Source organism: Mytilus californianus, unplaced genomic scaffold, assembly GCF_021869535.1.
Source record: "Mytilus californianus isolate M0D057914Y unplaced genomic scaffold, xbMytCali1.0.p SCAF_3, whole genome shotgun sequence".
NCBI lineage: Eukaryota > Metazoa > Mollusca > Bivalvia > Mytilida > Mytilidae > Mytilus > Mytilus californianus.
Genome location: NW_026262679.1, coordinates 74,530,651 through 74,602,739, shown reverse-complemented (window position 1 = coordinate 74,602,739; position 72,089 = coordinate 74,530,651). Strand labels below are relative to the sequence as shown.

The following is a 72,089-nucleotide window of genomic DNA, read 5'->3' as shown; positions in this document are numbered from 1 at the left end:
CAATCTGGCCTAGAAAGTTGTATTACATAGCAAAACATGTTTGCCATGTGTAAAATATTGAGACATGTATTATTTCAAAACTGGTTAATTTTTTAGTTTGGGATAGATATTGATTCGTTGATAAACATTTATCATTTTGTTTTTAGATATCTGAAAATGTATGATATTTTGTTTATTGTGTAAATAAGCACTTCGTTTCTATATTTTTTTTTTATGAAAACTCTTCATATACATGGAGAAAAGATGCATTCATTTATTCTTCAACAGCTTTCCTTTACAAATATCTTTGAAGTTTACATAGATCACCAGTATTGATGGAAAATATTAGGTTAATGCTTACGCTATCTGCATACGGAATATTTGTGTCATGTATGCATTGCAACAATTCATGCAGCAGACCAAAGTCTTTAGCACCTTATTGGCTCCAGCATTTCTTCTAAAAATACTTATTGCCTACCTTTTGTTACTCTCTAAATTTACTCATTAAAACAATCCAATCAGCGTCAAAAGCACCACGTAATTTCGAAATCGAAAAAGGTATTAGTTGTAGCATCATAGACAAGTGTAAATTCTGCACTGAAGTAATCTTACTCATTACTCAAATCTTCTCCGAACCATCTCAGGCAGATTAAACCTGCAAGTTTGAAGTGTTTAGAGATAAATCAGATTTTTGGCTTTATGTCGAAACAGTTCCAGTAGACACACAAATCGATCATGCATAACAAAAAAAATCTATTATCAAAAGTTCAACCAAATCTTTCTGAACTAGATTGGTGATCAAAGTAAAATCGATTAATAATCTAAATTTTTCAAATAGTTTTAAGGTTGAATTTTACAATTCTGCTTACCACTGTTACGTTTTGAAGTAGCACGTTAAGGATCCTAATCAGCTTGGTTGGTCTAGCAAAGATTATATTCAAATATCATTAACATGCAATTGTCATGAATAGAACATTTATTCAAATTTGATATATATTACCTTTTAACAGAAAGCCATGCGAATCCTTCGTGGTACTATCAATGGTACAAAATATGTTGGTAGTGGAATAACAGAATGTACCTTGTTGAAAAACAATTTGAAATGATTTGTTTCAAATGACAGATAGATACAATTTGATAATAAGGAGGTTCCTAAGGAAGTTATGTATTTTACAAGTTTTCTAGTTAGAAATTACTGGGTCGTAAATGAAAAAAATAATTATAAAATAAAATTTGATGGTCACTTAAATACAATTTTGTGCTTACATTTTTTCCATCATTTTAATGCAATCATGATAAACGAAGATTAACGTTTTTCATCAATTTTCGAAAAATATATTTTTGATCAATGATATTGATATTTAACTACAAATATACTGAAGGGAGTTGTTTTTACTCTTTGTTCTGTTTCAGTGAAAATATAAGATATGGCGAACAACGATACCATGATCTGCGAAATATGTAACGGACAACAGATAACGAAACCTGCAGAACACTGGTGCCCAGAATGTGAAGAAGCCCTTTGTTCTGAATGCCTTACACATCATAGCATATCCAAGTACTCCCGAGATCACGAAGTCATCAGTGTTGATTACTATAAACAGTTGCCACAAACTATTTCTAAGATTACTCAACACTGCGACGAACACAAAAAGCAATTTCAATTATACTGTCCGTGTCATGAAAGCTTTTGTTGTGTCAACTGTATAATAACAAATCATAAAGAATGCAGAGGTTTGATGGCTATTGACGAACTTTTAAAATTATCGAAAACTTCAGTTTCTATCCATGAAATAGAAGATAATGTGAACAATATAAGAAAGAATATTCAATTAGCAGTGGACGACCGAAAACAAAATTTAAAGGATGTCCAAGACGAAAAACAGCGTTTTACTGAAGATGTTAAATGTATGCGCGCCAAAATGAATGCACATTTGAACCAGTTGGAAGAAAATGTAAATACTAGACTGGAATATTGTGAAAAAGAAACCGAGTCACAAATAGAAAAACTGCTGCCGATGTTATCAGAGAGATTGAACGTTGTTAAAATCTTAGAGGGCTATGTTTTGGCAATAAAGAATTACGCGACGGACATTCAAACTTTAATAGGAATTCAAATACTGAAAAAAGAGATTAAAAAGCAGAAAGAGTTCATAAGTTCTGTTGCTAGTGATGGAAGTCTGCAACAGATTCATTTGAAATTTATCACTGATGATATAATACATTCATTTCTATCCAGTAAAAAGTTTGGGAGAGTGTCAGTGGAGAAAACAAGCTCAAGCGTCATAATGCAAACGGAAGATGAAAAGCAAACACACACTATGTGTGTTGTACAAAGGCAACCAAAGCAAATAAATGAAATAACGCTGCATTTACTTTTGAAAATTGACTTTGCGAACATGAGAGCTGTAATACTGTTAGCTTGCACAATTGCACCAAATGGAAACATGATATTCGTAAATTATCTACAAAAAGAGATAATCATCTTGAGGGGAAACGGAAAGCTAGTCAAAATCATCGGTTCTACCACTGGCCTATCAAATGTGACATGTATATCCAATGAAGGTAGATAAATGTTTTCATACGTCGTCCATTCCTCGTGGTCTAACACACTTTGACACGATGCTAACGTGGTCAGTAAAAGGAAACGGAATTCAGTGCGCTGACTTAGAGACCGATGAAATAACAACTGTAGTAAAGCACAGGGGAATGCCGACCTATACTTATCTTACGACAGATGGGAAGCATATCTATCACGCAAATAATCAGAACGATACAATTACATGCTATCAATTGAATGGTGAGAAAATTTGGGAATTTAAGAATGAATCAGAAATAGAAAGTCCATCTGGGATAACAACTGATAATGACTCGAATATTTACATTGCATCAAAACGCACCAACAGCATTGTGGTACTCTCAACAGACGGTAAACTTGATAGACAGCTTCTTTTTTTTAAAGACGGAATAAAAAAACCAACTGGAATATATTACGACAAAAGTAGAAATCATTTATTAGTTGCAAATGAAAAGAACACTGTTTTCCTTTATGATGTTTCAAAATTTTACATATTATCGTCGATGAGGTTTAATGAGAAAAATGCAAACGAAATGTTCGTTCAATGTAAAGATTTCTTTCAGTTTTCCTTATGTTCCATGAGATATAGATATCATGATCAGTTCAACACTGCCCGTCATACCACGATATGTCTTCTATAATGTAGATATCTATAAGTGTTTTATGTCGTTGGGTTGCTTAATCATTGACGTTTACCCCATGTATAATGTTATTCATATCAATATCAGTCTAGACGAAAACAATTATTGATGTTATTTTCATATCTATTTAGAAGTCATTTCCCTTGGATAAATGTTCGCAGTATAATTATAAAAATGACAAACTTCTTATCGAACAAAATTCAATTTTATAAAATTCAAATTGCAATATAAATTAACTAGAATATAACTATATAATCCATTTTTAAAAAAATTATAGTACACACCAAACTGTATCTGTAGTTATTGTTAGCATTCACCTTCAGACGGCCCAACAATTTCCATATATAGACAAACATTTATATAAGGTCATCCTCTAGACCAGAGAAAAATGACTGTAAGACAGAGGTGACCGTGGTGCTTCACTTATCGTAGGTTTGACTGTATATTTCAAAGAAAGCTAAGCCCTAAACTATCTACTAATATATGATCTAACAAGTTTTGCACTCATAAAGGATACAACAGGGGGAAATCTTTCAAACGAAAAGACAAAAAATATTTAAAATCCCTCTCAATATGCTTGTCAGAATTTGTAGCATTTCTTTACTAAGATCCTTTGTATAAAAAGGACAAAACTCAAGGTATAAATTAAGTTGCTTGCAGAAACTTCGACATTACATAGGTTCGATTACAATTTGAATTTAATGCCAATACTCAATAAAACGTTAATTTGAATTTGCGTATGGAATATATCAAACCATCCATCTTTTGGCGTATCAAATGTCCAACGACCGTTACTTAAAATAATGATTCACCAACAACTTTGTTAGCTTTAGAAGAAGCTCAACCTCATTCTATGCAGCAAATATATCATTTTGTCTGAAGCGTCAAGCGAAATCGCTGTGACCTCGAATAAAAAATGTTTTATTCAGTTGTTTTAAAAGTATAAATACCGTGTGATTTTTAGTAACACGTTGAAAGTAAAACTGATTTGAATTCCTCGCGATATAAGCCTAATAATTAAACTACAATTAAAAAGTATACAGATTCCTTTCACTCTAATAATAATAACTGAATTACAACGCCTTTACATATCGGTGTTACTTCATTCTTGTAGTATTTATATATTACTGTTAAAAAGGTAATATTTTTAGCTTTGATAGTGACTAATTCTTTTATCGTAGGAAACGTGAAAAATCTATGGTGTGACGGGCTTTTTTTTATTAATTGGCTCACTTTAAATTCTTCTACCACTCTCAAGATTTAAACAAAAAGATGCAACTGAACAAGGAATAAACTTTAAGTTTTTTTTATGATACCTTCTGATTAAATATGAATTAGATTCCAAAAAATGTACACACTTACTCCTTGCTGAATACATCCACCAAAAGAAAGTGAAATAGTAGTTAATATGGAATACGAATAACTGAAGACATACGAAACACACCATTTTCGATTTTTTTTCCCTCGAAATAATGTGTTATTACTTAACAGCAGCACAGTTCAGTTATACTTAGCAAAACACTAATCTTTTCTGTATTATCTTCATCAGGAAAGCTAAAAGCGGAATATTTGAAAGATAACGATGTATAAGACCCGAAACATTTGAAGAGCTATATGACCAAAAAAGATTTAAAATAATACCCAAATCCTTCTAAGGTCAACTTTGCCTGAGGAGTTGAAACCTTAGTTTCTTAATAATTCATATATTGATAAACTGACAATTTAAGAAAGGTTTGTTATAAATCCTTTCAGTACCGAAGTTCTGACTTCTCACTACTGGGCTGGTGATACTCTCCGACACTGGCAGTCCATCAGCAGATATATCGACCCAGTTCTGTAAAAAATTAAAGCAACATTTTATTTAAATTTCAATCGTCCAAAGCCCTTTTTTCTGGATTTACCTTCATCAGTAACGCTCATAGACTAAAAGCAAATAAACAAAAAGAAATGAATATATTAAGGAAAAATACAATCAATAATAAGTATGTACAAATATCAACCTCTTTATTAATTATATCTATGTAATACTGCGTAACCAAATACATCGCATTTATCGATCTAGTAAAATAATGTCCGTTCATAACTGATATTCAAATTAACTGTTTTGAAGTCACCCTTGCGTGACAATAATCATCGTACTGCGCAAATATCAATACATTACATAACTCATTACATCAAGCAAAAATGTACTGTACTAACACATTACTGTATAACGATTGATTTGTTAATATACTCCTTTTATGTGCTCGAGCTTTAAAATTAATTTTTTATTTTTGTCATGAACATTTCTTTGCTATAACTGTGATAACTGTCTGTAAAGCGACCAATAATGCTTGGCCAAAAAGATATACTTACATTTTGTACCACTAAAGTGCATTTGGCCCACCACATCCGCATATGATTAATAGCCAGATTAATTAGTTTGGTGCAGTTAAAATGATACCGCTAATGTTATTACTACCACCGATCGTCAGGAACCAAACTCTTTGTTTTTTCTAAACGTGAGCGGGATCGATGTCACTTCTGATATAAAGTGTGTCAAGTAACTCCAATATAGATTATTCAAACAATATATATAACCTAGAATGAAAGTGTTCAAGATCAAATTTGTTTGTCAGAATTCTGTATTTTTTTTAAATTACCCTTGCCATAATTGTTAGTAGAATCGAAAGTATATTCAATTTCATTTATTAACTTACATCTCATGTTGGTTGCTGATGAACTGGGTGTTGCAAATGGAACACCCTTTAACGGACAGATTCGTGTGTTTTGACTGAGCTGATAATTGTAGAAACACACTGTTGGTTGAAATGCTTATTTGTTTTCCACGGTTCCAATCGTTGATTCTGAATTAGTTAAAGCTACCAAAAAGTACCTGGCAGTGAATTTAGAATTTAGAATTTTCAGCCAGACAATTTTCAAGGTACTCCTGCATTGATCTGATGGATTCTGTTGTTTTTGTAAAATGTCAAAATAAATATATTTAATATCGGATTTTATTCACGATTTCGATATCACTTACTCATTAACGCAACAACAAAATATGGTCGTCATCTCTATAATTGTTATATCTCAATGATGGCTCCTATCTTTAATGTGAAAATATAAAGATATATTGTGATCATTTTGTGGTCATTTTGTATTGAAACTTCCTTGTGGTATACTTTGGTTTCAATGAAATTGTCATTAGACACACAAATTTTCTTTTACATTAAATACATTTCCAAATGGACTGTTACTCTTTCGACTTTTTGTATAAAACATTATTTCGATATACAAGATAAAACTTACACACAATGTCGCATTTTTTTTCTCGCAAAAATGATACAACTGTACTTACTAAATATGCATTTTAAAATGATTGAATAAAATTTAGTGCTATCAAAGTTGACAACTATATATACATTTCCAATTGGCCTCCCTTATATTTAAATAGGCTTCATCGTGTACATAATTATTATCTCAAAATCGCGTCTACATACATCTCATGTATTAAGTGACACCACATTCGTTACCGAATACCGTTACATTAGGAGGCATTGGTGGCCGAGTGGTCGAAGTAGTCCAACTACGGAATCACTAACCTGTCCACACTGAGGTTGTGAGTTCGAATCCCGCACGTGGCAGATGCACTCGACTCCAATATTAATTGACTGGGATTGTCAGTTTTCCTGCCGAAGGTCGGTGGTTCTCTCCTGGCACTCCGGCTTCCTCCACCAATATGAACTGACCGCCACGAAATAGCATATAGTGCTTAAAGTGGCGTAAAACACCATTTAATCAATCAATCATCGTTATCGATAGAACTATCCCGTTGACAAAATAGTTATTGGACAATTTTCTAAGGACAAATGATGTTGCTGCTACATATTCAAAACATACTTCATTTATAATAAAATAAACCAGTCTTTAAGTGGGTATATACATCAATTTCTCGAGAACCCATTATATACCAGTGTCTGTGGATCACCAACAAAAATCGTCATAAATTAAAAAAATAAAAAAAACTAACGATTCATGTCACAAATTCATGTAAGTAGGTAATGTTACTTTGTTAAATATATAAACGTTCTTAATTGACGAAAACGCAACATTCTAGTCATAAAAAATTGAATATATCTACGGTAATCAAACGGTTGAACTTTTTGTTATTATACGGTTTGCATAAATACGAAAGGTCAAACTAAAGTTATGTAGATAATTTGTTATGTAACAGCTGATATTAAACCGAGGATAAATAATATTGCTTGTAATTAATGCGCTTGTTTGATTATGCTCAATTTTCAAGAATAAATGAAATTAAATAAATGAAAAGAACTTATAATTGGGTTTAAAGTAGTAAGCTGCCTTGTCCTGCTTCCGTGTTTTCGCGTGTGAAAGGTATTTCCTTTGTATTGGATTTTTTTATATGTTTTCTATAATCGGTTTAATACATTTTAAGTTAAAAAATTTTTTTTATAAACGACAGAAGATGCGTCAATTAAGTTCTCTATAGATCAAAATCATTGTTGTAGTTTTTATAGCATTAAAAACAGAATAGATATAATTAACATAATTGCTCACATGCTTAAAAAAGCGTTTTTGCATTTGTATGTCGTTTTACCTTGTTTGTATTGGATACCGAAACTTCACAAAATTCCGCACAAACAACGGTACATTGCCGGCTCATCTGCATGTTCCACTAAAGAATTGTCCATTAGATTGACTAAAATTCTGTCCGCAGTGAAAGAGGGTCTTCAGAAATACTGTGAAACTGTTTACTCGCGTAGTGGTATTAATCATATGTGGTTTCTTAAAAACTCTAAAGAACTTCTGGATAATTTTAAATCTCGGTCTTTTTCTGAAATTAGTTCTATCAAAACTTTTGATTTTTCAAACTTGTATACCACCATTCCCCATGTGAAATTGAAAAACCGTCTATAAGAAATAATCCACAATGCTTTTCAACATAAAAATGGTAGCATACGCTATAAATTTATTACTTTGGGATACCATAAGGCATATTTTGTTAAAAGTGAACAAAAGGGTAAAACACACAGAGGAACAAAAGAGGGACGAAAGATACCAGAGGGACAGTCAAACTCATAGATCGAAAACAAACTGACAACGTCATGGCCAAAAATAAAAAGACAAACAGACAAATAATAGTACAGATGACACAACATAGAAAAACTAAAGACTAAGCAACACGAACCCCACCAAAAACTGGGGGTGATCTCAGGTGCTCCGGAAGGGTAAGCAGATCCTGCTCCACATGTGGGACCCGTCGAGTTGCTTATGTTATTACAAATCCGGTAAATAGTCTAATTCGGTAAGTCACATTCGTGAAAAGGGAAAGGTATTGTAGTTACGACATAAAGAACATATCCGATATCATCTGTGAAACGGTTATTCCATAACGGTCAACCAACTCGTGATGGCGTCCGTAAAATTTACGAAGGGATGCAAGTGATCAGTATGCTGGAGTTTCTTATTGACAACATATTTGTTGAATTTGGAGGTAGACTTTTTCAACAAATTGTCGGCAGTCCTATGGAAACGAACTGTGCGCTTCTACTTGCCGACCTCTTCTTATTTTTATATGAATCGGAATTCCTTCAGACACTTGTCAAAAACAAGAAGATCAAAGAAGCCAGGTTATTTAATTTCACTTTCAGATATATTGATGATGTTCTTTCCATTAACAATCCGAACTTTTCTGATTGGGTTCCATTAATATATCCACCAGAACTAGAAATTAAAGAAACAATAGACACAGCTTCCTCCGCCTCATTTTTAGACTTATACCTCGAATTTGACATACACAGTCATCTCAGTACCAGAATCGATGACAAACGAGACGATTTTAATTTTGAAATTATCAATTTCCCCTACCTTAGTAGCAATATACCAACTTCACCTGCATATGGGATATACATTTCCCAACTTATTCGGTATTCAAGAGCTTGCAGCTCCTACTCAGACTTTGCAAAACGTCACCATTGTCTGAGCAGAAAGTTGATGAACCAGGAGTATGTCAAAGAACGTCTCGTCCTTTTTCTAAAAAAGTTCATCGGAAGGTACCAAGACCTTGTTGATAAATATTCCGTATCAACTTCACAAACAATACACGATGGTCTTGAAGTATAGATTCTGTGTACTGACGTTGTTTATCATCTTAATAACGTGTTATAGTATTCTTTTATTTGTCTTTATTAATATTACTTTAACTGTTAAGTCTGTTTTTTATTATATACATTTGACGTGACTCTGTACTTATGTATCCCGTCATACTTTGAACCACAAAATTATTTTATTTATTAATATTACTTTTACTGTTATGTCTGCTTTTTGTGCTATCCATTTTACGTGACTCTGTACTTATGTATCCCGTCATACTTTGAACGACAAAATTATTTTATGTCTACCTATGCGAATTTCAAACGCTCGATTTTACGCCAGTACTTAAAACCTTCCATCCTTTATGGGTGGATTTTATATAGATAAATAGAATCGTATAATAAAAAAGCAAAATGAGGATGTTAAATTTGATGTATGCCTTTTTGTGCTTCTTCGTTACATTTGTTTGTTTTTATAGTGATTAAATGATAACACAATGTTGACTGCTGTACCCCTATTTTTGACATTTTTACCTATTGTGTCTGTTTGTTTTGTTCACGCATCGTTGTCAATATAATGGAATTTGATGCGACTGTCATACAAATGAGAGGTTTTGCTAGCTATAAAACCAGGTTCAATCTACATAAGAAAATGCCTATACCAAGTCAGGAATATATCAGTTGTTATCCATTCGTTTGGTGTGTTTGAGCTTTTGGTTTTGCCATTTGATTAGGGACTTTCCGTTTTACAGTTAAGTTTGCCTCATATCTTGACTTACATCTAGAAATTGACAATGAGAGTCGGTTGAAAACAAAATTTTACAACAGAAGAGATGATTTCAGCTTCCCAATTGTGACCTCTCCATTTTTAGTTCCTAATGGTGAAGTTGAAATCATCTCTTCGTAAATTTAACGGACGCCATCACGAGTTGGTTGACCGTTATGGAATATCCGTTTCACATATGATATCGGATATGTTCCTTATGTCGTAACTACAATCCCGTTCCCTTTTCACGAAAATGACCTACCGAATTAGACTATTTACCGACTTTGTAATAACATGAGCAACACGACGGGTGCCACATGTGGAGCAGGATCTGCCTACCCTTCCGGAGCACATGAGATCACCCCCAGTTTTTGGTGGGGTTCCTGTTGCTGTTGTACCCGTATTTGTGACAATTGTTCCTATTGTGTTTGTTTTGTTCACACATCGTTGTCAATATTATGGAATTTGATGCAACTGTCATACAAGTGAGAGGTTTTGCTAGCTTTAAAACCAGGTTTAATCCACCATTTTCTACATAAGAAAATGCCTGTACCAAGTCAGGAATATGACAGTTGTTATCAATTCATTTGATGTGTTTGAGCTTTTGATTTTGCCATTTGATTAGGGACTTTCCTTTTTGAATTTTCCTTGGAGTTCAGTATTTTTGTGATTTTACTTTTTAATATATGATGGTTTTTAAGCAGAAAAAAAATCATCCCCAAAAGTAGTATTTATCTTCATTATTTACGTATTTACGTTGTTTGATGGTATAAATATTGAAAAAAAACCAAAAGATTTTGTGCAGACACTGCATATTGAATAATGGGCAAATAACCTTTTCTGTGTATATCCTTTGCATATTTGTTTGTGATGCATATGGTGAATAAATTAGTTTTGCTTTACAAAAATTGAACATAGATAAACGTGAAAAAGATATATTATTCATTTCTTTTTTATTCTATTTCGATATAATCATTTATGCCAGCAAGAAATTTATATGTCTCGGTTAATTTTTTCTAATAAAATACCGCAAATTGAAATTTTGGGATAAATGCTGTTAGATATACATATACAAATTTTCTATACCACAACATTAGTATTTATAGACTTCGTTGAGGTAGAAAGCAATCAAAATGTTTCCGCTTACAAACAAAAAGTATGTAAATTATCGACTTTTTGGAAAATGATTTTGCCAGTTTTTATGGACTTCCCCTTTTCGAATTTCCCTTGGATTTCAGTATTTTTGTTATGTTATACATTTTTTCCTAATTTATGAACGGAAAATTGAAGAAATGTTTTTAATAAATCATGTCAGTGGTGAAGCACTTACTACTAGGCTTATCATATCATCGGAGACTAACAGTCCTGCAGCAATACCCATCCAGTGCTACAAAATGAAAATAACACTCTACGACAGGATTAGTCAAACTTGTTTGATAAAAAATGGCCAGCATAAATTAAAATCTTGTTTTGGGAAATTACATATTCCAAATTATACTCTGTAAAAATACGGTCTGATTCAACTCTAATCATCACAGTTTCTTGATTATTGATTGGCAAAGTATTATTACGTTTGATGGGCGTCCTTTCAATCAAGGGTTGGTATCTGAATGGGAATGTCTTATCCCCTTCTTTCTAGCTTCTCATTAATCGGCTATGGTAAACCTCAAACAGATTTTTTTTAAAGAATACAGAAGCTAGCATAATCCTTTCCTTTTACACTTTTGTATAAGGAGATGTACTTTCAATGAACAATTCTAAGTTTGGTGAATATGTTGATCGCATCTGTCTAATTGAACCTCAGAATAGAATAGATCTGCTTCCTATTTTGATTGATTGATTGGTTGGTGTTTAACGCCACTTTCAGCACTATTGTGCCATTTTTACTTGCATATAATGAATACATCCCTGAGTAAAAACGAAATTACAGGGCTTGATGAAACGATTTCCTTTTACGATTTCCTTATAGAGGGTTGCTGCTTATAAGGAAGTTATCGAACTTACAGTTTAATAATGTGTTTTTAAATGAAAATAACAAAATACAAAATATTATTTCATAATTACTTTCATCAAGTACTCTTTTTCCTAATAATTGTAAATTAATCATATAACGGCAAAACACATTTTAAAAGATTTTTTTACGCATTACCATTTTACGTTTTGCAGCGAAAAAGGCTTTCCCCCAGTACATAAACCTAGAACGAACTATCCTACTTCTAAAGGTAGGAATACTATTAGGGTTTGGATGTACGAGAACAATGAAAAGCATAAAGATGTTTACTACGCAATAGGATAAATAATATTTCAATGACATATAAATGATATGTATTTCTTAAATGAAAAGTAGAGACATGAAAAGTGTAAAAGTGTCTGTGTGCCAAGGAAATATTGATCTGTTGAAAATCAAGAATAAGAGTCCAAATACTAACAGACATACATACATGAAAACAACAGACAAACATCAGAACACCAATAACCAAAAAAAGAGGGTTCTTTGAATGAACTTCAAAATGTTAAAGTCAATGAAAAACATCTATTATCGTATTGTTTTTAAATGTTTTTGTAAGCTCTAAAAAGTGAACGTGATAATCTTGATAATAGCGTTAAGGAATTAAACTAAGTAGTCAGAACGCTAAATGATTCCTCAAGTGCACGAAAGCCATCGAAAGTATAATATAAAAATAAGGAGATGTGGTATGATTGCCAATGAGACAACTATCCATCAAAGTTCAAATGAGGTAGATGTAAGCAATTGTAGGCAACCGCACGGCCTTCAACAATGAGCACATTCAAACCAGTATTTAGAAATCATCCATTCGAATAGGAAAGAAAAACACTCATGCACACTTGAATTGGAGCGCGACTTATTGGACATAAGTTGTCAATTTAAGTCATATTTCAGTCGGAAGACTTATTGGGGTAGTTGCATTACATTTCCCAAGATATTTGTTTTATTTGAAACCTTAATAATAAAAATAAGAAATACATTTTGCTTTCTTTTTCATGATCAGGCTGTGGACCTTTTCATTGCTACCGTTCCTTTGATTGTGGATTTCCTCCGCAGGTGTGAACTTCAAACTGTTTGAAATACAAAGTATGTCAACAAGGAAACTGTATAAATAATAGCTGGTGTTGCTGCGATAATTGTCCTTAAAACAAATTCAATGTAGAAGAATTTTATTTGGTTCTTGTTTTGCAATAAAATAATGTGTCAAATTCTTGAGGAATGCAACTATCTATGTCAAACGTATCTTTTCGACAGGATTGACATATTTGATTGACAAAATAAAAGAAATACTTCAAGATCAGATAGAACCCAGATATATTTTCAAAACGTGTACAGTAAACTATGTAAAATCAAAATACTTCTTTACAAGCAAGAAGGTTTAAACAAATCTGTCATGCAAAATTCTAAAATTCTACCATAAAAATTTGGGACATTCCCATAAAAAATGAGAAACTAAAAGTGTAATCTGCATTTGCATGCACTATCCGTCATAGATACTTTGATAAAGCAAACCTATATCTCGGAGCTAAACATTAAAATATGATGATAGCGGTTGAACTGTTCGTTGTGTTTATGTATATATTTTTACTGTGAAAATTCTTTTAAGATTTTTTCTAAATGGATGACAAAACAATCACCAAGGGTAAAAGGCTGGTGAATTTGTACGCTAGACGCGCGTTTCGTCTACAAAATACTCATCTGTGACGCTCAAATCAACAGTTAAAGCCAAATAAAATACAAAGCTGTGTAGCATTGAGGACCCAAAAATTCTGAAATTCTTTACCAAATACAACTAAGGTAATTTATTCCTGGGGTTAAAAGATACTTAGTATTTCGAACAATCCGAAGTTTAGTAATTGATAAATCAAATCCATGATAATTGATAAAATGCAAGAAAACACTAGCTGCTTCTCATGTATCATTTTATACAAACTTGTGTGTGTTAAGTCGGGCTTACATATGTGTTGATCTTTATTGTCTGTCTTTGTTTGTATGTCCGTTTTTCGCAGAAGTCGGAGTAGGTGGGTGACGTGATCTGTTTTACTGTCTATTATTTATAGTAATTCGCGTTATCCTGTTTGTGTATTATTAATTTAATATTCAATTGAAAATATATTAAATATATTCGAAAATCAACTTGTACAATCGTGAACTTTCTTCTATCACAATGATTGAAAATGTTAAAATAACCACCTTATGGTAAACAAAAACATAATGATTTCTCTAATAAAAACAAAATGTATCTCGCACTGAACAATTAATCTAAATTTTTTATTACGTATGTAAATTGAGAAAACATTTTGTCAGTTTGGTGCGTCGATGGTGCTTTTCTGAATTTATTTCTATCAGGAACGCTCAAAATAAAATGATGTATAATTACTTAAAGAACTACCTGACCAATAAGGACCTAAACAAAAAAACAAAATCTGTCTAATATCAGTTTTGTGAGAGGGAGATGGAACCATAGTTTTGTTTGATTTCTAAATGTATCGACGAAAAAATGAAAAAATAAACATTATTGCAGTGCTGAAGTTCTAACTACTCGGCTTATGCGATCACTGGGACTAACAGTTCACCAACAACGGTATCAATTTACTTGTGAAACGATTTATATGAAATGTTCAGACAAAATAACGGTGATATTTCTCTACGTGTCGCATTTTACCAACAGATTCAAACTATGTGTCTTAAACATAAATCGTTCAAAACTTGGGACCAAACGTATTAATTTACCTCTTGCAAACCTAACCCATAGCTATTCCCCGAATTCAAAGCAATTGTAAAGTAATGTTTTGGCCAATAATGTACTTGTTTTTGTTTGACAGAATATTCTCATTGAACCATAATAATCTATAGGTTCAAGTTGCATTTATCGTTCTTTAATTTGTCAAGTGTCTAGATATAGATGTGAAATGTATAAATACAATCTTGCTTAACATTCAATATATATTGACGAACATTGACCTTATGCGTAGATGATTCCATTGATTTATAAAGATCCATACTTTTTTTCTTACCATAGTCATATCTCGTTCTCCACGTAACATAATATGCAAAAGGTATGATCTTACGTCTACTGAATGGAAAGATGACTTTACATCCACTGAATGGAAGGATCACCTAACATCTACTGAAATAAATGTTTATCTTACTTCATCTAAAAGGAGGATGACTTTATGTTTACTGAACGGATAGATGACCTTGCTTATAACAAACGGAAGGATACCCTTATTTCTACTGACTATTGACCTCATTATCTCTGCCGAATAGGAATATGACCTTACATTTACTGGACAGAAATATCACGTTTCTTCTACTGAACGGAGATTTTTAATATAAATATTAGAAGATGTGGCATGATTGTCAACGCATTTTACAAGTTAACACCTAAAATGGTGTTTTATAGAGTAATCTGTATTTGGCACAACTCAATAGAAATTTTGGTTTTCAATGCTATTCAACTTCGTATTTGATCTGGCCTTCAAGATCTGTTCATTCTAGTACCTCTGATGAGTCTTGTGTGGACAAAACACGCGTATTGGGTTTACCAAATTATAATCCTGGTGTCTTTGATGAGTTTTTACAAATAAATGTAACTAATAAACTATCAAATATGGTTTCACTAGAAATGAAATATTTTACAAATTGATTGAAATTTCTTAGAAAAAAATCTGGCTTTTGATCAATCTCTGTGTTAAATCTGGAGTTACAGTGGTGCAACTTGTCTTTTTTCACTTATCAAACATACTGCTTAATTTGAAATTAATAATTCATGTACTCTTTGCTCATTTACTTTAATGTGTTTTATAGTGATATAATATAATATATAAATGACTTTCTATTCAAATTACATTTATTTATCTACATTGGCTAGAGGTATAGGGGGAGGGTTGAGATCTCATAAACATGTTTAACCCCGCCGCATGTTTGCGCCTGTCCCAAGTCAGGAGCCTCTAGCCTTTGTCAGTCTTGTATTATTTTTAATTTTAGTTTCTTGTGTACAATTTGGAGTTTAGTATGGCGTTCATTATCACTGAACTAGTATATATATTTGTTTAGGGGCCAGCTGAAGGACGCCTCCGGGTGCGGGAATTTCTCGCTGCATTGAAGACCTGTTGGTGACCTTCTGCTGTTGTCTGTTCTATGGTCGGGTTGTTGTCTCTTTGGCACATTCCCCATTTCCATTCTCAATTTTATTTACTCGATTTAGTAATATTGTCATTTGGATTTCAATTATTCTTGAACACTTTGCTTCAAATAATATGTAATACGATGTTAATCTCAAACAGGCAAACTAGACTGACATTAGAAGAATAGAAAATGTTGGATAGGGTCGGAAATTTTAAATTGCAACAGGCCACGTTCGGACTCCTCAAAACGTTTGCTGCTATATTTCCTTGACGAGCATAGAGAGCATTCGTACACGAGTCACCGCATTTACGTCCCCATCCTGATCGGACGTGGTTGTGTATTCAAACATTCAAACATTCCGCACAATCAAGCGAACACTCATCTTTAGCATGTGTTTTACTGCCTCATGTGCCTGTATTTCTACACTAGTTTTAGAACTCAACGGTGTAACTTGAACACACGTTTTATTATACCTGATATCTGTTTCTAAAAATGTTATTCAGAGTGTAGCTATCTCCCATTAAATCATACGATTCAACCTTTTTGTGGTAAATGTTCTCTTTGAACAATTTTGGCATCTAAATAGCAGGTAAATAATCACTGAATAATATTGTTAGATTGTATTTGGAAAACATAGTTTTCCCTGTGTATTAATCTAATGTTTATTTCTTCTTTAGAAATGGCGATTCATTTTCTGATTGATTGAATTTATAGAGAAAGGTCGAATCCCAAATATTGTACTTGTGGTATTTTTTTTATTTACACCAATCTAATTTCGATACAAAATACTGTGAAACAACTTTAACAATGATATTTTTGAAATCCATAATGCTTCAGTCATCGACCAAATGCAAAGATAGTCCTATAGTATCTTTTCTACCCATTCTGTCACCTGTAAATACCATATATTTTGATATTCTTAAATATTCAGCGGATTCCATTAACTCTTCATGGTGTTTTAGTGGACACAGATTCTAGCGCTATTATGTGAATATGAAAATGTCTATAAAAACGGATTTACTGTTCTCTTATATACTTTTTACAAGATAAGAAGGTCAAATTCACATTAATTAGAGACTGTTTCACCTATATGCATAGCTCTAATTCCTTGTACGGGTTTTGCTTTTACTTTTTGTCTTTTCTGGTTGTATAAGCTCTTCAACGTTTTGATAAAGTTTTGGATTTTCAAACAGTTCTGGCTAAATCATCGATTATGCACCTCAAATTTTTGGAGTACATAGAAATCGATGAGAAAAAAAATCTTTCCTGAATCCGTTATGTACCCGTGTCTATGAAATTAAAAGTGTAAAACGTAAAAGCTACATAAAATGACAAACTGACTAGTCATGGTCGTATAATTGTTAGTGGGTAGCATATATATATAAATTTCGTCAAATACATGGTTGTTTTAAGTCATTGAAAAGTCAGATCTAAGGCTTGAAATTTATTTTTTTTATAAACGAGAATCATGTGGTACATTTTGTTTAGCACGGTTTGCACATTTAATCCATTTGTTTGATTATGCCTCTTTAACATAAGAAATCATTCAATCTTCCAGAACAACTTTGAATTGAATAAATTGATACAAAGTAGTTTTAGCTGCTTCAACTCTGTTAAATGTATTACCCTTAATATTAAACAAAAATTTTATAACCACGCTTCTAAAATGGTTTATTACATATTTATATGAACAATGTCTTTGATAAACGTTACAAGATTATGGTACATCACCTCCCAAAATGTGTAATTTCAAATCGACCAAACTTCAACATTAAAGTAGATTTTTTTTTAATTAAAAACATAAAGAATGTTACAGAATTTCTCACTTGACCGGTAATTCAAAAGTTTTTTTTTTCGCTGTTGCAGTTGTATATCGTTTTAATAAATAATGTTATTTGAGCAAAAAATCTTCACCGTAAGTAATACTGGATTTACTTTTTTTCGTTGATAAGGGGTATAAATATGGACAAAGTTAAGATTCTGTACAAATACTGCATAATTTATAATGGAGGGAATAAAGTTGTATGTGGTTATAGTCTGCTTACTTGCTTGTGATGCGTATGGTAAGTGAATTAGTTTGCTTTTATGTTTTTATTAAAAAAAATGAAACATGGAAATAAATAAAACAAGGCATAAGATTCTCATTAATTTTGTTTATTTCATATTTCCGAATATTGTCTGATAGCGATATGATAGATTCATTTGAAATTTTAATTTTGTCTACCCTAATTCTACAGATTAATATTTCGTGATTGATGCCTACGATATTTATCCGTTTGACTTTTCTATTAGAACAAGAAAATAGTTAGTATTTATAAACCTAGCATCAAAACAACGAAAAAAGGAAAAGTTTTCTTATGTGGAACTGACACATCATCATGAAGCGATATAAACCGAATGTTTCCGTGGTTCAACAATCCCCCCACTCCCCCCTCCCCCGGAAATAAAATTCTGGATCTACGAAATATTAAAAGATACCCAAAAGATCAAGTTGGAAATGAATAATATAGGATATTTCTTACAGATCATTTACTAGTAACTGAAATAAGTTTTTTTTTAACTTAAAAGTTCATACAGCAGAAACATTGTTCATATTTGCAGCAGCATCGCGGGCATCCGTTGGTACATATAGTTAAGAACAGAACATTAATTAAATAGTGTGATCAGTGTGATTGGCCCATTTTGTTCTCCCAATGAATTTGCTTATTGTTGTGTCATGTAGAAGCAATTTTTTTTTTTATTATTTTAAATAATAATACGCAATTTGTCAAGTTATTACATGGACGACTACACCGTCACGTCTTTAATACAAATGTGTTAATAAATTTATATAATACATATTATCATTTGTATTTGAAATTAGTTCAGTGGTATTCCTTAGTATCATATTTACCAAGAAATTAATGTCTTTATTGTAGAATAATATAACAAAAAAGACGTATATGAAAAACGTCTTTGAAGACTATTACTTAATAGAAATTCTTATTTCCGTGCAATTAGTGGATGCGATTTCAGGGCGTCTCTTATTATTCGAAGTAGTATATTTTTAATATGTATGAATAAATACAAGATCCAGTTCATTTAGAATTTTGAAAAAAAGTTACGTTGCAGTAAGATCCTCACGACCGGAAAATTGATCGGTCATCTAAATCGTATAAACGTTGAATTAACTTACAAAAATCATAACTAATACATTATTATAGTAAAATTAGAAAATCAAAAGGGCATTGTTTTCAAGAAAAATAGATATGAATGAACTAATTTCGTTACAATTTTACAGAAAATAACAAAAAAGTCATTATACTTATATTTTGATACTATATTGCTAAGAAACTGATTTGTTTAAGAAGTGCACACAAGGCCTTTTTCTAATTTCTTACCGGACACGACTATAAGCCCATTATGTTAATAAGTACAAAACGATTGTTTTCTAATTCTTATACGCACATTGATTGGCGTTTTCAAAGAACTAAAGTTGAAAACCAGGTTTAATCCACCATTTTCTACATGAGTCAATGCCTGTACCAAGTCAGGAATATGACAGTTGTTTTCCATTCGTTTGATGTGTTTGAGCATTTGATTATGCCATTTGAGAAAGGACTTTCCGTTTTGAATTTTCCTTTGAGTTTTACTTTTTGATAGAATAAATAAACATGGCACTTATGGGAAAAAATATGCACAAAATATAATATGGGCTTCTTATGGATGTTCTTGTGTTCCTAGTGCAACAGATATGAATGACTGATGATGACTTGACAGCACATGATACATGTTGCTGAAAAAACCTTCAACCTTAAACAAACGGTTTAAGAAGCTAAATACAAAAAAAAACCACCATATTATTGACTTCGTAAAATATCAGTTTTATTCACATATGAACAAGGTGGTTAGAAACTTAATTATGCTACTAGTATAAAATGTAACCCACACTAAAAGGAAGCAGCTACCAATGGTCATAAAATATTTTAATCGAAGAAGCGCAAGTACAACGCCATGAAACAAAAAATATAAAACAGTCCACGAAACACTTCACAAAAAACGAATCGAAAGATTGAGCAATAATATATCGACATGATAAACTTTTTCTGCTTCAAAAATTGATTTTTACAATAGAAAAAGAGAGGCGGAAGATACCAAAGGGATATTCAAATTCATAAATCGAAGACAAACTGACAACTCCATAGCAAAAACGAAAAACGACAAAAAGACAAGCAACGGTCTACAAAACACAACATAGAACCCCACCAAAAACCGGTGATGATCAATGGTGCCTCGGAAAAGTAAGCATATCTTGTTCCTAATGTGGCAACCGTCTTGTTGCTCATGTAAGTACAAGTTTTGTAATAAGTCTTGTTCGGTGTTGTCACATTTGAGGTAATGAATATTTAAAATGTTTAACAATATGTGTACCCAGAAGGATATAAAGTTATCCAGATTCATATGGTAAGACAACAATTTTTACAGTATAAAAAAAAAAACAAACGCAAACACAAAAACAAACAAAGTCTTCTACTAGGGATGAATTAATGCAAATTATGTCCCTTCTAAGGGATTTTTCCTATTGTTTAGGCCAACTTACTGTTCAAAACAAAGAATTTCTATAAATAAGTTTCAAATATCCCGAAGCATATTTATCAGATTGAAAGGATTTATGATTGAAACTGACTAAACGGTTAATTTTGAAACGAACAGAAAAATAAAAATAAGTTGAAGTTTTCTTTCGCATTAAAATTTGTATCGTTAATGTTGTGAATACCAATAACTTCAAAATTGCCATTAACAATTAACATTATCAAAGCAATGCAAAAAAAGAAATAAAAGCTGACTTTAATCTGTAACTAATACGCTTATTAAATCTCAGATTACTGGATCCGCGGTCGTTAGGAATAGTCATTTCCAATATTTCGATACAATCAAAACAGGAAGTTAAATGAACTTTTGAATTTCAAATGAAAGGCATTTTTAAAAAAAAAACAATTAATCTTTATTTACCGAAGCCGTAACAACTAAAGGCATAACACATTTGAATATTTATATTTTAGTTAATTACCGCATATATAAATGAAGACGTACATGTATTTAAGGCAAAAAGCTGGAATACATTGTGGTTGTGGAATAAAATTTAGTTGTAACTTAAGTTTTGAATAAACAAAAAGATAATTCCTCACTGAAATACTATATGATTTACATTCAAACTCACGTTTAGGACACTTATACAATCCTACCATTTCATCGTACTGCTGTGTCATCTAATTTTTTAAACACAATTTATTATTAATTTCACAAACTTATAAGAAAGTACTTATATTACTATATCATAAATAAAATGCCTCATAAGGAAGTAAAGCATTAAAAGTAATTCATGCATTAATTATAAACATCTCGCGATGAAACGAATTCTTGATTAATGACAAAAAAGAGCTCATGTAGGCCTTGGACACACAATATTCTAGCTTTGTAAGAAATTGATAATTAGTCGTACTTATTCGTTAGGAAAAGGGATTTTATCTTATAATCAACCAAGTCTTTAAGTTTATATCTGAACATGTCTTATGATAATATGTAAAGTGTTTGTATTGACAACAACTTTCCTGCTGCGATACATAAACCCCTTACAACTTATCTCATTCAAGGTACATCAAATGAAATGAGATTAAAGAGTATTTTGATTTTCTGTTTTAACGAGTGCTATCAATCGCAGTTTTACTACAGATTTATGTCACCACTCATCATACTCTTTTACAATAGATTTTTAAAAGATAAGGGAGAAGATAACAAGGTGCAACCAAAGACCACAAATTGACAGGCAAAAGGACCAACAGAAAAAGACAAACAGCCAAAATTGCAATCTACAAACAACACTATGAACAAGCATAAAAAGATGAAAAGACAAACAACAGTCCATAAAACACTGCACCAAAACTATAAAAAAGATAACCCCGCCACATTATGTACGTGCCTGTTCCAAGTCAGGAGCCCGTAATTCAGTGATTGTCGTTTGTTGCTGTATATCATTTTTTTTTTTTCGTTTATTATTTTGTACATTAATCAAGCCGTTATTTTTCTCGTTTGAATTGTTTTACATTAGTCATTTGAGGGCTTTTTATAGCTTATCATGCGATCTAGCCCATTGTTGAAGGCCGTACGGTGACCTGTAGTTCTTATCTTCTACGTCCTTTGGTCTCTGGTCGAGAATTATCTCGCTTTCAATCAAACCACATCTTCTTTTTTTTTATAAGCAATACGATAAGCTTTTTTTGTGATAATAAATTTACTACCATATAGTTTTTTTTGCTATTTTTATACAATGCATATTACATTTTAAACGCTTATGTAAACGTACTGTATTTGATTTAGATAAACCAGCAGTATATTCATCTGAAGAAAAGTATCCAGATTCCGATGGTAAGATGGATTATTATAATACATCCGATTGTCGCTCGGTGTTATCAAACACTTTGTTTCAATCATATGTGTTTTGAATCAAGCTTCACAATCATTACAATATAAAATTCCTTGATGCTATGTTGATTGTTGTGTGCATGAAATCGTGAAGATAGATATGTTCACACGTGTACGTCGGACCAGTAACCATAAAGCTACATCCAACTGTTGAAACTTTCAATGAAACCAAACGTTGCAAATTATTCATTTAACGAACAAATATTCTCGTACGTAGCTTTACCTAATGCTTTGAAGCATGCTGAAGGGGAGCATATGATGCATAAAATTGTTTCAAAACACTATGGTTGCTAGAATAAATGGTATCTCACATTCAACTAAGTCTGTGAGTTTAAATATGTTTGAATCAAATTTGTTCACACATGACTGTCTGCATTTTAGTTTAGACGTCCCATTAGCATTCATCAGTTATCTTTCAGCACAGTACTTCTACACATAACTGGCAGCATTTAAGTTTTTATTTCCCGAATAAGAATATTTCTATTTCTATGTCAATTATAATTAGTCTTCATGATTTCATTCAAAGTTGTATACATTAATTGAATTGTAATAAAGGCATGTAAAAGCTGTAACACATACTGCAGCTTTACTAAATGATGAGGTGATCCCTGTCAATCATAGGTCTGTTTCATGTTCCGATTAGAATTGAAACTTAATATCCCTTTACCGTTCTAGATACCCAAATTTCATAACGGTCTTCAGAAACGAAATTGTATTGCAGGGTTTACAAAACAACCAATGAAACCTCCTTTTAGACAACTCACATCTATTTCATAATCAAAGAAACCGGGCCTAAGAATAATTGTGAAACTACCAATATAACAATACCCAAAAAAAACGAATAAGAGATTGAGCAACAAGATACGCTGATCCTGTCGACGCACACAGTCTCGCTTTTTTGGTGTTCATGCGATTTCCTCACTTTTTGTTTTTTTACCGTGATTTGTATCTTCGTAATGGATTATTGAGATTTGAACATCGGTAAAAGACTGTTCCATAAATGAAATATTTGTTTTAATAGAATGCTTACCATTTTCAACAATGTACATGTATATCCAATTAAAAAAGTTTATGTTCACGTACTGTTTTTGTTACAGATAAAACTGTGTATCCAGAAGGATATAAAGCCTTAGAACAATATCCAGATTCTTCTGGTAAATGGAACTAGTATGCTACTGTGGATTCATTTATTTTTCGGGGTACCAATTTTTGTGGATTGACATAAATTTGTATTTAAGAAGATATTTGATGTCGTTGATTTGCAAAAATCTGCATACAAGTCTAAAAAAAATTGTACTTTGTTGAATATCAAAAATCGTGGTTAACCTTTACCCACGAAATCCACAAAAACTGGTATTCCAGGAACAGTAATGAATCTACCCTATACTCGACTTCGTCTCATTAAATGTGTATACAAAGCAAGTTGTTGAAATCAATCTAATTTTTATTCAGGTTTAACAATCATAAGAATATCAAACATTTATACCACAGACCTATAATAATGATTTCGTAGATTTGTGTCCTCTCAATGAACTCTCAGTAATTTTGTTCCGTACTTGACTGATTGTATTTAGCTTTTAATGTCCCAAATAAAAATATACCTCTGTCTATGTTAATGATTATGCATATACATGTTTTTTATTCAAAGTTGTAAATATACAAAGTCTTTGTTAATAATAATCAATATTAATGATTTCATTCAAAGTTGTTTACATTAGTTGAAATGCAACAATGTCTTGTAAGAGCTGTAACATATATTCCAGCGGCACTTACTAACGAGGTGATCCTGGTCAAACATAGGTCTGATTTATGTTCTGCTAAAATTAAATCTTGATCTCCTTTTCATTACTTGATACCGAAATTTCACAAATGTCCTCACAAACGAAGTCGTATTGCAGGGTATTAGACCATTCTAAATTGATTTGTGGTTTAATTTTTACTCGATATCACAAGACTGTCGTCTGGACCATACTTAACAGTCTGAACTTTAACTTGACCTTTACTAGTTTAGTTCTGAATCATTTTTAACTTAAGTCTGAACCATACTCGACCAAGTCTGAACCATACTCGACAATAAACCTGCATTCAGAGTGATGTAATTGGGTACAAATATATGTTGAATTTTATTTGTTTTTAAAGTCATCTTAATTTGGTTGACTGTTTTTGGATATCTTTATCAATAATGACTATTAAATGTTGTTACTGTTGCACCAACAATTCCATTTTCCTTTCCTCGATTATTGCATAAACAATAGGACTGATAAATAACAACAAATTAAGTGTTTTTGATAGGTTTTTGAAATAAAAACATACATTACACTGTTTTACAGTTATTTTCGTAAATACTTTTTGTTTATTTCTGATTTCTACGAATGAATTTTGTATCTGCATAAGACACTTTTATGATTTTGATGACGGTTGTCCATTTTACATTTTACTTTTTGCAGCGAAAAAAGCTTATTCACCAGTTTATAAATCTGCAACAAAGTATGCAACTTCTAAAGGTAAGAAAATATAAGGTTTTGATTGTACAAAAAAATAGAATAGTGCGAAGAGTTTTAAAACTGCTTAATATTATAAATGTCATAGTCGTGAAATAAAAATGAAAAATACAGACTAGACGAAAGCAAAACAAACCTGTCCAAAAGCTATAATATCAGAGCGTTAAAAAGTCAATTTTAGAAGACATGCTTACATGTAAACAACAAAGAACACCGAAAAGGTCAATCAATAGCCCCAATAAGAACGCTCTATATAACATGATGCCTATCATGATAAATATACATTTTTCACACGTTATTTTTAGATAGGTCAATGAACATTCATTTGATAATAATTTAATTTTGGATGTAACACGTCTTCTGATTGGCTGAAAGGTTTTTGTCTTAATGCTCATAGACATAATTTTTGTCATATGACCGTGACGTCATCAACGTTTTTTTCATGATTTACTTCTTAAAAAATGGAATTTAGAACTAAATTATAAGGACTGACTGTTATATTTTTTCTGCATATTCGGAATAACCTCAAAAATGTGGTGCACACTTTCAAATAACCCGCGTATTATTCAGGTTTGGCTAGCCATAAAACCAGGTTCAACCCACCATTTTTTCTTAAAATGTCCTGTACCAAGTCCGGAATATGGCAGTTGTTATCAAATAGTCCGTTTCTATGTATGTTGACGTTTGTTTTTGTTGCAGTTAAGTGTTTCTTTTATTCCGTTGTTTTCCTCTTATAGTTGATGTGTTTCCCTCGGTTTTAGTTTGTAACCCGGATTTGTTTTCTCTTAATCGATTTATGACTTTTGAACAGAGGTATACTACTATTGCCATTATTTATGATGTTATTTCTTCAGTCAGAAAAAATATTACAGTCATTCCTTAAAGTAAAAAGTTTGTTATTCTAAAGAATATTTTCGAAATACTTTAATAAACAAACGTCAGTAATTTTTATGATGTTGAGACGTCTAAAGAACGATAATGTCTATCATAGGCTTTAATTTTATTGTTTAAGATATTACAATTTAGAAAAAAAATTATTCTGGTTTGATAATTTACGTAAATTTTGTTAAATATTTTACTTCTTTTTATGTTCACGTGAATACGTGAAATGCGTTGAACTCAATGTCAGTCGTATTGTACGTTGATTTCTTTCTTTGCAAAATATTTAATCAAAAGTTCTTAATTATATTCTGTATGTTCATAGATGGTGGAAAATTCATAAAATTTTATTTACATATTCAATCTGAATTTAAGGGCTTAGGTAATGTATGCCTGGTACTTTTTTAGAGTTTCGACGATATTTGTTTCGGTAAACCGACGAAACACCAATACTCGGTAATACCACCCAGTTAGCCATGTATTCAACATTCCTGCAAAACGAAGCATAAAGCCATGTAAGGGTTCCAACTCTATTAGATTTACCCTATCCGAAATTTTAAGCTTTAATTAAGTAATTGATTTTGATTCACGGCTAATAACTCGGCCCACAACAAAAGCATGACAATCCGGAATTTGTTCGTCATTGGTAACAACACATTCTAAAAATAAAATTATTCACCTTTTGCCAGCAAGCGATAACTGTAAAAGCTATATTATATTAAATACTCCTATTTCAATTCCCCCTCATTCAATATAAACACATTTTTATCTATATCTTGTGCATTTCAGTTGATATTAAATATTTTGTCCATTTTTTTCTCAAAAATGTTATTTATAATCACGTCACTTAATATATACGATTTTTAAACATAAAGTAAAACAAAACATTTTTAAAAAATAGTGAAAAACAGTACAAAACAAAAAATATAACACAATTCTAGTCTGTTACTTGTATTAATATATAATGGAAGGCCATTTTGTCCACCTTATTTCTCAATAAATATAATGGAAGACAAAAGTTTGTTTTAGGCCTAGTTATCAAGCAGAGTTGGTTTAATGTGTCTGCGTTCGTCCTATATGTTTTTTCGTAGCAATAGCTTCTTTTCAAAGCCGTTATATGCTAAGCTGTTATTTAGGAGCTTAATCAATAACCAGAGCTGACATTACTTGGCATCCAACACGGTCAAACTAATACCTGCTTAAAAATACCATGTTCGTGGACTGAGAAAGTACAAATTAATGGCACTTTATTATATTCTCCAAAGATTAGTTTAGAAATGTTCGTGTGATCAGTTACAATAACACATTTTAATTGCAATGAATTATAGGGTGGGTACCTCTAGCAGAGCAGTTAATCAATCTAAAACATTGTTTCACCAATGTTTTTTGTTCGTGTTGCTCTATCTTGAGTTTGTTGTGTAGTGTTTTGAGGACTGTTGTTTTTCTTTTTGTCGTTCTTCTTTTTCGCATGGTGTTAAGCTTCCTTCGTGTTAATTCTCATGGCTACGGATTCATGCATAGCGAGAGAAGCCTCCCCTGGCAACCCACCCTATCTCCTTTTAGAGTTCATGTGACTTTCTCAGTTTTTGGGGTTTCTTTTGTAACTTTTTTATGAATTTAAAGGATTCAAACATCGAAAAACTCTTGCTGCTCCTCATTTGGTATAAAAGTGAAGCAATAAAACTAAACTGCAATGTGAATTTAAAAAAGGGGAAGTCCATAAAAGCTGATAAAATCAAAGGTTAGACTCTATCAACCAACAGAAGGAATGGAAAATACGTGTTCCTGACTTGGTGCACGCATTTAACCCTGCTTATATAGCTAGCTAAACCTCCCACTTGTATGCCGGGTGTTTAAAGTTCCGTCATAATGACAGAGTTGGGTTAGCAATTTTGTTCTCCGTCTTGTATTTATATTATTTATTCAGTACCTTTGAATTTCACACGATAGTTGCTTTATTAGTTACAGGATTTTAAATTTGACGTAATGAAAAATAATCAATTGACAACGAATTTTTCCTTCATCAAAGCCACAAAGTTTATATTTGTTATGTGGTAAATGAATAATTGCTGATGTTACACCTTTTAACAATACGTCAGATTTAAGAAAAAAATAAGAGAGAAACTAAAACTGTTTATTAGTTTAAGAAATGTAACATTTAAATTCAGTCTATACCTTTGAAAATTAAATTATCAGGTTTGAAGACAACACATATCAAGCTCCGTTTTTAGAATTGATACACAGCAACCCCAGAACTTAAAGACATCTTGCTTTCTTTTTCAGGTTGTGGACCTTTTAATTGCTACTATGCCTTTGATTGTGGATTTGCGCCGCAATTATGCACTTCAAACTGCTTGAAACATAAAGGATGTAATTTGGGAAATTGCATAGACAATAGTTGGTGTTGCTGCGATGATTGTCCCAAAATCTAGTTAAATGTCGAAGAATTCTTAAAGAATCTTTGTTTCGCTAATAAAATGTATGTCAATTTTCTTGTATGTCTATGCATTATGTATTTCCTATCAAATTGTTTTATTAAATTGAAATAATCAGAAAATGCTCAAGATCAGACATATCTTCCACATGGAGATTGCTAAAGATTCAAATATATTAAACAAGTAACAGACTAAAGTTATCAACACCCTTTTCAGCAAATATTAACATAAATAATTAAAGACCATTCAGAATGGCTTTTGTATGATAAACTCCATAAAAGCTAGACGTTCGTGTAATCAGCCATCATTCAATCTATTTGTTGATAGTTTTTATGATTATAAATTCATTTGTCAGATAACAAAAGATATAAATAAAGCGATAATGCATTGGTTTTATATGCAGTTCATGGATTACCCTTGCATAAATTGCTTCAAACACATTTCTAGGGACATCTTTGACACTGCTATAATATGTGAAAACCAACCTGCATAAACCTCATGTTGTTTTTTTTTGGGGGTGATATATTTGTTTTATCCATGTCTACCATATGTATAGTTTAACAATATATACACAGATGGCAATGTTTTATAAAATAAGTCCCCATGCTTCAGGTGCATGATTCCTATCATTTATACCTTATAGAGGGATCTCTTGTTTACGAGATAATTTCTCATTACAGGGTCCTACAACATTATATCTCAAATTAGGCAACTTTGGAAATTTATTTATGATTTCGTTTTCATAACCAATTTCAAACTTACATTTTATCATCGTGGTTTTAAAAAAGACCATGATGTCTCTTTCGTGTAATAAATTAAACATTTAAAATATAGAATATTAATCAATAAGTAGCCATTTCGAATGTGGAAACTGTGGAAACTCCTTCTACATACCAGTAGTTCTAACTTAAAGTCAATGAATATAATCAGAAAAGAAATATTTTAATTCATCTAATGTAATATAAATAATTCACTCCTACTTTACAAACATAGCCCGAAGCATATTTTGATCAATTACAACCAAGCATGGATCGCAAAATTCCAACTTGATTGTAAATCTTCTCTCCAAAATCTAAAATTGTACAAATTTATGTGTGACAGTTTACAAAAAACGTTGAGGATGTTTCCTCCCAAAAAAAAACCCCTGAATGGCATCTAATTCAATAAATAATGTATAACATATGACAGATATGAAACGAATACTTTTCTTGACAATACAGGCATATAATAAAGTTAGAAATTTGGTGGAATGAGATGTATCAAAATTTGTCTACGAAATGCCTACACAGAAATGAAAGTTTAAATGCATAAAAATATAACAAAAATAGAAAGAATACAACATATTTTACTACAAGAGTATTTAAGAATTAAAGGTATTGAGAAATAAGGGGTTGCCTGACAACCATTTTTAATGTATAACCTTGGGAAACTATAGAGGTTACAAAATTACAGTTAAGGTGAAATTTGAGCAGCGAATATTTATTCTAGTTGATTATAAATTATATTCCAATATACTACCATTTTTTTATTCTAGTGTTTCATATACTGTGGATTCATTTATTTTCGTTGGTACTAATTTTCATGGATTGAACGAAAATGGTATTTTCGTGGATATATGATTTAGAGATTATGCTAAAGTCTGCATACAAGCCTATGAAAATTTGTAATTTGTCGAACATTCAAATTCGTAGTTCACCATTACCCACGAAATCCACGAAAATTGATATCCAACGAATGAATCCAGAGTAATTTCTATCTATATATTCAAATTCACTTGAAATCTTGTAATGATAGTCTGCGGCTATAATCTTCTAGGGCTTCGACAGCTGTTTCTCTGTTCCGTCGACGTACTGCCCTTGCTGTGACTGCCTTGAAAATTGCCATGATAAATTCGAACATCTCTCCAATTGTAACGGCGGACAATCCTAGCCATAGTCCCAGCTGTCCACCGACGTCTGAGATCAAATTTTGTGACTAAAAAAATACAAACTTGTATTTGTTAAGCAAATCAAACTAGAATTGCATCTAATTAATGTGTGTATAATGAGAAATAGATTACGGAATACCCTATTAAAGCTTCAATGATCAAGTATACCAGATAATTAATCAGTTATTCTACTTATTACATCATACAACGTTTGCATCGGTTTTTTAGCTTATGAATGAGAAGAGAGTCACACATTTTGTGAATTATGTATAATTGATCTTTCAATAAATACAATAGAACTCCCAAAGCGATGACTTCAGCTTTATAATAAGAAAACACAAGTTTACTTGACTCCCTTGATAATCAGATTCTTCGAACAAAATCCTTATAGAATAATTTCTTTTAACGTAAAGTTCACAAAACTCTATACAGTAATATTGTAGTAACTAAAATTGCCAGGTTCTGTTATGATATTTGAAGAAAAAGTTCAAATAAAATTAGACCATTGAAGTCATCTTTTTTCAGCAGGTATCAAGCGGTTACTGTGTATTGATAAAGTCATGAAGCAGACGTACTTGTTACTGTGTCAAATCTTTATTTTAAAGTTGGATCAAAGGGAGGTGGAAGATACAAACTGGATATTCAAACTCGCAAATATGTAAATAACGATAACCTTAATTGTTGTCGAAGTTCAAATGAAGTGGATGTAAGCAATTATAGGCAACCGCACGGCCATCAACAATGAGAAAAACCCATACCGTATGAATGTTATTTATCAATCAGGACTTGTTAACATTTTCTAACTAGTAGGTAAACTCAAATGTGTAGTGTCAGTAACACAGCCAATTAGTTTGAAATCTGACTGCAATAATTTTTTAGGCAAGGACTATAAAGCTATTTATCCATTGTGGTTCTACTCTTTGTTGTGTATTTATAACGATGATTCAAAGCCGTAAACAATTAGTCGGATAAATGGGAAATATAGATTTTACAACTGCATCAAGTGTGATACGATTTTTTTTCTCTCGAGACCGTTTGATCATAATTTAAAACACGAGGCATACCGAGCACTTTGAATATTTAACAATTAACGGTCGAGTTCTAACGTGACGTCATAATAGGAATCCAGATAAAAATAAGAGAAAATAACGCCACAATTGAATTTTGACCAAAGAAGAAATGTGAACTAACGACCCACACGTTGATTATCAAAATATTAAATCCACCCGTCGGGGAAAGCAAAAATCTACTAATAATAATAATAAAAAAAAATGGAATTGTGTTGTCATTTTGTGTTTTTCCCTACTCAAGTCAGTCTTTTTGAACACTCTTATTGGACAAAAAATACACAGTCCACTAAACGCAATCAAATTAAAGGATGACATTAAAAATATATAATACTTCTACATACAAGTGAAATGATGTTGTAAAATTTAAATAAAAATGTATTCACTGGATGTAAAAGTACGCATAGCACTGTTAGTGTGAGGTTTATAAATCAAGAGGAATGCGACACCGATCATCATGTATATACAGATATATTTTGGAATAATTTAATTTTAGATGTAACATGATTGGCTGAATGTTTTTTGTCTATCAGCTCATAGACCGTAACGTCATCAAAATGTTTTCATGATTTACTCCCTAAAAATGGAATTTAGAATTTAATAACAAGGAATGATGTAATATGTACGCGCGTTTTTTCGTTTGCACCACATTGTTGATGTTATTTCTTCCTAAACAGAAAAAAATAGTATAGTCATTCCTTAAATAGTATAATGAAGGTTCTTCAGATGAATTTTTGTTACTGTGTTCTCTGTATGAATCTGGTGAAAATCTTAAGATTGCTCAACTATCACTGTGGCAATAAAGATTTACTGTTTCACCCAAGGAATAGATGGCTCAGTCTAAAAATAGATTTAAATTCTATGATTCGGGTATATCAGATTAGAGGAATTGTAAAATGTCATCATACAAATGATACACAAAATGTTTTGCAAACTATTGTTAATAATATCAAACGAACCTCATAAGCTTTCTGTTGTTCAATGGTCTCATACATCATTTCACGGAAATAAACTTCCACTTTTGCTAAGTTCTCATCGCTAAAAATATCAAAAGCAATGATAGAATTGATTGTTTTATAGTTTATGTCAGTGTGCGTTTCAAGGTTGAAATATGAAATAATTTAAAACACTGCAAATTTAGAAAATATGGGAAACAACTGCTATGATTATTCATTCATTTTCGACTTATAAGTATGAATGTCCCTTTGACATCTTTCGTTTCTCTTTTATAAAAATATAGAAGTGAACATTATAAAATAAAATATCGAAAATGTCGAAGATTTCAATGGTGAGCTTCTTATGTAATCTCTCCCTGGTTGAAACATGGTTTAAAGTTATAGCACAATTATTGTAATTGTAGTATTGTAAATGCAATAGAATTAGTATCCCCAGAATCTATCTAATTATCACATCCTTTTTTATTTGAAATTCACTTTTCGTAGGGTATACATGGAGTTGATATGCATTTTTGATGTGTTATGTATCAATTTTTAGAAAAAGTTACATACTTTTGTTTTATATCTAGCAAATATTTAACAATTTCGCGATAAAAAAGTAATTACCTGTCGATTCCATCATCTCCCATGAAATCCAAACTTGAATGTTTAATTTTGTAGTCTAGATAGTCCTATTTCATAAATAAAGAAAAAAGAATATTTAAATCCTGTGACATTACATGAATTAAAAGTATTATTCCAACTTTTCTTTATTATCAATTTTAACAATTGATACAATGCCTCTTTACCAAGACAATAATGTCAGAAAACTGTTCGCCAGTTCTCTTGAATTTAAATGATCAAAGACGTTTACCTTAGATAAAGAAAACAAATATTTAATTTTATTGACCGAAGATAAATATCGTCAAAATACTGGAAATTTTTATCGACACCATATTTGTTGAGTTTGCGAAAATTATATTTCAGCAGACAGTCGGTAATCCAATGGGTACTAATTGTGCACTATTACTGACCGACTTGATTTTGTACTCATATGAAGCAGAATTCATACAAAGCCTTTCTAATGACAGAAATAAATAGAATCTTTGAGTTTTCAAAAAACTAGTTAGATTGGGCGATTGAGATTTGACATATTGTACAGACGTCTGCCTATTGTTGAAGAATGTATGTTGACTATGTCTTTTAGCTTTTTGTTGCTTTTGGATGGCTGTCTTATTGACGTATAGAAAGTTTTCAACTGACGGAATACGAGTTGTAGGTTTTCTTCCTGGTTTCTATTTGAGAGGACAATGTGGTGCAAATTTTTTTGTTTCGAGATTCTTACTAGGACATAGTGTTGAATTATACAAGGCTTAAACAAATTTAAATTGTTCAGAAAACAACATTTTCTTTAGCTGTTTCGGTCAGTATTACAAGTTGAATTTTTTTAAAGAAATTGGTTAACGTTGACCACCAACATGGCGGAAGAGGAAAACACCAACTTTAAGGCAATCTTAAACTATATTTACCCCACATATCCTTTTATTTAAATTTGTTTAACTTTTTTCCCTATAATTGAAAAGTTTGAACATATATTACTGTCTTACAGTATATCATCCACTATTGTGTATTTTTAATTTTTCTTTCTTTCTTTCGTCATTTAACAATGAAGATATACATTGGTATTTCCCTGTCAGATTGATTGGTGTCTGTATTCTGTATCTGATATGCAACTAATGTGTAGTCGTAATATTTCTGTTATTATTTATCTGTTGTCCCCTTTTAGTTGATGTTTCCTTAATTTTATAGGCGATAGACGAATTATGATATCATATACCCCATTCCAAGTCAAAGACAAACTTAAAATTCACTAAAACGAAATGAAGAGTCCTGTTGTTATGAGTGGTTTCTTCGTTTTCCCGATCAAATCAATCCATATGTCTCTCCACCCTAAATATTCTAAAGGTAGATTATAAAATGTAGTTTGTTGTCTTTCCTAGTGATTATTAGTTGTGGGTTAATTGGGGAAAAATGCGAAACCCAAATGATTCCCGGATGGCCTTTCCGTCATTACCTTAGGTTTCGAATTTACTTCTAATTTTGTTAGAGTTGTCTCCCTTTGCATCTTCTAAGTATAATAAATAATATAGACGGGTGTGAAAATTCAATTTCCATGATATAATCTATCAAAGTTCTATTATAAACACTAATGATGGTTCATTAAATCATTAGAAATAGTTTATATACTGGCTTATTACTTAAACTGAAAAGAATGACTCTGATATATTCACAGATATCACTTTATGTCCTCATGGATCTCTTTTAGTATTGGAGACATGTGTCTACAGTATAAATGTACAGTTCAAGTAGAACTTTAAAATTTTACCTCGTAATGTTTACTGGGCCAGGTTCCCACGGATATCAGTGGCTCGAACTTCTTTTCGCTGAAATGTGTTAAGATAAACTTGAACAAAATTGTAAAATATTCTTTAACTGGTTAAAATAGTAATTAAACAAGGCCAATCATAGCTGACCAAAGCATTATTCAAAATATGAAGATTTTTTAAATCAATTAAAAGACGAATAGTAGTACTAGGAAATCATTAAACTTATTTAGTAAGGAAACATTCAATTCATTTTTAATTTAATCAATTGGATATTAAAATATTAAATCACTGTTTAAGAATATAATTACGTGAAAATCAGGGGAAAAAATGTCTTTCTAATTATTATTGTAGATCTTGACTTCTGTAACTACTATGGTTTTCGAGATTTTAGACAAATACTTGTACTTTACCCCTTATTTTGTATTTTCTACCGATGACAGCCATTTTGTTTGATGGGTGGTAATGAAAGATGTAATTTAAACATGAATCGATTAATCATTTAATAAAGGTTTCTGTAGTTTGGGATAAGATTTTTGAGTTGTAGCAACAGTTTATACCGTCTTTCCTAAATACATGCACAAATCATAAAGGCTAAAATATCAATTTGTAATAATAGTTTCATAATGAAAGTCACTACTTAATAAAAATCACATGCTAATGGGAACATATCATGTATCAAACCAAACACATTTTTAAACAGAATTTTTCAAACTGTCTTTTATTTTCCTTTGTACAAGATAAAAAAAAATCATTCAACTCTATCGTTTGGATTCAGATATGTATCCATACTTTAGTATTTCGCCGCATGTTCTGATGTGTTTAATTGGAATGATTTGTTAAAGGAGAGAGGGGAAATATGCCAAAGGGATATTCAAACCGAAAAGTCGAAAACAAACTGACATCGCCACAGCAAAAAACGAAAACCACCAAAAGACATAAAACAGTACACTAAACACAACAGAGAAAACTTAAGACTGAGCAAAACGAACCCCATCAAAATTGGGCGAGGTCTCAGATGCTCCGGAAAGGAAAGCAGATTCTGCTCCAATACAAGTGTACCAACAAAAAATTATAAAGCGTATTGTCAACAATGCAATGACACTTAAACAATAATGAATGAAAATATCTGGAAGAAAATCTCATGGATATCCAAAATATAAATTAAATTGTTTTAAAATATCTTCGAAACAGAAAAAAGTTTTTAATAGAATCTTATTAAAAAAACCCAGCAAAATTCATTAAAAGTTTGCTTTTCTGACAATCAGCCCTGTTAAACAGATACGTACAAGCACGAATTTGGACACATTAGTTCACATTCTTGCATCTGATCCATCTGTTCCCAAAGACATGCCTCTGTAAAAATAGTAAACAATACAGCAAATTAATATGTGTAAGCAATGACTAGATAACGAAAGAAAATGTGAACTGCATTTTTAATTATTTAGGGGGTCTTTGTCATGAAATTTCATAATCATTAAATAAAACATTTATTCTACATAAAAAATAATTTGAACTTTTTGGATTTGAAACATAAAAAGCATTTAATCATAATCAGCGGGAATTAATACTATTCTATGATGAAATTTGTGATTTTCTTTTTTATATATGTTGAACAATTTAAATGATGCTAACAGTCTACCAATATTCAAGAAGTGGTCATTTGGCGTGTTATTTCTTCTAGAATTTTAAATGTAAAAGATTCCAACAACATTTCAATGAATTATAATAACCGAGATTCTAAGTTTTATTAAAAAAATTTAAAAAAAAATTCTGAATAATTTGTAATTTATATAGTTCTGTTGTACTTATCAATAAATTCTTTATTATTTTTCTGTTGTTTATATTTTTGAAAATACAGTTAGCTCTACTACGCTAAAAACTGCTCTACTACGCTGTCTCGTAACTGTAAGTTAGAATATATGTTACAGCCATTTTTCTTAATTTAGGCATTTTGTAAAATGCCTGAAAACTTAAGCCATTTTGTAAGATTTAGGCAATTTATAAATTGACTTATTTTTTAAGGCATTTTACATAATGCCTAAAAAAAATGAAAGGCACTTTATAAAATGCCTGAATTATTTTATAGAAAGAAATGTACACAAAAAATGAGCCGTTGAAATTATTGAACAACACAACTGTTTTATCTATGATAATAACTGAATTTTAACGCTTGCATCTAAAGAGATTTAATTATCAAAAATAAATTCAACTGAATTATTTAAATTCCCACCAGTACTGAACTCGACAATTAATTTCATAAAATATTTGGATAGCATTTTTGGCAGTATATCTTTTGACGTTAAATCTGATCTTAGCACTACAGCCACATTTGGTGATATTTAAACGTTTGAAAAACATAGGGATTTTGCAAATAGCACACACGTGATTATTTCTTTTAATGTGTTTCCAAAAGATTTGAAGTATTATCAGCGTGATTTGGTTGACTGACATCTTTTTAATTATCAGAGCATTCATCAGACAATCAGATTCGTCACATAGTGGGTGATGCATGTATAGCAGGAGACGCTTATCCTTTGGACGCACATTGTTTTGTGTCTTCTTGGTTCATTGTTTTATTTTAGTATCAGTACACTACTGTGGCCTTAATTCGTCCGATTATAACGACCTAAGAATATCCTTGAGGCAGTGACGATGAAGGTACTCATATCTTTACTTTATAACCAAACACGACCTTGTGTGGTGAAACCAATGCTTTGAGAATTTGTTTTGCTGTAACATCTGTCCCTATCCAACATACTTTCTTTTCAAGCGGCAGTCAAAATTATTGTCCTTTATCCGATCAATCCATTTCAAAACTTATTTGATTTATTATCAATTTGCTTTCGTCCTAAATAAGTATAAATTATATGCCACTGAACGCTCACAAATAACAATCAGTCAATCAAACAGCATCCTTCTTTTTCTCTGCTTCATATTTCACAATTTTGTTTTGAATCTAGATTTTCTAAAAATTTATTGGTAAATTTTATTTTATTGTAAGAATAATTTGCCCTTCTGTTACCATGACAAGAAAGTCATAAAACACTTAAAATTACGATCTGAAATACACAGGAAGTCCAAACTTAAAGTAGTTTCACTGACATACATACACACTTTCCCAGTTGGTATTTGAAGAATAAACTTAATTTGACTGTACCATTAGGTATTTTCTTTGCAAGATATCATGTTTTTGATCATATCTCAATGATACTCTTTTTCTACAAATTACCTGTAACTAAATAGCAATTTGTTGAATTTTGTTTAAAAATTCCAGTCATTTTACAAAATGACTAGGTATTTTAGTCATTTTATATAATGTCTGTCAATGTTAGGCATTTTGCAAATTGCCTAAAAAATTCAGTCATTTTACAAATGCCTAAATTAAGAAAATGCCTATTAAATATACTCATTTACACACCTGATTAAATGGGCATTTAAAAAGTCGGAATGCGAATTTATATGTTCGAACTCTTTTAAGTCATTTTTTAGTAACAACAAACAAAAGAACTATGTCAATTGGACCTGCTTTGATACTATAACTGCCCTTGAATATTTACTAGATAACATTTTTTTCGCTAAGGAGATTCCGTATATCGTCATGTTATCGGAATTCCCAAGGGAACTTACTGTGCACAACTTGCGGACCTGTTTCTGTATTGTTATGAGTTACACTTTATGACTAAAATCGGCAAAGACCCATCGAAACAACATCTGATTCAAAAATTTAATAACACTTTTAGATATTTAGATGATATATTGGCTCTCAATAATGACGACTTCAGTATGTACACTAAAGAGAAGTATCCTGCCGAACTGACTTTAAATAAAGCTAATACTAACAATGAACACTGCCCTTTCCTGGATCTTGATATCTATATATTTAACGGGAAGCTTAATACCAAAATTTATGATAAAAGAGAAGATTTTTCATTTCCTATAGTTAATTATCCATTTTCAGATGGTGATGTTCCCTTGTCACCATCTCATGGTGTTTATATATCTCAACTTGTTCGATTCGCTCGTGTATGAAACAACGTATTTGATTTCAACGAAAGAAATCTCTGCATTACTGAACAATTATTTTACCAGGGTTTTCGATATCACAAACTAGTCAAAACATTTACTAAATTTTATCATCGGTACAAGGACATCATTCGTAAATATAAATCAACATGCAGACATCTTATACGTTCAGGTATTTCACCTCCAATATTTTATGGTAATATTCTTTACAAAGCACAAAAATGTCGGCATTCACCTCAAAGGCTAACGAAACTATTAAACAGACTTATTCGAAAGGGATATAGTTAAGATACTGTTGTCGGGTCATTGAGGATTGCATATTTTGGTATTAATATTGATTCACTCATAGGGTCTTTGCATCGGAAATAAACACATTTATTCTAAAACCAGTTGTTGGCATGATACGGGTTATGTTCTTCTCATATATTTTATGATGCTCGACCCTAAACGGGAGGGATTGTACCTGATTTTCATATGATGAAGACACAATCTTTCAATCAATTTAATTGAGGTCTGGAGCTGGCATGTCAGTAACTGCTAGTAGTCCTTTGTTAATTTATGCATCATTGTCATTTTGCTTACTTTCTTTTGTTACCTATTCTGACATCGGACTCGAACTTCTTTTAAACTGAGTTTTACTGTGCGTATCGCTATGTGTTTCTTTATTCTACATTGGCTAGAGGTATAGGGGGAGGGTTGAGATCTCACAAAACATGTTAAACCCCGCCGCATTTTTGCGCCTATCCCAAGTCAGGAGCCTCTGGCCTTTGTTATTCTTGTATGTTTTTTTAATTTTAGTTCCTTTATATGTTTTGGAGTTTAGTGTGACGTCCATTTTCACTGAACTAGTACACAATTTTATTAAGGGGCCAGCTGAGGTACACCTCCGGGTGCGATATTTTCTCGCTGCGTTGAAGATCAATTGGTGGCCTTCGGCTGTTATCTGCTCTTTGGTTGTTGTCTCTTTGACATATTCCCCATTTCCATTCTCAATTTTATTCATTTTGTTCGGTGAAAATTCAGAAAACATAACATACAACCAAGTTAAGCTGGTGATTGATACAGAGCTTGTTTATATCAACTGATTGGACAATTTAAAATCTGTTTCAATTTCTGACTAAACATCTCACTCATCTGAATTAAAATTCTTTTGTTTCGAATGCCGTAACTAAGTATCGGTTACATTACAAAATGACATGAAATTTGGCAAAATATTAATTAATCAATCTTTTAAGTCTCTTTCTACGAGGAATTAAAGCTCCTTATTTGAGTGCTGTTCTTTAAATGAGGGGGTGTGCCTTTACTGACTAACACGTCTTATTTGATTGATAAGCACTATCATAACTATTGGAAATATTTTCAATTGTTTATCTTTAAAACCTATGCAAAATGAGATTAATATGTATTTTCCACATTCTATTGTGTAGATGTTTGCTTATTAAGAAATAATCTTTATTCTTTTTCAATTTTGTGTAAGTGCTAACCTTTTACTTTTAATATCTAAAATAATACAGCGTGAATAAAAACTTCCCGTCATTAATTAAAATCAATTGAACCTGTTTAAAAGGTATAGACTTTGAAGGAGTATTTTTTTATATCAAGAAATTAAATATTTATGTCCGCGTAACTATCAGCGCAAACACGCTGTTAATGCTATGTATTTACTTACGTTCCTCATAATTCATACAGTCACAGACTGATGAATTCTCCGGTTTTTCATATAGAGGAACAACACATCCACATTTTTCTTTCCAAATATTTTGTTGACAAGTTTTTGTACAAGTAGCTTTCTCGTAGATTACACCATATCTTGTTTGATACAAATTTTCAATTTTCCCTTCTTTTGCACATGATGCATGTGGCGGCGTTAATCGGGTAATTTCTGACTGCAAAATTAAAAACAAAGTGAAAGATGAAGTGTTTTTTTTTTTCAAAGACAATATTCATCAAACACAGTTCAAAAAGTATCTTACAAAAAGTGAAACCCAACAGTTAACCAAAACATTGCAATCATTAACATCGGTGATCTTTAAAATGAGGGAATATTTTCACTCAGGACATACTTGGAGTTAGCAAGTTCATTCTCAGAATCTTTTTTTATTTACTACATTGCCTTTGAAAATGAATTAGAAGATCTGCATTAAATAATATCTGTACCATACCGAAATGAATATGGTAAGAAAAATTTCAGATATAGGAAGTGATTGAAAGGAGGTTGCAAGAAAAATGTTAAAATTGACAACAAACAACGTTGAAGTATATTTTGACAGACAGAACAATGTGCAGCCAAAATAAATGTATTTATAGTTTCGCATTAACAGGTGTAATTTTGAGCTCACTGTCAGCGACCTAGTTTCTTGATATGGCATTATCTAAATTAAATATTGTTTCATGTCACTCTTTTTTAACATTTATGGAACGACCAACTTCAAAAACCTTACAAGTAGCACTAAGAAGAACAGTTTCTAATAACGTGAGATTGTTCATACAAAGTCAACAACCAATAATTGCAATTAAGGTACTAAAAAGAAATATGTATCTCATAGGATATTTTTTTCATTTAATGGTTGGAATAACAATTAAAAAGTTCTTTCAAAACGCAAGATATAACTCTTTTAATATAATTAAAAGCTCCTATTATAATTCTGTTGTTGTACTCGATAAACCAGAGATCGTGTCTAAATAGGCCATCCTTACTTCTACTGAGTATACCCGCAAAACAATAAACATGATTGAACTTTTGAAGTTTTATTCTTTTGTTAGCTATAGAACGTTTAAGTTGAGATAGCAAATACAAATAGTTAGGTTTGATTAGATAATGTCGGTTCTTAATTAAACACAAACATATCAGTTTACTTTTTTTTTCTATGATCAGTACGTCGATTGATATGTCAATTTGATGTCTAATTAGTGTTATAGTGATATTTTCCTTGCTAATGATAACTAATTGTTCAAAATTTTAGCAATTATATTTTTTTAATCATATCATTGCTAAATATTTTAAACAAACTTGTCAAGCATCATTAAGACGGGCATTGTTGTTATTTCCCGGGGGCCTTGATATAGGTTTTGACAGATTTTCATGTTTTCCGAATTGTTAGAGACATACAATTTAAGCCGAAATATATTATTTTGGGATTTTCATGATTTTTGTATACTTTTTGAACTCGTTGACCAACATTTGGATAATCGAGAAAATGATATACAATATATTTATACTGCCAGAGATACAATCAATAAAAAATTAGTAGAATCAAACTTCGTACTTTAATTGGCCTTTTTACTTTTTTGATTCGAGCGTCACTGGAGACTTTTACAGATAAAACGCGCAAATGATGTACAAAATTATAAGCCTGGTATCTTTGATGAGTTTAGTAAATTAATAGAATATGCGTAAAATACATCTTTTTTATTTCATTTTGTCCTGACTTGAAAACCTGTGTACGTCATTTTGATTACAAATTATGTTATGCTATAACAATTGCTTAGAATTACACGACTAGGTTAAGGGTATAATAATACTATTAATTATCTAATTACTACCACATTTTATGTTAATTAGTATTGTAATTTTCATTGTTATTAATAAATGTTATATAAATTTTATAAACCAAATCTTGAATTCTATCCTAATTCTATCCTATTTTCGGGAAATTTCAGAAATTCAAATGTGACGTCACTTTTTTTGCGTTGATCTCTTTGGCTAACTCGGCTGTGAATTTTAATGTTGTTTTATGTATCTGTTTTTATTCTGTAGTTAGTCACCACTTCGGTGTTATCATGTATATCTATTATATAGTCATTTTTATAAATTTACTGTTTGCAAAAGTATGAATTATTCTAAATACTAAGGATTTTCTTATCCCAGACATATAACCGTAGCCGTATTTGGCACAACTTGTTGGAACTTTTGGTCCTCAATGCTCTTCAACTTTGTACTTGTTTTGGCTTTCGTACTTTTTTTATCTGAGCGTCACTGGTTAGTCTTGTGTGGACAAAACGCGCGTCTTGCGTATTAAATTTTAAACCTGGTACCTTTTGTTACTTATTATTCGTATGTTTCTCTGTCCTATATGTTCTCCCATTTATTTGTATTATAGTCCTGTCATGTAATGTTGTCATTTTAATGTTATATTTAACATTGCCATAAAAGCGGGAGGTTTGGCTAGCCACAAAACCAGGTTCAACCCACCATTTTTTTCTTAAAATGTCCTGTACCAAGTCAGAAAAATGGCCATTGTTATATTATAGTTCGTTTCTGTGTGTGTTACATTTTAATGCTGTGTTTCTGTTGTGTCGTAGTTCTCCTCTTATATTTGATGTGTTTCCCTCAGTTTTAGTTTGTAACCCGGATTTGTTTTTTTCTCAATCGATTTATGAATTTCGAACAGCGGTATACTACTGTTGCCTTTATTTATTCAAGAGATGTAACCAAAATTAACCCTATTTATGCAAATATGTTAATTGATGATTTCTAAAGTTATGTTTTTATAAATAAATGCAAATAATATCTATAGTTTTCCAAGATACGCATGAGGGAGGAAACAGTTGATATAAACTGTAATAGAGCAAGCATGAAAACAAAATCAAAGACTTCTTACCACTTTTAGTCCAACTGATGTCATAAATCCGACTGGAATTGAAAAACCATCGTCTTCTAGAGCTGGAAAGGTTCCCCGAGTGTGAACTAGAACTCGAACTGCTGCATCTGGAGCAAGAGCCGGTATGTACTCATACTGTTGCACGTTAAGTTCTAGCGAAAGTCCTAGAAGAAAAGTTACATAGTTCGAAGCAAGGTTGTGAAAAATAAAAAGTAAAGCAATATAATCGGTGTTACTTATGAAATTGAATATATTATATCATCAAAAGATAGATCTTAATCTTTTATAACTGAAAAACCAAAGGATGTACATTTTGGATAGTACAAAAATGAAGCAGAAAACAAACCAAATGTAAACGAATATTTTAGTTATCTAAGGTTGCATATACAAAAAATGGTAAAGCCCTTAGTTTTTTTTCAAAGCAAACATTAGTTTTGTTCCTCAATCGTAATTATGTAAAGTTTACTTTTTTGTCTCATGCCTTTTTCTTAATTTCAGTATAAAAATTGTCAAAACATTTAACTTATTATTTTTATTTTTTTTATTTTGTGTATTTATGTATTTCATACAGTATTAAGATAATGAGTTCAGTATTCTTATTCATATTCTTCTGTTGAATTCCATAATCATTCATTTCGTTATTATTGAAAAAAGAGAGGCGCAAGATACCAGAGGAACATTCAAACTCATAAGACGAAAATAAACTGACAACGCCATGACTAAAAATAAAAAGACAAACAGACAAATAATAGTACACAAAACACATCATAGAAAACTAAAGATTGAGCAACACGAACCCCACCAAAAACTGGGGGTGATCTCAGGTGCTCCGGAAGGGTAAGTAGATCCTGTTCCACATGAGGAACCCGTCGTGTTGCTCATGTTAGTACAAACCAAGTTATATGTCTAATTCGGAAGGTCACATTCGGGAAAAGAAGACGGGATTGTAGATACGACATTAGGATCATATCCGCTATCATATGTGAACGGATATTCCATAACGGTTACCAACTCGTGATGGCGTCCGTAAAACTTACGAAGGTATGATTTCAACTTCACTACTTGGAACACTTGGTTCAATAGTTCCCTTGTGAGCAGCAACCCTCTATCAAGGAAATCATGATAGGAAATACAAGAATGAAATGGTTTTTCCTGGCTTTTCCTTCATTTTGAATTTTATAGGTAAAATATTAAGAAATTCATTTTGGAATTCCAAAATTATTTTGTCAACAAAGAGATTAAGTTGGATTAAGCCGGATTATGTTGTAACAACAATTGACTAATTAATCAAGATAAAAACAGGTAAAACTGGTTGGTGGAAACGACAATATTTTTTTAATAATTTCAAAGCATATAGTATAAGCACAACTTCTATTATATTGAATAAAGCCCAGTTCATTGATAATTTTCTATGTTTTCTATGTATTGTGTGCGATTTTGTCCATTGTACATTTACTCCATATCCTTTCATTTTCTATAGTAGCATTAAAATTAAAATTTGGACACAGCATTTTATTTCTGTAGCCCTTAATTGTTATTAACATTACAGAGAATTCACAAAGTCTTAGTCAATGTGCAAGAGATGAGAAGCAGAATCAGCATACTGAATTGGAGTGAGTTCTTCATTCTGTAGTCTTCCTTTCAATGTTTCAAGTCGGTTGTCGGTTATTTTCTTTCTTGGTAACATAGCTCTGTATTGGACAAGGGTGCGTGCGTGGATGGCTCCTTCGTGTCTTTAAAGCTTTATCATACTAAAGATGTTTAGCCGAAACTTTAGGTGGGGTGCCTTGACCATGTTCTTCATTTTTCTGTGCGTGCCATCCAGATGATTGGGTGTTCTATGACCTTTTCTTGCGTAATGGTTCCATAGTATATAGTTGTCTTCCACACCCAGTGGCTAGTAATATAATAAGTAAAATCAAGAGTTGTCATGTTAGTATCTGCACTATCGATGCCTTCTAAACCAAACATCTTCAATTGTGTGGGGTGGTAGAAAAAAGTAAAATCACAAAAATACTGAACTCCGAGGAAAATTCAATCGGAAAGTCCCTAATCACATGGCAAAATCAAATGAAGTGGCATAACAACAGCTCTCCGAACAAGTAGATGGATGTCGTGGGTCTCTCTGTATGCTGTCTGCAAACCATGTTTTTGTGTATTCCTCCGTATCAGGGCTCAAAATTACTTGGCTTAGCTTAATTTAATAGTCATATTACTATAACACTATATACACTGCTCATAATTAGAATACTTTTGGATTTATAGTTAATGCTCTTTATTATAAAATCTCCTTTTACATTAATAATAACTTATTCGTAATAAATTTTGTATTTGAAGGTGAATTTGAATGACTAAATGATGATTGAGTTCCCTCCTTTTAAAATATAAATTTGTATTTTTCAGTGGTTTTGAATTTTAAGATAAAGGCGTTTCCCCAAAAAACGTTTTTTTTTTTATTTTCTTCAGTACATAATCATTAATTTCATATAATTTATTATTTTTTCTTTACTTTCAACAGGTAACATTTCCTGTTATTTAATTAGACAGGAATAACTAAAACAACATATTTTGCAATCACAACATTTATTATTCTTGCCATGTAGGAATAGACAGAATATAGAAATTCAAAATGTAGGAATAGCCAGAGAAAGTTAAATAACAAAAATACCGAACTCCAAGGAAAATTCAAAACAGAAAGTCCCTTATCAAATGGAACGCCAGAAGACACCTATTAAAATTACTATGACAAAACTATATCTTGCTTAGCATCCGATCCTTATAAAAATTATAAGATGTTGAGCATTCATGATCCAGAGTTACATTAGAGATCGATATATTTCTTTTAAATGTAACGTTCGTGTCTTGTATATTATTGACGATTTAAAAATATTCAGGTTGAAACGGATAATTATGTATTATAAAGTGCTTGTTACCAAATGTCGAAAATATTGTTTTTGTCATTTATCATGAATGGCCTTTTTTGCCAATGGTTAGTATATACATCTGTTAAAAGAATGTAACTCGATCAATGATGTATCTGAATTCAAATTTTATTATTTTTATAAGCATTACCCATTAATGGCCCCGAGTATGTACTGTACAGTGGATCTTGACTGTTGTTATATGCATTAAACGTGAAACAATTCCCATACTTTACGTTTGGTACAAAGGTAAAATTCCTGGAAATAAACAAAATAAAAATACATAAATCTGTGACAATGATTGCGCGTACTGAAAAGAGCAATTCGAAATTTACTAAGTGTTTGGATTTTTTTTCATTTACATTGGTGTTTCTAATGTCTTAATCTGTGTTCTCTGTTTTTATTTGTGCTTTTTGTCTTTGCTTTTTATTATTCTTCATTCCTTTTTATTTTGTTTGTATAGCTTTTGTGTGCATATATTATGCTGATGTTTCATATAATCCGTTGTAAGAGCTTCTAAGAGCATAAGTTACCATTACTTATATGTTCTGCATACATAAACTATCTTTAAAATAATACTAACTTACCTGACTTCAGTTTAATGTGTTATCATCAAATGATTTGGTTCACTAATATTTTTAAAGGCTATTCGAATATGTGGCAAATGCTTATCCTGAAAGTGCTTTGTAGAACTTGGAAACTATTGTGTCTGTGACTATTAGCAAGAATGGATACACTTTTTATAAGAGTTTCATGGCTTAAAGATGTTTGCCACTCTATGATTTGACTTTTTGTCAGATATTCTGAATCCTCTAGATTTATCCATGCAAAGCAGATCAAAGTTTTGCCCGCCAACCCCTACTTTTCTTTTCTTAACTTTATTACATTTAGTTTAAAAAGCCAATTTGAAAGCCTTACAAAATCCTTGTTATCTCTTCATAGCTTTTGAAAGAAAAAAGGTGCTAATGTTAGATATATGAAAAATCTAGAAAGAACCATTTCCTGCAAAATGTTCAATTGATTAAATCTCAAAAAACAAGGACACGGACCTTTCGTGCTTTAAAGATCCTTTATTCATATACTATCAATTTATTACAGTAATTTAAAAATGTTGTCACTTTGAAAGAGATGAGCGAACATCCTTAATCAAATCAAAATGTTAATTTGTGTTTATTGATGCCCTTTCAATCAATTAAATACTTATTTAATGGAATAAAAATGTATTTATTCACAGTTATGGTTAAGCTGGGAAAAAAGGAAGGTTTCACTTCACTGGTCAATAAACATTTTGCACGAGGAATGACTTGCCTGGTAATACCAGATAACTCGTATTATTATAATTATTATTATAATATTCTAAATAAACAAGTTAAAACATACTCTGGAGAACATGGCATTCCTCGAAACCTGCAGGATACTAGAAAGTCCTCTATTTGATGACCGTATGATTTAAGTTCAGATTGATCAATCTCGGAAGCAATTGTGGCATAACCAAATGTAGCAACCATTTCCTGATCCTCCGTTTTATAAAAAGCCGCTGCTGTAACTGGGTCAGAAAGAGCAGACCACACATTTATGCTATTATTCTTCATCTTTGACATAAAATAAGTATCTGAAAAATAAAATCACGGAAAATTTTTAATTTTTTTGATAATAATAGTGTACTCACTATGTAAGGAACAGAAAGAAAATGTTCTTAAAGTTTGGTGCCTATTGAGGGCATATACTTTACTTTTGAATTAACATCAACTTGATAACTAAAATTGAGAATGGAAACGGGGGATGTGTCAAAAAGACAATGGGTCTCCTACACAGCGAGTAATTCCCACACCCACAGGCGGGCTTCAACCGGCCCCTAAACCATGATATGTACTAGTTCAGCGAAAATGGACATCACACGAAACATATAAATGAACAAAATTTAAAAAAAAACATACAAGACTAACAAAAGCCAATAATTCCTGACTTGGGACAGGCGCAAAAATGCGGCGGGGTTAAATAGATGTGAGATCTCAACCCTCCCCCTATACCTCTAGCCAATGTATAATAAAAAAAAACACACACCAATATTCACAGTAAAACTCTGTCTAAAAGAAGTCCGAGTCCGATGTTAGAATAGGCAACAGAAGAAACTAAGCAAAATGACAATGATCAACATAAATTTACAAAGGACTCCTAACAGTTACTGACATGCCAGCTCCAGACCTCAATTAAACTGATTAAAAGATTATGAATTTATCATATTAAAATCAAGCACAATCCCTCCCATTGGGGGTTTAGTATCATACCATCATAAAGTATATGAGAAACATAACCCATATCATGCCAACAACTGGTTTTAGAATAAATGTGTTTATTTCCGATGTAAATTTGTTATGTATTTGATTACAATTGTCACCTTAACAGGCACAAACAGATTAAACACATTTCATTTAAATGTATATATTATAACTTCGATTAAATTGAGGACAACAATGATATATCTGTAATTTGCGGCCGCAAATATAATCCTTTCCTAAGAGTGATATGTACCTATGTAGCTGTGACCAACTCCGCGTGCAATAATTCAAAGATCCTAAACCAATCTGACAACTAGGCTATAGAAAATAACTTATAATAACATTAGACGGTAATGCCTTTTTCGTCGGCTCTATCTTTGGTTGTAATATGGACACGATAACTGTTGGCATGTGAATGGAAACATTCATTTTATATTTCCTTTTAGTGTCTCGTGTTGGTTTTGATACGAGGGACTTGTATTCATTTTACTTCAACTTTTTCTTCATTTTCAGGTTGAAAATTTCTCCCAAACATCATGAACATAAGCACGTAAATCATATGTAAATGTTCACTAAGAATTGAATGCATGACGAAAGGTTTCTATAAAAATACATTTTGTGCATATCATGAAGAATTGTGTGGTTTTATCAGTGTGCTACTCTATCATTTCATTTTGTTTGCAAATACATATCCAATCGTGTGCGGGTAGATAAATTTTCGAATGGTTAAACAAATTTTAAGTCTCTTTTTCAACTGAAAACATTTAAATCTCAATATCAAATATATGTCATTACAAAAGGTCATATCGGGTTTCAGAATATAGAATAATGGGCAAATAAAAGAAAGAATAGCGAAAGCTGGTTCATCAACTTACTGCTCAGACACTGGTGTCGTTTTAAGTTTTCTCATCTTGTATGATGTATCATTATCACTTGACTTCGGGTATTTTTCAAGTCTATATTTGTCTCTCATTTACCAAAGACAGGTACTTGACCTCTTTCCTATTCATGTTGTATACTTATTATACGAATAGTTAGTTACTTCGTTTACAGCTTTAATTTGGCAGTTTCACCATTTCTAATTATCTTTTTATCTATGATGTTTATTCGAGCTGTGTTATCTATGTAATGCTTTCAAGTAGGTTTTAATTATTGAAATTAAATATTCATTATATAATCGAATCAAGATAGCATCGTTAATGAAGGAAATATATTTTGTCGACTAAAACAACTACAAAATACGTCAAGATAATGATTTCATGGAGCATTAAAAAAAAACGAAATTATCGTATGATATCAGAACGTTATCAAGACTTAAACTGAATCATGAAAAACATATGAAAATAAGAAGATCAAGTAAACCTGGTTTTATCTTGTAATGTGAAGAAGCTTTTCAAAACAAACGAAATCATGAAAAAATGTGACAATACAAAAAATATAAATTGATTAGAGGCAAAAGATACTAAAGGGACATTCAAACGCATATGTCAAAAAAAAAAAACTGACAATGCAACTCTTCAATGCAAACTTCACATGAAAAAAACGCAATACGGGGGAAACCCTGTAAATATGTGAGATTTAAAATTCCTCTAATCGGAACTCCACTGATTATCAATAACACAAAGAAATACACAAAATCATGAACAAACATTCGAAAATAAAAATTATTAAAATATCCCCTATTGTGTATATACTTCTTAATTTGTTTGTCCTATGTTTCTAATAAAACTACGAACTTGAATGAGTGCAATAAAAGTTAACCGAGAAATTTTTTGCAATGGATTTCTTGTAGCAAGTTACCTTTTTTATATATAAAATATTGACATTATACAACCTGAACTATTCAGCAACGAAAAATATCGATCTTACATTTTCATTTTATTTTAATCTAGGTAACGACGCTTAAGTCCACACACTGCCTCCTTTTAAATTGAAAACAGGATTCATACTTTTTAAACACATTCGTTTTAGTCAGAGAATGAACATTAATTTGGCCCCGTTTAACCCTTATTCTTTGTTGACAAATATTTCCATAATACATTTCAAAATGACTTTGATGAAATATCTATTCTATAAATCTGTTTTGATGACTTCATTAGTAAGCACAGAAAAATGTCGATTTATAACAAAATTCTAAGTTATATTTTTAAAATTACTGGTAATCAGTATATTCATGCAGATGCACATTTCAGAACAACAGTCGACTGAAAAGGTTATAAGATATAGCTATTTTAACTATTTTTTAAATTCTGTTTTCCTCTAAGTGATTCAGTGGAATGAAAATGTTGTGATTTTTAAGACCAAAGTGGGCTTATTTTCTTTCCATTTTTATCATTTGTTTAACCATTATTAAATTCGTATTCTTAACAATTAAAAGCATTTATCAATTTGAAACATTGGATGTCCTAATATATAATGTTAATGTGAATGATATGAGCTGAGAAGTTTATACAAAACATTTATGATTTTTTCACATGAAATATTCCCAGAGAATCCAAAATGATAGTTTGTTTCATGACTTCAGAATTTACACACAAAATTGCAGTTTGTTTGACACATGCGATAACCTCAAAGGCAAAATAAAAATCAAAACCAATGACCACTCAATCTTCATATGAACATAGAAAATTTAGTAAAACACATTTCTGTGCAAACCAAAAAGCTCTAGGTAGATATCAAAATATTGTTTTTTATATAATTTATAATTAAAAGATGTGATTTAAACGGAATGCTTCATAAATACATAATATTTATGAGAATTTAAAAAATGAAATGACAACTGTTAAGATCTTATACCAGTAAACAACGCAAATGCAAGGATGATATTCAAAATAATTCAAATACTTTTAATTTATGACATGTCAATTTTACTTAAGGTAGATAGGGTGTCTTCCTCCATCTTGAATTTTGAAATACCAGAAAACAATCGGTCTAGATCTTTAAGAAAATGTGCAAATTTTGAGAGTAGTAGGTAATTCATGTGTAAGAATTTTTATTTCAATATAGAAAATGACATTTTTTATCATATTTATGGTTGTATTTTACAAAAAAACAGAATACTTTTGTTTGATTCAATTTTTTCAAACTTTGCCATATAAGGGGAGGCAACTCAAATGTAAGGGCAGATAATTCAGATAAAGTTACTTTTACAATAGATTGTGTTAGGAATTTACCAATTTTATTATGTAGCAAGAAAACGGGTCCCGTGACCCCATTTTTTCTTGTTCTTATCTGAAAGCAATATATTAGAGATATCTTCTCATATTTTATCTCAAAATTCTATGGTGTATTTTTTGTTTTATGGCAGAAAATTGGGTTTTCCATGCATAATCTATACAAAATCTGTCAATTTTGCACAACCTGTAGCGTGAAAATAAGCCCGTGACCCATTCTTTTTATTATTATTTTTAAAAAAGCATGATATAAACTACATTTTGGCAAATTATTAAAAAATTCTATGGATTATAATTTAGACACCCCATCTACCTTAATCTCTGTACTATGTCTTTAAGGTCTAATATATGTTACCTCAATGATTAAGTTAATACTTTTTTTTATCAACAATAGGAGTAGATTCACAAATTAACCATCAACAATTTCTGGTTATCTATATATTCATATAAATATGGTATAAATGGTTTAAATACGTAGACAAACACAAACTCAACAAGTTGATGTTGTCATTGTGACGCAATATAAGGAGATGTGGTATGATTTCCAATGAGCCAACTCTCCTCAAAAGATCAAAAAAAAAAATGTTTTATTATTATTCTTTATTTGCCAGTCCCAAGCCAGGAGCCAGCAATCCAGTGGTTGCCGTTGGTTGATGTCTACCATTACTGTTTTTCGTTTTCAATTAGGTTTCTTTATATATGGTTCTTTTGTTCTTGTATTTTAATGTTCCAAAATAATCATCTGAAAACTCATTTACTTAACCCTAGTCAACCGACGTTATAATGAGTTTTACGGCAGAGTACGAATGAAGGGATTATGTGGGTAAATATCAATCAGATAATCAAACGACATAAAAATACCAAAACACAACATGAGGTCAAGGTGTAATCAACCATATGTCAAACATTACTTTCGGTTTCTTTAAAACTATAGAACATTAAGAAGTTACTATAATTCCAGTGTTGTGTAAAATATACCGTTCATGCAAACCAAGTTATCATATGATATATGTGCTAGTTATATAAATAATGTATGACATTGAAATATTATGGGTACATAATTTTGTTCATTCTACTTCAGGATAAGTTTTTTTTTATATGGAATTCAATGTAAATATAAAAATATGGGAAGACGTGTTATGATTACCAATGAGACAACTCTCCACTAGAGATCAAATGACTTCGACGTTAACAACTATATGTCACCGTATGGCATTCAACAGTATGCAAACCCCATACCGCATAGTAAGCTATAAAAGGCCCAGGAATGACAAATGTGAAACGAGAAAACTAACTGCCTGATATAAGTTCAAAACAATAAACGAAAACTAATATGATATATAGCAAAAAACGATAACCTCAGTATAACAGGCTTCTGACTTGGGACAAATGTTCACAGGGTTTCAAATGTATTGGAATTTATGCATGCATAGTACAAATTTAATTGTTTTTAAGGATTGGCACGTATGAATTATTTCTATTGAATTAGTGTTCTTAGACTACACCTAAAAATACAAATACCTTAATCAATTGTTTTTACTCCAAGACAAAAATCCCATGGTTTTATGACTCAGTAGTTTATTAAAAAAAAACATCATAATTGCGTCATGATCAACCTATAGTATCAGTGAGGAAAATAGAATCTCAGTGCAGGTACACAGAGCCAAAAGTACCGCAGACGGGTTGAGAGAGAGGCCTGAAACCACGAAATAATTGTTATATTGGGAAATGTTTTGGTTTGTTATTCTAACTAAAGAAGGTAGACCACCAACCATATTCTACATTTAAATTATTATGACCAATAAATGTCCGTAGCTTACTTCGAGAAATGACATGGTCAATTGTATTCTTTAAGAAATAATGGTTCGGTAATGATGTTTCTTGCATTATTAAAGATGATAACGAAGATGATCGGTTAACAAAAACCTTAAAAGAGAGGCGAAGGATATTAAAGGGACATTAAAACTCATAAGTCGAAAATAAACTGACAACGCCATGGCTAAAAAAAAGACAAACAGACAAACAAAAGTACAAAAAGCACAACATAGAAAACCAAAGACTAAGCAACACGAACCCTACCAATAAATGGGGTGATCTCAGGTCCTCTGGAAGGGTGAGCAGATCCTGCTCCACATGTGGCACTCGTTCTTTTGCTCATGTAAGTACAAAAACCCGGTGTTAAGTCTAATTTGGTAGGTCACATTCGGGTAAAAGTAGATGGGATTTTAATTGGAATAAAGGCAACAGTAGTATACCGCTATTCGTTGTCATCTATGAAACGGTATTCCAAAACGGTCAACCAACTCGTGATGGCGTCCGTAAAATTTACGAAGGGACGATTTCAACTTCAACACTCGGAACTCTTGGCAAAACGACATTGAACTTTGACCATTACAAGCAGTTTGTTTCTTCAAGCACTACGAATTTTTCTGATGATTCTTCTATTTCTACAAACAATATAAACTTTTGATGCAAACTCGATCTCAAAGACAATTAATAAATGTTTGATGTTGTACTCTGCAGTTGTTTTATTCAATTGACTGACATGAAAACATATACCAGGAGTCTTGCCTTTCTCAATTGAACCCTTCTATCCTATTTGGATAATCGCAATTCAATGTATTAATGAACTACAATAAAAATTATTATGGTTCTCTCATGTTCCTACGTCTAAACGCTTTTGATATGTGTATTCGTGTATCACCTCTGCTTTGTAATTTCAAACTACTATCTCTCTAGGGGATCAAACAAAATCGATTGTAAATTCTACAACAAAATTAACAAAATATAAGCATTGCAGTTGAAACTCATCAAAAACTAAATATATATAGGGATACGGGATAAACATCACATAACTAAGTAAATACATTTTAATGACAGGGTCCTTTATATATTTTTTTTATATTGGTTGGTAGCTTTATCTTTTTCATGAATTTACATTTAATTGCTGATATAACCAAACAGAGAAGTAAGTCAACTAAAGTAAGTAATAAACTTATTTTAGACTTGAAAGGACTCCGTGACTGAATGATTCGAAATTTAAATTTTCCAATGAAAATTGCTGACTAAATCAGCAAATATTTACATTGAAAAAAAACTACTGCAAACGATAACTTCAATATTTATTCAACTGGTCATCAGGTAGAGACATTCAAAAGTCAATAAATTATTTGAAACCAGAAAATAAGGGAATTAATTATGAGTCTACCCGTATCACTGACGATATCAATAAAGTTTCGCATTGATACTTTATTTTATTCATTAAAATCATTATACTTGACAAACTTCCTTTTTTATATTATATTTAATTGTTCTTTATTTCCGATGCATTCAACAGCTCTAGTAGACGTTCCAATGATTGATTCATCTTCATTGTTTTTCTCAATGCGTATCTCATTCTTTTAATAAAATTTACAATTATATATTGTACTGTTGAAACAATTCTGGATTTTATATATCGATCTCTCTTCGTGTCAGATTAGCAACATTTGATTGAGGTACATGTTACATTTTACTTATGAAAATGGAAAAGATAACCTTTTCAGACGCATAAGTTCATGTCCGGTTTTTGGTTGGATTCATGCTGCTCAATCTTTAATTTACTGGTTAGTGGATGATGGATATGTGTTTAGCATTTTCTTCTTGTGTATTTTTTTTCTGTCAGGTTCCTGTCTTTCTAAAATCATGATTCCAATAGCTTCTTTGCATTTTTTCTAGAACTGCCATAACAATCATTTCAATTAGTTTAAAGTCATATGATCCTTTAAATATAACAAAAAAGATGAATAAGTTTTATATGCTTGTTAATTTTTACTATAAAAAAGATCAAAGATTATTAATGGTTTTATCCAAATCTTCAGAAATGTACTGCTCTGAACTTGAAGTCATTCTGTACCTCTAATTTACTGCCATCATTTCCGTATGCAAACACCTCTCGTTAGAAATTCAACAATCGAACAGCACAAGTGCAAAGGGAAATCGCGTGATGAAAGAAAGAGTAACTTACGTGAAAGGAAGATGATATTATTTTTTTTTTTTCAAAGAAAAAAATTAATACATCAAATCCTTTATCAACACTTATGACAAGATTTTGTCATAAAATGCCCGAAAAAGGAAACCACTGAAAATTAAATAAAAAAACCAAACAAACAAACAAACAAACAAACAAATAAGTCATGATCGGTAAACTTCGGCACAAAAACCCGAAGGTTAACTAGCAGGCTAAATGTTTGGCCAAAAATCACTGAAAAAATATTATTTGTCAATTATACGTTATGGATTCGCAATAAACGTTAAAAAAACGTGCACAGAGGTCTTAGTATGATATGTATGTGATTACAATATTACAAATGCGTTTCGGGTGAATTTATAACTTTTTCATCGAACTAGTTTAGTCGACTTAAATCAAATAATTTTTTTTTAAATCAAAATGCGACTGAGTGTGACCAAGCAAAACCTTTTCTTGGCGAAAAATATCAATAATAATTATCTTTTTTTTTTACCTTTTTCTCGTTTAAGACTTACAAACGACAAGAAAAAATATGTTCTGTATATTCATGGCTTTTGGCTTTTTGTATACATCTTTGACTCTCAATTTTTTAATTTGAGTTCCTGATGAAGGAAAATTCAGAAAAGCGTTTCGGACGCATCAATTTTATTAATTATCATTTTCATTTTAAATCGCTTCTCACAAGTAGTCATAGCAACAATTGTGGGACGAAACCTCCTTATCATGCAAGAGCTTATGTGTTTGTTCCCGGTTTCTGGTCGATTTTGTGTAGTGTTTTGTTGGATTTTATCTTTCTTGTTGGGGTTTTGATCTGTTTTTGTTTTACTTCTTTTGCCTTGTGTCAATTGTGTTATATCTCTTTTTTACTTGTGGCTGTTGGAAGATATTTTTAACAACTTAGTTTCAAAGTTCTTAATCATCCTTCAAAAGTGATTGGAGGATTAAGAGTAAACAAATGAAAGGAATAGCAAACGTTTTATGTTTTATTGAACGATTTGAACTACTGATAAAAATGATTTGATTATTTTGATAAAACCAACATCGATGCTTCATAATAACAACAAATCATAACAGAAGATGCGATTTTAAAAGAGTAGATAAGAATCTTGACTCCCCATTAACTATCCACACTAATATCTCATCAAATCATACTTAATGACGTAGCATGGTCAATATCACTTATTTTAATTTACTTCTAAATAATCATCTAATTCCTCCATGACTAAATTTGTTTACTAATTAAACATTTGAAAATCGTAATATGGATTTTCCATTCATAGCAAATATAGGAAGAGAGAATTTGTATTTATTGTAATCTACAGAAAATGTTCTATGTAAATATATAAACAGAAATAAACATTCGATATTTTTTTTCAATATCAGGAAACCTATGGCTTACTCTATTGTTTATTAAAAATATTTCCATTAAACGATTAAATAGTCATTAAGTACAAACACACTCCGAATTAGTTGGTACTATTATAGTTATAAATACCATACTTTTAACAGATAACTCAAAACCAGTGCGTGGTTCATCGTTTGTAAGTGAATATTTGATACTCCTAGGTATTATTTTCTGACTAGAAATCCGTATCCAGGTAGATCCTTTTTATAAAGACAAGATTTTTTGAGTTTTGAATACTTGATAAATTTCAATGTGTTGATTTTTTTTTAATTCTTTTACAAAATTATTTTAATTTTTTTTATTCTTGATAGATATATGACCCCGTTTACCCATTGACGATTTACATAAACTCATCATAGATACTAAGCTTAACATTTTGTACGCTAGACGCCAGTTTCGTCTGCAAAAGACTAATCAGTCACGCTCAAATCAAAAAAGTTAAAAAAACTAAATAAAGTAAGAATTGAAGAGCATTTAGGACCCAAAATTCCGAAAGGTTTTGCCAAATAGAGCTAACGCAATCTATTCCTCTTAAGGTAACAAATCTATAGTACTTCGAAAAACTCAAAGTTTTGTAACAATTAGTTAGAATATATATCATGTATAAAATTTTCAATAAATGTAAAAGCAATCGGTTCAAACGATATTTATACTAGATGAGTATTTTTGATAAAATACAAATTGGCCATAAATAGAAATATTTTTTTATTATGTTTGCTGGGAAAAGATTCTGCCGAGCTTGTGTTTTCACTTTAGATATGTAGGATGCACAAATACTCGGGTATTCAGTATTGTATAAAACTCTAGTGCCTATTATTTGTATTAAGATTTATATGAAGATCAATTAAAAAAACGTTCATTTCTTTATGTTGATTGTTTCAGATCTTTTTTATTCCAATTACTTTAAGTTTTAGCTTTCAGCATTACACATCAAGTCCAAAGAAATATAGGAGAATTCACAATCAAAGTACCTCGCCTCGTAAACAAGCCACTTCTCCAAGGTGTACACAAGAATTCCTCATTCTTAACTTTAAAACAGATTGAAAAAACTGTTTACCGTAGGTACAAATATCCTGCAGTATGAATGATCAAACATATTTTGATGAAAATACTCATTTTGAATATTAATAAAAAAAAAATCTATAAATCAAAGATAAACATAAGGTTTGATTTATTTGTTGCCATCGTATTTGGTGTGTTTGGTGGGCGTCATTTTCAACAGACAGACTAAAACCAGCTATGCTCTTCTTCTCGTAGACTGTTTTAGTCATTCGTAGATTTTAAACATTGGCGTATCGTTGTTATTGAAATACGATAACAACCTCCTTTGAACTCACGTTGCAATTGAATAATTCAACGTTTTATGACAATCTTGGTCTCGTTTATCCTTTTGAACGTCCGATTAATAATGCCACACAAACAATTAACTCTGCCTCAATATTTGAATTACAATTAATCATAGACCGGGAGAACGTGTTGAGAACTAAACTTTCGACAAAAGAGAGGCGAAGGATACCGAACGGATATTAAAACTCACAAGTCGAAAACAAACTGTCATGGCAAAAAAACCCCGAAAAAAGACGAAAAGACAAACAACAGTACACAAAACACAAAAAACATAAGACTGAGCAACACAAATCCAACCACAAACTGGGGGACCTCTCCATTGTTACTTAGTGCTGATTTTCCCTTTTTATGAACAAAACATACACTCAGTACCTGCGTTCTCGATGAAGGCTTATCCATAAAAGCGTCTCGGACGCATCAATTTTATAAAGTTCTCATTTTCTGTAACATTTCTGCTTATAAAACGTTGAATTATTTGTAACACTAAGAATTTTCTACCCAAGACATAAATTATTTTAGTTTTCTCAATTGAATTGTTTCATATTTTTCATATCGGGGCCTTTTAAAGCCGACTAAACAGTATGGGTTTTCTCATTGTTGAAGGCCGTACGGTTGCCTATAATTGCTTACATCCACTTTATTTGAACTTTGGTGGATAGTTGTCTCATTGGAAATCATACCTCATCTCCTTTTTTTATATTAGTCGTATTTTGCATACATTTGAGGAATTTTCGGTTTTTAATGCTCCTCAACTTCGTGTTGGATTTAGTCCTCAAATTTTTTTTATTAAAGCGCCACTGTTTGAGTACTTTGGAGACGAAACTCACCTTTGGAGTACCTAGTTATAAGCTTAGTATATGTTGATGAGTGTTATCTATTCATTTAAGTACGCTGTCATGTCTTAGTAGACCGTTATAGCGAATACCGATTTCACTAATGATCATGGATATGTACACAGTATACGTTAGTTGTGCCACTATCCTACTATGCTTTCTTCATTAAAGACATATCTACAAATACGACATGTCACCATGTTCCTGCTTCCCATTAGAAGAAGAAGAAAAAAGTGGAACGAAATCGGCTTACCCTTCCAGAGTACCTAAGTAAGCCGTAGTGTCTGATGAGGTCGTTTTATTCAACCCTAAATTACCAGTTTACTGTTATGTGGGGAAAAAGTCTTAAAAAAAACCTCAAGGCAAATTCAAAAGGGGGAGGGGAGTCTTTTAAACCTGATACAACCAAACGGTGGACCACATCAAATAACGGACCTTATGGAAAACAACTGTCATATTCCTGACAATGTTGATTTATTCATTATTTTTATTCATTTTGGTAATGTAGTTTCTGTCCTTCGTCTTTTTAGTGACTTTTCACTGACCCATTGGTATGTTCTATATATAGATATAGGAAGATGTGGTATGAGTGCATGTTAAGTTATCTGCTATTCACCACAGATTATATGCATTGGGAGATTCTGTCTAAATTTTTTCAAGAAAATAAATAAATGTCAACACTGATATTAATCCGTCCGCAGTTTTGATTCTAGCCACAAATTTTGTTAAACTTCTAGCTGCTGAAATTTATAATCTTGACATTTAATAAATTTGCCATTTCCGTCGATAACGCGGTGCGTTGTATATGTCTAGGTTAGTCTATGGAAAGGTATATACTATGAAATTTAATTTCATAGTATATACCTTTTCATAGACTATCCAATTTAGCACATATTTACAACTCGAGTAATCTTTTAATTGGTCTATTGATAGTTTATTTAGGCTGACTACTTGTATCACAGATGTTTGTAAAACAGAGCTCATTAACGAATTTTATGTTTTGTAGTATCATTGTAAGATATGTGATTTCAAAAGGCCCTAGAGACCCCAGAATGAAAAGACGGTAGCTGCTGGTGTAAATATGTTTATTGATATAAAGCGGTATTTTACTATACATTTACTTCTTTACATGGTAAGATGACAAAATGAATTGACCAAAAGCAGACAATAATAAAATTGCAGCGGAAGCTTTACATGTTTTGAAAACACTTTTCAATTTCACAGTAAAACTAAAGCTATAATAAATTGAAATAATTTGAAAGATATAGATAGTTTGTCCCCCTAGATAGTCTAGCGGATAGCATTAAAAAGCAACTACCAATAGATCAGATATTATAGGTTTTGTGTTTTTTGGTTTTTTTTCAAAGTAAAAACTAAAAGATTTATCTATATAGGTGGCACATTCTCTTCAGACATTATCATGGTTTTTCAATTCAAGACATTTATGAAATATTTGCCACTGGACATTAAGCAACCAATAATCAATCAATTCATGACGAAATAGATCAATTTTCCCAAGAAAGTTAATAAAATCACCAAGTTGCCTTAATTTCCCTTCACAATAAATCATAGTACACACTTTTTTTTTGTGTACAAAGTAATTGCATGGACGATAAATTATTACAATTTTAAGATAGCGCTGTACTCTAATCAAGGTATAAAGAACCATATTTGTTACTCTTTATTTAAATGAAAAAAAAAAACTTGCAATTGTCAAAAACATTTTTTAGATCCAAAGATTTTAATAGCAGGATATTTAAAAATCAATGTGAAAACTAATTACAAACTATTTAATTTAATGTGGAACACAGTATTTTATTTCAAAATAGCCAGTGGCATTTTTTGTTTTCATATCTTGATTACGATACAATGAAATCTTACCCTTGTGGTCATTCATGCGTAGTTACTTAGTACACGGAAAAGTATGTACTATGAAAATTAGAAGGCAAATTCAAGCAATATGATTGGACGAGAAGTTGTAAGTATGTGCTAATGTCGCTTTCAACATCTAATAAAGGCAACAGTAGTATAAAATTGAGAATGGAAATGGGGAATGTGTCAAAGAGACAACAACCCGACCATAGAACAGACAACAGCAGAAGGTCACCAACAGGTCTTCAATGCAGCGAGAAATTCCCGCACCCGGAGGCGTCCTTCAGCTGGCCCCTAAACAAATATATATAATAGTTCAGTGATAATGAACGCCATACTAAACTCCAAATTGTACACAAGAAACTAAAATTAAAAATAATACAAGACTTACAAAGGCTAGAGGCTCCTGACTTGGGACAGGCGCAAAAATGCGGCGGGGTTAAACCGTATACCGCTTTTCGAAATTCATAAATCGATTGAGAAAAAAAACCAAATCAGGGTTACAAACTAAAACTGAGGGAAACACATCAAATATAAGAGGAGAACAACGACACAACAGAAACTCAACACTAAAATGCAACACACACAGAAACGAACTATAATATAACAATTGCCATTTTCCTGACTTGGCACAGGACATTTTAAGAAAAAATGGTGGGTTGAACCTGGTTTTGTGGCTAGCCAAACCTCCCGCTTTTATGGCAATATAACATTTAAATGACAAGATTACATGACAGGACTACAATACAAATAAATGGGAGAACATACAGGACAGAGACACACACAAATAATAGCTATCAAAAGGTACCAGGCTTATAATTTAATACGCCAAACGCGTGTTTCGTCTACATAAGACCCATCAGTGACGCTCACTAAAATTAACAAAGAAATGCAACTCGTTAAACTTCAATTTAATTGAAACGCCAAATGTAATATAAAAGAGATTCGAAAATGACGTAAAAGGACAGAACAGTGCAACAGGGGCATTAGCTGTCAAATTCATGCTCACCGATTTCATTCAAGTCTCATATTTGATTTATGAAATGTTAAAACGTATATCAAAATTACAGAAAATCTAAAATGAGCAATTAACTATGCATGAACTCGATAATATGTAGAGGCACTTTGTGTGTATTTTAGTTTGGTTTTTTTGTTGTTGTTTTTTTTTGCTTCAAATTAAGGTTAACGAGAACATCATGGTAAATTTAGCGGCAATAGTATTTTTTATAAAGAAAGACCGATGTCTTAATATCATAAATCCATATAGAAGATACACATCAAAGTGAAATCAAAAACCGAGGGAATGCATAAACCACCATGTGATTCAAAAATGACACAATCGGTACATTTCCCGATCAGAATACTTATTTAGAGGTCGAACCCGCGAAAACATGTCGCTCTTGAATTAGGACACTGACACATCATACCGATCAACCAATTTATGAAGATGATCGGTAATTAAGGCGACAGTAGTTAATCGATGTTCAAATCTCGTAAAATTGTTAAGAAAGAGCAAGGTAACAAACAGAAACAGAGGGAATTTGTCCTTCAACATCACTAAAAAAGATGTAGAAATATACGTATGTAGGAATATACAATTAGTGTTCATATGAATATCGACTGTTTGTTGGGATATTAATCCACCAAACTAAACAAACAGGTTTTCGATAAAAAAAAAAAGTCCTGCATTTATCTCACAAAACATGTTTAACCCCGCCGCATTTTTTGCGCCTGTCCCAAGTCAGGAACCTCTGGCCTTTGTTAGTCTTGTATGTTTTTTAATTTTGTTTCATTGATATGTTTCGGAGTTTAGTGTGACGTCCATTTTCGCAAAACTAGTATACATTTTTGTTTAGGGGCCAGCTGAAGCCCACCTCTGGATGCGGGATTTTCTTGCTGTGTTGAAGATCCATTGGTGGCCTTTGGCTGTTGTCTGCCCTTTGATCGGGTTGTTGTCTATTTGACACATTCTCAACTTTATTCTTACACAACATTCTGTCTATCTGTTGTTTAAATCAAAGTTTTTCTTGACACTGTAAGAATGATCATGACCATAAAGAGGCGGAAGATAACAATAAGTCAAAGAGAGGAACTGACTGCGTCATATCAAATTAACAAAGACAATGAAAAAACAAACAAATTCACAAAACATTATCTAGAAATAAAGACGGAACAACAAGAACCCTACCAAAAACTCGAGGATGATTTCAGGCACTATGGGAAAGTAAGTAGATCTTACGCCACTAGCGACATCTGTCATTTACTCATGGTAGGTACAAATTCGGTAATAAGTTTCATGGAAACAAATAAGGAATTTTTAACTACGATTTCCATCTTTATAGAAAAAGTTCTGTTTTATGAGATGATGTAGTCGATCTGAAAACTTGAGAAACTCTTCTTGTCGTAGATTGGTATTGTGAAAATTTATTTTGAAACTTAATGGAATGACAAAACAGTGTGTCAAAAATAAGGATAAGATACAACAAAATGAAAACGAATAAAGTACAAAAGTCAATGAAACAAAAATTTAACTTTATTTGACATATAGAAAAAAAAATGTGGTTTCAAAGATATACACTCGTCAACACGGTATAAAAAACTCATATTCAAAAATCATTTCATATAAAGAGTGAAATCAAGAGAAAACACAAAATATATTTTACCGACTTCTTAATGCAAAAAAAGATATGAAGAAACAGCAAAAAGAGCTGATGAGTTATCTGATATCGGACAAGCACATAAATAACAATTTAGTTCCTCAATCTTGTCCTTATTAAAAGGAATATTGAAGGAACTGATTGTTTAAACACATAATAAAAAACAAAACAATAAGTTGTATTACGAAATTTAGACCTATATACAGTTTTAAAAAATGTAGTTAATAATAATAAAACAGTTCTACATAAGGTGTATTTAGGATGTCCGCAGTTACTGAAAGCAAGCTCATTCTGATGACACTATATACATGCATTTTGACACTGCATGTAATACGCAAAAATGTAACGAAAAGTTTACCGTAAAATATAAACAGCATCTATTACGATTTTTTTTAATAATCTTGGATAACCTCCCGTAACATCCGAGTTACTTTGTTAATGTCGACCCTTATTCAACTTCAGCTATATATTTCTTGCTACAGACCAAAAAATATATATTCTTTCGAAATCAAATCGTTTTCTATCATTTCCGGGACATTGATGGAATATCGAAGATTTTCAATTTGTTAAGAAAAAAAGTGTCTTCCAACCAGATACAAATGGGGAAAATGTAATTCTTTCATATTATATTTGACATTTTGATTAAAAAAGATTGACTTCTTTTAAATAAAATATATTTCTACGTACAATAAGAAAATTATATTTGACATTATGTTTAAAAAAGATTGACTTCTTTTGAATAAAATATATATTTCCAAGTACATAAAGAAAATCAAACTACCTTTTTGCTACATACAATAAGAAAATCGAACTAACCTTCTTCGCTTGATCCCCCATCGCTATCATACTTTTCTTTCGTTTGGTTTTGCATCATATTTACAGCTTTATCATACAAGGGCGAATTCTGCCATACTTCAAACAGTCCTTTGTATGGCTTTGCGTCAAAAGGAGAACTTTTGAATTTACTTTGTCTGATTGGGTTTCTGTTACAAACTGTAACACTTGGAAACTCCATCTTCTGAATAGATTTTAGTTCTATTTTAACCTCGTAAGGATAACTTAAGTACTTTTCAAACAACCAATAACACTGGATACATAGCCAGGATAACATTGCTAACACTAATATCAGCCAGATTATTTGTTTGAAAATATTACCAGCTTTGCAAATTTTTGTCAAAGCGGTAAAACTCGTTTCTGATATAAATATGTCAAATCTTTCCTTCACTGTTAAACTTCTGTCCTTTTCAATTTGCTCTTCCAGCATTGCTCTGAATTTATTTTTCGATTTTGAAGCAAAAGCTATTGCTGGTATTGGATTTACTTTATCCACAACCGGTGAGGGCGGCTTATTGCTACTGTTTGTTCTTATTCTCATTTTGCTGACGTTTATTTTCTTTACCTTCGATTTCTTAGAAGACATCAATATTAAAGGTAGAATTGTACCACCTTTTCAGTGAAAAACATTCAAGTATTTGTTAGTGTTTAGTCCATCTACAGAAAACTGGTGATGATCCGGTTGTTAGATGTCATCAGGTTTAATGAAGATATTTCAAAAGAACTCAAAGTTTTAATACCGAAATGCATTACATCGTTTGTTTACTTATGTATAAATCAATTGATCATTAGAAAAGTCATTAAGCAAATGTAAAATCCTTCGATTTTAAAATATCGTCATGTGGTCATGTGATATTTAATTGTCATCAATGTCTACAATTAGATCCTTTTAACGGATTGAAGTCATGACTTACCTGTTTGATATATTTCAAAAACGGACATTACTTATCTTTTCTGGTGTAGAAACTTGAAGCAGAATTACTAAGTACATACCCTTTTCTTCATATAAAACTTAGAACAGATAGTAAAATATGCGAAATTATTTTAAAATGTTCAAAACAGTTCAAAATATTTTAAAACATTTTCTACTTGTATTTAGTGCTTCTTGTATTTATATTTCAATGAAAAAGTAATATATGTATTGTGTGTAACACAAGACTGGTTAAAAATGTATAAGATGTTTAGAAGCCAATACCAAATATGCATAGTATGCAAATATCCATAAGTAAGAGGGGATGATCGCTAACAATCATGTTTACCCCTTCCAACCACTATGTTCATGGTCTTAATTGCAAATTAGCAGCAATACAGAGACACTAACTTATTCAACTCTTATTGTTATCGTCAAAGACTGTAACGTAACTTAGTAACGTATTGTTGCGTCATATCAGTATATCGCTTATTGTATGCATAACGTATCTAGTCAATATAGTAAACAGAGTTTGAATATACACAAAACGAAGTACTAACCAAGGAACCTGCAAAACTAGCTGTAAGTGGTTGTTAGTAGATATAAGAAGATGTGGTATGAGTGCCAATGAGACAACTCTCCATCCAAGTCAAAATTTATAAAAGTTATAGGTCACAGTACGGTCTTCAACACGGAGCCTTGGCTCACACCGAACAGTAAGCTATAAAGGGCCCCCAAAATTACTAGTGTAAAACCATTCAAACGGGAGAACCAACGGTCTAATCTATATAAAAAACGAGAAACGAGAAACACTTATGAACCACATCAACAAACGACAACTACTGAACATCAGATTCCTGACTTAGGACAGGTGCAAACAAATGCAGCGGGTTTAAACGTTTTAATGGTACCAAACCTTCACCCTTTTTCTGAAACAATAGTGTAACATCACAACATAGAAAGACACACTATAAAATATCAACTGAAATAGCTTAACTCAATCAAAGGACATATTAACACCATTGAACATACACTGAACAAATAAATTTGACCTATGATACAATGTAAATACAAAATAAATAAACTAAGGGAAGAATAATAAAAGTAACATGTTATATCGGTATGAAATGTTAAACATTTAAAGAAAAACAATCTGCTCGAACAAAAATATCAGCCGTTTGCAATAACTTTAAACACAGGTAAATGAAAATAATTTTGTTGTTAGGTATACGTATACAGTTCCAATAGAGAAAGGAAATATTTTTACAAAATAAATAATTTTGATGTTCATAGTACGAGGTGAAAATTTATAGTAATACCAAACACTTATAAAAGCTGGTATATAGACCAGATATAACCCTGAATAACATTAAATAACAAAAAAGCAATACAATTAGTATCAACAGGTCAAATAAACATGAAAGTACGATTTGAGAGTACTCGCAGTTACTGACAGCTAGTTAAAAGCCAAAGCAATTAATAATAAAAAATCATGCATCAGAGACTAAAATCAACTAAAACACATCCCAGGGATTTAGTATTTCAACGTCATGGACAGTCAAAGAAGACATGACTAGTGCAATGCCAAAAATAAATGTATCGACAGACAGTAGGATAGTTAGGAGTTTAACCTCTTTATAGATCAAAACGAACGTGGGTGTGTCTTTATACATCCCGTTTGAAAAGAATACAAATTTAGTTATGTTTTAATTTGCTGATGACAAAATCGATATTAGTGCCAATGTAAACTATATTCAAAGATCTAATTACAACATTGGTAAGATAACCTTTACTAATAAGTTTGTTTAAAGGTTCGATGAGTTTACACGGATCACATAGTGATTTCCGCGCTTTAAGTACAATATTACCGTAAAATTTAGGATGTGAAATACCGTTTTTAATCAGTTTTCTACAAGTACAGGCAAATTTACTAATCAAATCTTTGTATCTATGAAAGAACTTAGGAAAAGTTTTATGTAATTTATGGTAACGAAATCCCTGATTTAATAATTTACCAGTGATGCATTGATTACGTTCGTTAAAATCTATGACATCACTTCACACACGGGCATAACGAACGAGTTGGGATATATAAACACCGTATGATGGAGCCAAAGGAACATCGCCGTCTAAAAAAGGAAAATTAACAATAGGGAATGAAAAATCGTCTCTTTTGTCGTAAATTTTCGTATGGAGTTTTCCTTTAGAGATTGAAATGTCCAAATCCAGAAAAGGACAACTACTGCTGATTATGTTAGATTTAGTTAAAGTAAGTTCTATTGGGTAAATTTCGGTAGTATATTTAGAGAACTCTGGATTATTGAACGAAAAATATCATCTAGATAACGGAAGGTGTTGTTGAATGTATCAACCAAATGTAACAATGACGTGTCTTTACTGAGTTTGGTCATAAACTGAGATTCATAGCAATACAGGAATAAATCTGCTATTAAAGGGGCGCAGTTAGTGCCCATAGGAATACCTACTACTTGTCGATACACTTTATCGCCGAAACGTACATATATGTTTTCCAGGAGAAAATTTAAAGCTTCAATCATATCTTCACATTTCCAGTAAGTGTATTTAGCATACTTTCCTTTTTCGTTACAGAAAAAAGCTTTAAACGAGTTACAGCAAATAAATTTGTAATGAGATTTTTCAAAAGACCATTTAATTAAATATGAAAACTTTTTCTTGATAAGATTATGTGGAAGTGTAGTATAGAGAATAGAAAAATCATAACTGTCAACAGAATTAAAAGGACCATCAAAAGCATGTATTTTATCTTAAACCTCTAAAGAATTTTGAACACTCCAAAGATAATTAATACCATTATTTTCATAAGCTTTATTACAAAAGTTAATAACAAGTTCTTTAATAGTAGTAAGGGAGGTAGTTAGAAGCACTGATAGATTGGTAGTAGAACACTTACTAGATGCGGAGATGAAACGGAATTTAAATGTTTTTTTGTGCAATTTGGGTAACCAGTACATAGTAGGGACTTTCAAATGTTCGGAAGAGGCTTTAAGCTGGGTAGTGGCAGTGATATGCTTGTTTACAATTTGACTCTCTGTGGAGCGTACGGACCTGAATGTAGATGAATTTGTAATTTCGTTTTGGAGAACTTCCGTGTAGTAGATGCGTCACACCACCACTACATTATTTGCTGTTTTGTCTGCCGGTACGAACACAAACCGCTTTGCGAGTACTTGGAGTTTATTTTTTATTCTGGAAATGGGAATATCATGGACCCTATTACTAATTTCAGAATTGTTTTTAAAATGAGATATACGAATATTACCAGTATTCATAATTTTATTCAAATAACTGTCTAGAGATTTTTTATCAGATTTTTCACGTTTACACCAATTTTTACAGTAGACAGACAGAGCGTCTTTAATGATCTGACGACACTGTTTCTAATCTATTTTAGATGGAGGACGATATTTCGGTCCTTTCTTAAGAAAAGTTATGACCTCACGGTCTTCGACGATGTTGAGGTCTCCTGTAAGGACATGACCATAGGGAACATATCTAAAACTAGATGTTTCACAATTTCAAGTGGAAGGAACATTATTTTCTATATTGACGTCTGATGTAACTGACGTATAATTAAAAATCAAACTTCTGCTGGTTTTTTTATAAGAATACGAAATAAAAGGTGGTTCTATGTTATCAAAATATGGAGGTATTTGGCTTTGGATGGTAGAGTCATTGAATATACTAGATAAGTTAATAAAATCAATACCTCTATTTATATATTTTAATTTAAGAAAATGCCGTTTATGATTTTCAGGTTTATCGATACTAGGAAATAGCCTATGATGACAAAAGGCTGTAATAATACGGGTGTATTCATACATTGGGCTAAAAAAAGAAATTATATCACACTCCAGAAAAATAGCATATAATTTGTTTATTGGTATCTGACCCAGTTTGCATAATACTTGATGTCTGCCATTATTTTTTATTATAGATAACAGATCAGCAAGTGTATAATTTATACGATGTTTAATACGTTGATTACGGTTTTTGCGTTTGCCATGAGACCTTTTATTTCTAAGTCGTTTATCGAAAAATATTAATGACATCGATTGAAGTTTTAGTTATGTTCCCCTGTCCTAAAATTTTGTCATTAAGACCGAGAGGATAAGCTGTTTGAAGTCTTTTTATCCAAAATAATTCGCGAACTTCACGTGATTTTTCAAATTGCTTGTGTGATTCTCCTGGTTGTTTCTGAACGGTTTCAAGTGGTTGGAATTTAATAAATTTTAGATTGTGATTATGCTTATCTAAATGTTGATATATCAAACTTTTGAATCTTTTAGGTCTACGGAAGCGGTAAAGGTGTTCTTGATTTCTTTTGTAATACGCTCGTCCCGTCTGTCCCACATATTGAATACCACACTTAGGTTGGGTTCAAGTTACACATATATAAGGTTTTGAGTTTTTCGGGTAATGTCACAGGAAAAGGAGAGCGAAAAAGCTCTCCCGTTCACTGTTGACCGTACAGTATTTTGTGAAGTTAATCTAAAACAGGTTAGTCACTTTTTGGCATTGCACGGGAAAATTTATGGATATCCACGCGCATTTTTGTTAAACATTGTTTGTCATTAATATCGTGTTTAATGTTATTAGCTTAACTTAGGACGTTGTTTATCTTCGATATCGTCCCAACATATTTTATAGCTTTGTTAAATGGTACGAGTTTTGCTCATTATTGAGGGTCGTACGGCCACCTGTTTACACACGTTTCTTCAATGGTCATTGGTAGATAGCTAAATCATTGGGAATCATTCCACGCCAAATTTATTTGTATTCAAAGAAAGAAAATACACTTTAATCTTCATGGCCCTTTCTTTACTACAGGTCTTAAAACTTTTAGTAATTAATATCCTTCTCCTAAATCTTTCGTTCACGTTATTTGCTGGTTTCTGGGATAGTTTTAGTTTAAATTGTCTGCCAAGATAAAGATGTTACCTTGTAAACCTGCATTACAATGTAAATAAACTCATTATAGATACCAGGATTGAAATTTTGTATGCAAAAAGCGCGTTTCGTCTACAAAAGACACATCAGTAACGCTCGAATCTAAAAAGTTAACAAGGCCAAATAAAGTACGAAGTTGAAAAGCATTGAGGACCAAAATTTCAGAAAGGTGATGCCAACAACAGCAAGGGAAAACTATTCCTGGGGTAAAAAATCCTTGGTATTTTGAAAAATTCTAAGTTTTGTAAACAGTAATTTTTTTCATTATGATAATTCATGTCAACACAGAAGAACTGACTACTGGGCTTGTGAAACAATCGGAGAGGAAACCTCCACCAGCACTGGTATTCATCCACTGCTTGTAAATAACCTTATTATATATACCAGGATTAAAATTGTGAATGCCAGACGAACGTCTCATCCACAAAAGACTCATCAGTGACGCTCGAATTAAACACGAAGTTGAAGGGCATTGAGGACTAAAAATTCCGAAAGGTTTTGCCAAATACAGCTAAGGTAATCTATTCCTGGGATAGAAAACCCTTTTCATTTCAGTTTTGTAAATCAGTTCTGGCTTTTTTATAGTCTTTGTAAAATTTTCTTGTTTCATCCTATTGTGAAGGTTCCATTTCTAAGTAGCAACATTCCAGCAGCGCCTGCATACGGAGTATATATCTCCAAGTGATACGATATTCCAGGGCTTATGTTTCCTATCATGATTTCCTTGATAGAGGGTTGCTGCTAACAATGAAGCTATTAAACCAAGAACTCCAAGTGACGAAGTTGAAATCATCCCTTCGTAAATATTACAGACGCCATCACGAGTTCGTTGACCGTTATGGAATATCTGTTTCACAGATGACGACGGATATGTTCCAACTACAATCTCGTCCCCTTCCCCCGAATGTGACCTACCGAATAAGACATATCACCGGGTTTGTACTTACATAGGCAACACGACGGGTGCCATATGTGGAGCAGGATCTGCTTACCCTTCCGGAGCACCTGAGATAACCACCAGTTTTTGGTGGGGTTCGTGTTGCTCAGTCTTTGGTTTTCTATGTTGTGTTTTGTGTACTGTTGATTAAAATTGAGAATGGAAATGGGGAATGTGTCAAAGAGACAAAAACCCGACCAAAGAGCAGAAAACAGCCGAAGGCCACCAAAGGGTCTTCAATACAGCGAGAAAATCCCGCACCCGGAGGCGTGCTTCAGCTAGCCCCTAAACAAAAATATGTACTAGTTCAGTAATAATGGACGTCATACTAAACTCCGAAATATATAAAAGAAACTAAAATTAAAAATCATACAAGACTAACAAAGGCCAGAGGCTCCTGACTTGGGACAGGCCCAAAAATGCGGCGGGTTAAACATGTTTTTGAGATCTCAACCCTCCCTAATACCTCTAGCCAATGTAGAAAAAACAAACACACAGCAATACG

At 31.7% G+C, this 72,089-nt stretch overlaps 2 protein-coding genes across 2 annotated transcripts; one reads left to right on the top strand and one right to left on the bottom strand.

Moving 5' to 3' along the window:
* Positions 1–18,191: 18,191 nt before the first annotated feature.
* Positions 18,192–28,534, top strand: LOC127735086 (uncharacterized). The gene is made up of 5 exons (XM_052245187.1): positions 18,192–18,264; positions 22,559–22,606; positions 23,761–23,817; positions 25,111–25,167; positions 28,327–28,534. Exons 1-5 carry the CDS (start codon positions 18,207–18,209, stop codon positions 28,473–28,475), a joined length of 369 nt encoding a protein of 122 aa, XP_052101147.1. The 5' UTR covers positions 18,192–18,206; the 3' UTR covers positions 28,476–28,534.
* Positions 28,535–29,399: 865 nt separating this feature from the next.
* On the bottom strand, positions 29,400–65,492 carry LOC127735080 (amiloride-sensitive sodium channel subunit alpha-like). Its single transcript, XM_052245174.1, has 10 exons — positions 64,731–65,492; positions 47,720–47,951; positions 46,491–46,597; positions 43,419–43,582; positions 40,487–40,703; positions 36,081–36,147; positions 34,794–34,851; positions 33,035–33,099; positions 32,432–32,510; positions 29,400–30,452 (listed from the first exon to the last, which is right to left on the bottom strand). The coding sequence occupies exons 1-10, from the start codon at positions 65,332–65,334 to the stop codon at positions 30,249–30,251; spliced, it is 1,797 nt and encodes a 598-aa protein (XP_052101134.1). The 5' UTR covers positions 65,335–65,492; the 3' UTR covers positions 29,400–30,248.
* Between the last annotated feature and the right edge of the window lie 6,597 nt (positions 65,493–72,089).

Coding starts and splice junctions, on each gene's coding strand:
- LOC127735086 (XM_052245187.1), top strand. CDS start 18,207: ATGGAGGGAATAAAGTTGTATGTGGTTATAGTCTGCTTACTTGCTTGT. Junction 22,607..23,760: donor AAAGTATCCAGATTCCGATG/GTAAGATGGATT, acceptor TTTTTGTTACAG/ATAAAACTGTGTATCCAGAA. Junction 23,818..25,110: donor ACAATATCCAGATTCTTCTG/GTAAATGGAACT, acceptor TACTTTTTGCAG/CGAAAAAAGCTTATTCACCA.
- LOC127735080 (XM_052245174.1), bottom strand. CDS start 65,334: ATGTCTTCTAAGAAATCGAAGGTAAAGAAAATAAACGTCAGCAAAATG. Junction 36,148..40,486: donor CTGTATGAATTATGAGGAAC/GTAAGTAAATAC, acceptor CTATTTTTACAG/AGGCATGTCTTTGGGAACAG. Junction 34,852..36,080: donor ATGTGTCCAAATTCGTGCTT/GTACGTATCTGT, acceptor AACACATTTCAG/CGAAAAGAAGTTCGAGCCAC.